The 72,089-nt window shown below is 36.6% G+C and overlaps 2 protein-coding genes and 1 pseudogene across 2 annotated transcripts; all 3 read right to left on the reverse strand.

Moving 5' to 3' along the window:
- Positions 1–22,459: 22,459 nt before the first annotated feature.
- On the reverse strand, positions 22,460–23,451 carry LOC146002577 (cuticle protein 19-like). Its single transcript, XM_083140518.1, has 3 exons — positions 23,400–23,451; positions 22,932–23,003; positions 22,460–22,768 (listed from the first exon to the last, which is right to left on the reverse strand). Exons 1-3 carry the CDS (start codon positions 23,412–23,414, stop codon positions 22,511–22,513), a joined length of 345 nt encoding a protein of 114 aa, XP_082996644.1. The 5' UTR covers positions 23,415–23,451; the 3' UTR covers positions 22,460–22,510.
- Positions 23,452–26,156: 2,705 nt separating this feature from the next.
- Positions 26,157–32,027, reverse strand: LOC146002275 (larval cuticle protein A2B pseudogene; annotated as a pseudogene).
- A 27,392-nt stretch (positions 32,028–59,419) lies between these two features.
- On the reverse strand, positions 59,420–63,947 carry LOC146002276 (uncharacterized). Its single transcript, XM_083139988.1, has 5 exons — positions 63,903–63,947; positions 63,436–63,507; positions 63,040–63,246; positions 59,869–59,940; positions 59,420–59,677 (listed from the first exon to the last, which is right to left on the reverse strand). The coding sequence occupies exons 1-5, from the start codon at positions 63,915–63,917 to the stop codon at positions 59,420–59,422; spliced, it is 624 nt and encodes a 207-aa protein (XP_082996114.1). The 5' UTR covers positions 63,918–63,947.
- Between the last annotated feature and the right edge of the window lie 8,142 nt (positions 63,948–72,089).

Genomic DNA, 72,089 nt, shown 5'->3' on the forward strand with positions numbered 1-72,089 from the left:
TCAGTCCCGATTAGCACGAACAGATATTCAAAAAGCAAAACAAAATAGCTGATATTGTTGTTTAGTATTCAAAAGGTTTTGGGTTCCAATGCTGGCAAATTTGCAGAATAACATTGATTTGTTTAAAAAGTGAGTTACTATTCCCGATTATTTTTGATACACAAATAGAAAATGGGGTGATTTTGGAGTTTTGCAACCAAGGGGGGTCGAGGGTTCGAGTTTATTAGGGGATAATATTGGCGTTTTTTAACGCAGTCCCGATTAACCGTAATGCATAAAGCTGTTTCAACGAATATCGAACCTGGAACCTTTTGATTACAATACAAAGACTTTACCACTAATGTATGCTATGTTTTAAAACCAAAAATAAATAATAGTATCGAATTTTTAAAAAAATGCGTTACCAGTCTCGATTAGCCATTATGCACAAACAGATGTGTTTTGAAACAAAGGGGGGGTCGAGGGTTCGATTACAACTGGGTATGTGTGTTGAGGAAACTAAAGGTCAACAGGCATGGAAAGTTTTTACTCGCCATCTCAAAATAAGTTTTTGGGCTTGGTACAGGTAGCTTTTTGTAGAAAGCCCCACAACGGCATCAACGTGGCTACCATCTGTGGGGGCCTCTTTATTTTTAAGTTGTAGAGGGGCACAAAGCCGTTTGTACCATACAACGTTGCACCGAAGAACCAACTTGTCAACTAGTCACTCACTCCATCATTAAAGTGCACAACATAATATCAGATTTGCACTGATAATAAGCAAAAAATTATAGCGGATGCATAATTATATTTCAATGACAGCAAATGGTTTCAAATGAATGGTTTTCACTTTATTTTTTACTAAGTAACAGATTTGGTAATGAAAAGCTTTAACATTTGCATATAATATGGGATTTCTTTTGGTATCCAGTTTGTATGTTGACCAAATCACAGATATACTATTACTAAGGATAGCATTAACTTAATCTAATAAAAATATATTCCACTGCATTACAAAATTAACTCATTCTGTTTTCTGTTGTTTGAATCCATATGGTAAAGTCTCGAAACTTGATGCACATCTTTTTGTTTTGGTATATACCACCTGAAAAACCCTTATTTCCGGCTTACTAACAACGGAATGTGTTTTTGTGCGTACGATTTTGTTCGAGTTGAGTAAAGTTAAAGAGGAGGTGGTGTTGAGAATAGCATTGGTGAGTGATTCGAAATTGATTGTGCTGCTGTTTTTATGGTTTAGACATATGCCTTTCACCTTGCAAACAGTAGTAACATTAGTATTGTCTGGATTTACTACCTCAAATGCATAACTTTTCGGCCCACTGGATGAAAATGCTCTGATATAAGCATTTTTCCCATAGAGTTCTAGTTCATTTGTTAACTCTCCTAGGTAGTCTCCAACAGGCAGATCAACATCACCTGGCCTTTGAATATAAATAACACTATCGGTATCATAGTACAATACATTTTCGCCTAATGTATCCAAATATTCATAAAGCATATCAAAGCGGGGTTATATGTATCTATATAAATTTGTTTTTAAAAACTGTGTCACCAGCACCAATCAACCGCTGAGCGCAAACAGCGAAATTGTTTAGATGGCCGCTTTATGCACAGATGGGGTAATCGGGGCTGGACCTACAGTTTGAAGCGGAGCCTTATGTATGTATTTAAATTAGTTTTTAAAACTGTGTCACCAGCACCAATCAGCCGCAGTGCGCAAACAGCGAAATTGTTTAGAAGGCCGCTTTATGCACAGATGGGGGTAATCGGGGCTGGATCTACAGTTTGAAGCGGAGTGTTATCTATCTATTTAAATTAGTTTTTAAAACTGTGTCACCAGTCCCAATTACTCGCAGTGCGCAAAGAAAAAATTGTTTAGAAGGCTTTATGCACAGATGGGGGTAATCGGGACTGGATCTACAGTTTGAAGCGGTGTCATATGTATGTATTTAAATTAGTTTTTAAAAACTGTCACTAGTTCCAATCAGCCGCAGTGCGCAAACAGAGAAATTGTTTAGAAGCCTGTTTTATGTATAGATGGGGTAATCGGGACTGGACCTACAGTTTGAAGCGGAATCATATCTATATATTTAAATTAGTTTTTAAAAACTGTCACTAATCCCAATCAGCCGCTGTGCGCAAAATGAGAAATTGTTTAGAAGGCCGCTTTATGCACCGATGGGGGGTAATCGGGGCTGGATCTACAGTTTGAAGCGGAGTGATATCTATCTATTTAAATTAGTTTTTAAAACTGTGTCACCAGTCCCAATCAGTCGCAGTGCGCAAACAGAGAAATTGTTTAGAATGCCGCTTTATGCATAGATGGGGTAATCGGGCCTGGACCTACAGTTTGAAGCGGTACCATATGTATCTATATAAAATCACTCTTTTAAAACTGTTACCAGTCCCAATCAGCCGCAGTGCGCAAAAAGAGAAATTGTTTAGATGGCCGCTTTATGCACAGATGGGGGTAATCGGGGCTGGACCTACAGTTTGAAGCGGAGTGATATCTATCTATTTAAATTAGTTTTTTAAAACTGTGTCACCAGTCCCAATCAGTCGCAGTGTGCAAACAGAGAAATTGTTTAGAATGCCGCTTTATGCATAGATGGGGTAATCGGGCCTGGACCTACAGTTTGAAGCGGTACCATATGTATCTATATAAAATCACTCTTTTAAAACTGTTACCAGTCCCAATCAGTCGCAGTGCGCAAACAGAGAAATTGTTTAGAATGCCGCTTTATGCATAGATGGGGTAATCGGGCCTGGACCTACAGTTTGAAGCGGTACCATATGTATCTATATAAAATCACTCTTTTAAAACTGTTACCAGTCCCAATCAGCCGCAGTGCGCAAAAAATAGAAATTGTTTGGAAGCCCGCTTTATGCATAGATGGGGTAAACGGGGCTCTACATATAGTTTGAATCGGAGTCATATGTATCTATTTACATTTGTTTTTAAAACTGTGTCACCAGTCCCAATCAACCGCTGTGCGTAAAAAAAAGAAATTGTTTAGAAGGCCAGTTCCAATCAGCTATTGTGCGCAAAAAGATGAACTGTTTAGTAGACCGTTTTATGCACAAAAAGGGGTAATCGGGACTGGACTTCACAGTTTGAAGCAGAGCTATATGTATCTATATAATTTTTTTTTAAATTGTCACCAGTTCCAATCAGCCGCTGTATGCAGAAAAAAAATGTTTAGAAGGCTGCTTTCTGCACAGATGGGGTAATCGGAACTGGATTTCTGTATTTGTTTAAAAAGCCATAATATACACAGATAGGCTAATTGGGACTGGAACTACAGTTTGAAGCGGGGTCGATATTTTCTATTTATCTATATAAAACCGTGTTTGTAAAATTGTCTCCAGCTCCAATCTGCCTTTGAGCAAAAAAAATAATAAATAAATAAATGATTGTTTAAAAAAGCCATATTATACACAGATAGGCAAACTGGGATTGGTTCTACAGTTTAAAGTGTGTTTAAAGTATGTTTTCAACGCATTCTTGTTGAACTGTAAACCATATAGTTTGAGGTTTTTTTTATGTAAATACATATTATTCACAGATAAGCTATAAAGGGGTGACTCTACAGTTAATGTGTATTTATAGAAAATAAAAACACATGTTGTTAGGTAATTTTGAACTTTATAATTTTCAGATATCTTCGAAAAATGGAAACTGGAAGTACTACTAATTTTGAGAGGGTTATTGAAATAAGCACCCAAGAGGTGTTGAATAAAATCAGAAATGAAATCGGAGAATTTAGTCAAAGTAGCTGTATATCCATCCAGGGTGTGCTCAATGATTTGGATTTGGCCTTGGGTACAGCTGGGGGAAATAATTCGATTGACAACATAGACAAATCCGTAAACATTGATACTCAGGATATTTTTGTTGCTGTTGCCAATGAATTGGGGGAAGACATTGCTAATAAATCAACTGGGGTTGATTATTCATAAAAGCATAATAAGCACAAACAAAATGTCTCTTCTACTGTTTACAGTTATGGTAGTTATAGTGACTACATCCAATCTACGCCCTCCACCTCAATGGAAAATGCAGGCACTGCTAATTTTGACAGGGGTATTGAAATAAGCACCCAAGAGGTTTTGAATACAATCAGAAATGAAATTGGTGAATATAGTCAGAGTAGCTGTATATCCACTCAGTGTATGCTCAGTGATCTGGATTTGGCCTTGGGTACAGATGGAGCAAATAAATCTATTGACAACATAGACAAATCCGTAAACATTGATACTCAGGATATTTTTGTTGCTATTACCAATGAATTGGGGGAAAATAATGCTAATAAATCAACGGGGGTTGATTATTCACAACAGCATATTAGGCACAAACAAAATGTTTCTACTACTGTTCATAGTTATGTTAGTTATAGTGACTACATCCAATCTACGCCCTCCACCTCAATGGAAAATGCAGGCACGGCTAATTTTGACAGGGGTATTGAAATAAGCACCCAAGAGGTTTTGAATACAATCAGAAATGAAATTGGTGAATATAGTCAGAGTAGCTGTATATCCACTCAGTGTATGCTCAGTGATCTGGATTTGGCCTTGGGCACAGATGGAGCAAATAAATCTATTGACAACATAGACAAATCTGTAAACAATGATACTCAGGATATTTTTGTTGCTATTGCCAATGAATTGGGGGAAAATAATGCTAATAAATCAACGGGGGTTGATTATTCACAAGAGCATAATAAGCACAAACAAAATGTCTCTCCTACTGTTCATAGTACTGTTCATGACCTCAACCAATCTACCCCCTCTACCTCTACTGCTATTAACAGCAATCAATCCAGACCCTTTGTCTCTATTTCTAGTGAGACCAACCAACATGTTGAAATGTTTCCTAACAAGTATAACAACCAGAATACAGGGATATTTGGGTGTATTGGAACAGCCGATGAAAAATGTGGAGATCTTTTCCATTTAGAATCTGTTTTAGAGACTAGAGAATTGGAGCAATGTACAAATCATATTTCGCCAGCGTTATACCAAATGGTTCTTAGGGATTGTATTCAGAAAGCGGAAGTGTGCAGACAGGTAGGCGGTGGCGATGATGCAGTGTTACATCATGTTGAAGTTATAGAAGAGACAAAAAGGCGTTACCAAAGATTCAATATGGAAGGACGAATGGTGCGTGCTCGGTTGCGGGGGGCACCACACAATGAGAATTCGGTGATATGGGTTCAGGAGGGATTGCAAGAACTGATCCAATATGTTCTACGTGATGTGGCCGAGCATGACCAAGTTGGTATTTCTATCAGAAATGAAGATCACCCTGATCGCCCTTTTTGGTTATCTTTTCGGGAAGCACAGGCGATAAATATGGAGATATTGTGGGCAGCATTGGAAAAAGTATTGCAGAGCAATACAACATTTCTTTCTGACAACAATTTCTATGTATATCTCCATCATGTCCAAATGCCACGAGGGGGAGGACGTGTTCGCCAAAATGCAATGAATGGGGAACAATTCTGTAAACTAAAAAAAGGAATTATAACTATTAAAAATTCCGATAGCAGGTGTTTGGCTTATGCGTTGGTTGTGGCAAGAGGTATTAATGTTTACAAAAATGAACCTCAAAAACGTTATCAGTATGTTAGACAACATAAATGTGTTATGGAAGAAGAAGTGGATAAACTGTGCAGAGAAGCTGGGGAAAATTTGAATAGTGGTGGAGGAACTACCGAAATTCAAAAATTTCAGGACTATTTATCTGATTTCAAAATTACCGTATATAATGGATTTTCCGGGAGTGATGTGATATATGAAGGTCCTTTATTACCTAGGCGCGAAACTTTAAATTTGGTGTACATAAACAAGCATTTTAATGTTATAACATCTCTTACAGCTGCATTCTCCGCTAATTTCTATTGTGAAACTTGCCATAAAAAATATGATCATGTTTCTAGACATCTAGGATCCTGTACAGCTGTTTGTTCACAATGCCAAGAAAAGCCCAAATGTACTGTTTCAGAAACCAAAATAAAGTGCACTGATTGTAACAGATTTTTCTATGGTCAAAAATGTTACAATAATCATAAAACATGTTACAATAGAAAAAACTCTCTTTGTCAGACAGTAAAATGTTGTGAAAAATGCCTGAAAGCGTATGCTATCTGTACAAACAGAAATCCTCATATATGTGGGGAGAAATTCTGTGTCAGCTGTAAAAATATGGTACCATCTGAACATCTATGTCACATCCAAAACATTTATAGCAAACAAATATCTTCTCTTATATCAAAAAAAGCAATGCTTGTTTTCTACGATATTGAATCGAGGCAGGACACAAAACTAGAAGGCACTGAAAACAATTTTCTGCATATTCCAAATCTTTTGGTGTGCCAAAATGCATGCTATAATTGCATTGAGAACAAAGATATGTCTCAATGGTGCAGTGTATGCGGGAAAAAACAGCACATTTTTGATAGTACAGAACCTGTTTACAATTTTCTGCAATTTGTTTCAGCTCACCGCACCAAAATTAACAATATTGTGTGTATTGCACACAATAGTAGAGGGTATGATTCGCACTTTGTACTGCAAACTATGATCGAAAAAATGAAATGGACACCGTCTGTTATCATGAATGGAGCCAAAATATTATCTTTGAAGATGCACAATATCCATTTCATAGATTCTCTCAACTTTATTCTAATGGCGCTCAACAAATTACCGAAAGCATTTGATCTCCCATTGTCCAAAGGGTATTTTCCTCATTTTCTTAATACTTTGAAAAATAAAGAATATGTCGGATGTATCCTTGGTACTGAATTTTACGCTGTTGATTCTATGATGGAGAATCAGATTACCAGTTTTTTGGAATGGGATAGTGAACAACAGAAAACAGGGGTAGTTTTCGATATGCAGAAGGAGTTGAGAAAATACTGTGTAGAAGATGTTAATGTCCTACGTGCTGCCTGTTTGAAATTCATGACCACTTTTGAAAAAGAAACAACAATGAACCCATTATTGGAAGCCATCACCATCGCTTCAGCTTGTAATAAAGTATTCCGTAAAATATTTTTGAAAGCAGAACATATAGGAATTATTCCTAAAAACGGATACAGATGGTGTGATATTCAGTCTATAGAGGCTATTTAGTGGTTAGTATGGGAGGAAAAAAACATAAAATCGAAATCCAACATGCAGCCAGAGGACCAGAAGTAAAAGTTGGAGGAAATTTGAAAGTAGATGGATATTTTAAAGATCAAAAGGGGCAAGAGCATGTATTTGAATATCAAGGATGCAGAACACATGGTTGTGTCAAATGTTTCCCTACTTCACGTACAGAACCTCTTCATGATGACCCATATGATACTTTGTCTTTTCGGTATGAAAGAACAGAAAATAAAATTACCAGATTAAAAGCACTTAACTACATTGTCCATGAGATGTGGGGGTGCGAATTTCACCAGCAGTTGAGAAATAACAAAACCATGAAACATTATGTTGAAAAACATCCGTTATCAATTAAAGCTCCCATAATTCCCCGGGAGGCGTTTTATGGTGGTAGAACTAATGCTACCAAACTACATTACACTGTGAAAGAAAATGAAACAATTCAATATAAGGATGTATGTAGCCTGTACCCTTATTGTTGCAAAGTTAAAAAGTTTCCAGTTGGCCATCCGGTGAAAATTTATGTGGGGGAAGAATGACCCGATATTTATTCTTTTGAAGGGCTTGTCAAAGCAACAATACTTCCACCGAGAGATTTGTACCATCCTGTGTTACCATATCGAACCAATTCAAAATTAACTTTCCCTCTATGTAGAACTCGTGCCGATGAAATAAACCAGGCGGAATGTAACCATACTGATAGGGAAAGAGCTATAACTGGTACCTGGGTTGTGGATGAAGTTCAGAAGGCAGTTCAAAAGAAATACAAAATTTTAGAATTACATGAGGTATGGGAATATAATGTTGAACAATATGATCCTGCAATAAAATCAGGTGTTGTTTTTGCAGAGTACATCAATACATCTCTCAAAGCAAAAGTTGAAGCAAGCGGCTGGCCATTGTGGTGTATTGATGAAGAATCCAAAAAAAAATACATAGCTGACTATTTTGAAAAGGAGGGTGTGTTCTTGGATGAAAACAGAATATGTGCTAATCCTGGATTACGAAGCTTAGCAAAACTTATGCTGAATTCATTTTGAGGTAAATTTGGACAGAGAGAAAACCCTGGTCAAGTTAGTATTATCAACAATCCTAAGGATTTTTTCGATAAACTAGAAAACCCCAATGTTGAAGTACATCAAGTTATACCTATAAATGAAGATATGTTGATAGTTCACTCGCAATATCTCGAAGAATCTGCACTTCCATTATCGACTGTAAATGTAGTTATTGCAGCATACACTACAACCTATGCACGATTAGAGCTTTATGAATATTTGGATACATTAGGCGAAAATGTATTGTACTATGATACCGATAGTGTTATTTATATTCAAAGGCCAGGTGATGTTGATCTGCCTGTTGGAGACTACCTAGGAGAGTTAACAAATGAACTAGAACTCTATGGGAAAAATGCTTATATCAGAGCATTTTCATCCAGTGGGCCGAAAAGTTATGCATTTGAGGTAGTAAATCCAGACAATACTAATGTTACTACTGTCTGCAAGGTGAAAGGCATATGTCTAAACCATAAAAACAGCAGCACAATCAATTTCGAATCACTCACCAATGCTATTCTCAACACCACCTCCTCTTTAACTTTACTCAACTCGAACAAAATCGTACGCACAAAAACACATTCCGTTGTTAGTAAGCCGGAAATAAGGGTTTTTCAGGTGGTATATACCAAAACAAAAAGATGTGCATCAAGTTTCGAGACTTTACCATATGGATTCAAACAACAGAAAACAGAATGAGTTAATTTTGTAATGCAGTGGAATATATTTTTATTAGATTAAGTTAATGCTATCCTTAGTAATAGTATATCTGTGATTTGGTCAACATACAAACTGGATACCAAAAGAAATCCCATATTATATGCAAATGTTAAAGCTTTTCATTACCAAATCTGTTACTTAGTAAAAAATAAAGTGAAAACCATTCATTTGAAACCATTTGCTGTCATTGAAATATAATTATGCATCCGCTATAATTTTTTGCTTATTATCAGTGCAAATCTGATATTATGTTGTGCACTTTAATGATGGAGTGAGTGACTAGTTGACAAGTTGGTTCTTCGGTGCAACGTTGTATGGTACAAACGGCTTTGTGCCCCTCTACAACTTAAAAATAAAGAGGCCCCCACAGATGGTAGCCACGTTGATGCCGTTGTGGGGCTTTCTACAAAAAGCTACCTGTACCAAGCCCAAAAACTTATTTTGAGATGGCGAGTAAAAACTTTCCATGCCTGTTGACCTTTAGTTTCCTCAACACACATACCCAGTTGTAATCGAACCCTCGACCCCCCCTTTGTTTCAAAACACATCTGTTTGTGCATAATGGCTAATCGAGACTGGTAACGCATTTTTTTAAAAATTCGATACTATTATTTATTTTTGGTTTTAAAACATAGCATACATTAGTGGTAAAGTCTTTGTATTGTAATCAAAAGGTTCCAGGTTCGATATTCGTTGAAACAGCTTTATGCATTACGGTTAATCGGGACTGCGTTAAAAAACGCCAATATTATCCCCTAATAAACTCGAACCCTCGACCCCCCTTGGTTGCAAAACTCCAAAATCACCCCATTTTCTATTTGTGTATCAAAAATAATCGGGAATAGTAACTCACTTTTTAAACAAATCAATGTTATTCTGCAAATTTGCCAGCATTGGAACCCAAAACCTTTTGAATACTAAACAACAATATCAGCTATTTTGTTTTGCTTTTTGAATATCTGTTCGTGCTAATCGGGACTGATAACACACTTCTTTTTTATTTAAACAGAAAATCATTATTAGGCACTTTGACAACAATTTCTATGTATATCTCCAACATGTCCAAATGCCACAAAGGGGGAGGACGTGTTCGCCAAAATGCAATAAATGGGGACTAATTCTGTAAACTAAAAAAAAAAAATATATATATAACTAGGAACTCGAACCTGGAACCTTTCGAATACTAAACACCAGTCACAGCCATTTTGTTTTGATTTTTAATATCTGTTCCTGCATAAATACTAATGGGGACTCAACACACTTCTTTTTATTTTAATTTTAAAAACAACATCATTATCAGCCAATTTGACATTGTGAATCGAACCCGGGATCTTTTCATTACAGCATAAACATCCTATTTCCAATTAGTTCATTTTCTCTATGTGCACAAAAAGCTAATCGGAACTTTTAAACAAATACAATTGAATATCCAATTTTCACCCACATTGGGAATCGAACCCTCAACCACTTGGTTAAAACATCTCGCGGAATAAAAAACACCCCCAGCCCCACCCCGCCCCGCCCCGCCCCGCTCCGCCGCCGCAGCCGCCGCCGCTGAACACAAAACGCGGCCGCCATATTGATTTTATTCAAATACTATTTATGCACAGATGGACTAATCGGGACCTATAATGGCGGGACAAAACAATTGGCCTCTTTTAACTAACTAGAAAATCGAACCCGCGACCTCTTCATTACCAGGCGACAACATTAACCACTAACCCAAGGCCGTCATATTGATTTTATTCAAACACTATTTATGCACAAATGGACTAATCGGGGACCTATAATGGCGAGACTAAACAATTGGCATAATTTAACTACCTAGAGAATCGAACCCGCGACCTCTTCATTGCCAGGTGACAACATTAACCACTAACCCAACTCGATTTTCGAACTCAACCATTTTGTTGCCTTTATGTACACACAGGCTAATCGAGACCATTCAATATTGACACCGTCGCCTTGTAATCAAAGGGTCCCAGGTTCGATACTCGGTGGAGGGACATAGTGGTTCGAATCACCACTTTTCAACTGTAGGTCCAATCCTGATTAGTTTTACCGTGCATAAAATGCACTTAAAAAAACTAACTCAATCTATCAATCAATCAATATTGACTCTACCAGGAATCGAACCCTAGACGCCTCTTGTTTTACAGAGCAATAACCTTAGCCGCTAAGCTTTCGGGGTTCAGCAAAATTCGGCGCCATCTTTAAATCATTTCTTCATGTGTTTGCATCATACGCAATGGTTGCGCGCGCATTTCCTCCACACACACACACACACACACACACACACAAACATACGCACGTGTTAGGTCAGCATACACCAAGAAACAACGTGACAAATCCATTGACAACCCTCCCCCTCCGCTTCCGATGTCTTCAACGTAATCAGACACGTTCTGCTGACTCAACAATAAAATCCCTCGTACCCCGCTTCGACAGGATGTAACATAACACCAGTCGCATCGAACGTAGGAACGAAGAGCTGCCTCTCTACTCATGTGAAAAATTACGCAATCGTTCCAGTTTACGCAAACGGAATGAATATCACATCTATTAATAAAATTATATGATTGATATCATAATTGGCCAATACAATATCTATAATTGACCTACATACCGAACCCACCATTCTGCTATAGGACGCGAATTATTTCGCAGGGATTATGTTCGAAACGTGTAACTTTAATAATGCTCTAGAAGTAGGGCCACTTGTGTTTTTAATCTGAAATAGTGAGGAAACAAGATGGTGATATAAAGGTTCTTTCTTCGTAAATATAGTAGCCATCAGACCAATTGGCCTCGAGTATTTCGAGAAAGATAATTAAATTTAATCTAGTTGTAGTAAACAATTTTCCTTAAATGTTTTAAGAATTCAACGAAGAGGATAACGCTCGTAACGAAGCAAAAATGGTTTGATTTTGTTCTCAATTTTGAAATTTGTCATGCAATATTTCTCCATTGAAAATTTCAGAAAGATCGCTTTAAATTCTAGACGCTTATTGTTTGTTACTGAATTTCACCTAACAAAACAATTGTTTTAAATATTTTCATTTGTAGCGCTGATGGCGTTAAAATTCCTTGCATAGCATATCATGAGCTCAAGAGATGTCAGATCTCTGAAAATCTCAGCAAAACGTTAGTTCTATGAATTTTCTATATTATGGTGTAAAATACTGTTCTCAACTATCCAAAATTAAGGTAATATTTTAGGAGTTAAGTAAGACGTTTTAGTCCAAAACCTTCAAACATGTTTTTTTGCACATTGAGAAATATGGTATTCTTCTCGGAATTTACCGATATTTCATGAAAGGGAAACAATTCTTGGCGCAGAACTTTGTTACTTTCATATGTTGAAGAATGATTGTAATGTTAATGTTGTGTGGTTAATACATCGTTAGAAAAATAGATTTTGAAAAGAAAAGATAAAATATAAATTACTGTTTTCATTTATTAATAAAAATCAACAACAGGTGTACAATGTTCAACCAAGTAATCCATATCCTGAGTGACCGATACTGAGATGAGGCTGTACGTGGAGGTTGTGTCCTTGTTTCTTGACCACTGCGTTGAATCCATTGTGATCGTCAGCCACGTAGTCCACAGTTCTAACACTTCCGTCTGGTTCCACAAGACTGTACTGTCCCTTCACAACAGGCCCATCACGTACTTCATACTGGCTCTTCTGGTCGCCTGTGTGGTGGTCACTCACAGCATACTTGAACTCGTATTTGGGATATGCCTGCACGAGAAATATACATATTTATTGCTTTTTAGTTCTTGCAAAAGGGCAAACACACATCAATCTTAACCAGTTATTCCGTTGCATTTATGCCTTTGTTCCATTTAGACTTAACATATGAAGATGAGAGAGAGAGTATATCAATAACTTGGCATTTTTCTTATATTTGAAAATGAAGTATTTACTTACGTAATAGTCCACATGATGAATTGGTGGAATTGCAAGAGCTATAGTTGAGAAAGCCAGTACTCCAACAAGAGCCTGCAACAAACATAAATCGAATGACGTATGATCAAGACTAAATTCACAAATGAAGTTAATATTTATAAAGTTATTGAAAATATTCAAGAGCATATGAAGAAATTCCGGGTCGTGGTGTGACATTTCTTGTAAGTTTTGTAACCCCAAGTCATCTGAATGCACAAGGTGAGAAAGGAACGATTGACAATTTGTCGATTCCTCTCATATTGATCAACATTTGTTCAATCTGTCAATCGCGTCGATCCTAAAAGTATAAACTTCTAAGTAAAGTTCTACCATTTTTTCTGAGATGATAATTATAATTTGTGTTCTAATTATTCCTAAGTTCTTGTACCTCATATGTTACTGGAAACTTAGATATATATTTAATATTAATGAAAATTCCATAATCTTACCACGAAGGAATTCATTTCTATTTGGATGCAAATGGATTACACTTCTCAACTGATAACCGAAGAAAAAGGTAGTGCTTTATATAACACAGAGAAGTGAAACTTTCGAACCTTCACTTCCTCTACATCAATCAGAGAGTTGCATTTCCTTCCTATGTTCATTGGATGTGAAATGCGGAGAAAGGTTAATTTATTCCAATGAAAAGAAAATATTTATCTGCTGCCTACTCAGTCGTGTAATATGTACTAAGAATGAATGTTATCTTAGAATTCTTGAGGCTGTAACAGCCGCAACCAAATCTTTTAAATAGATTTGATTTTGGTTTTCTTAAGTCCCCTTTATGCACAGTGAGGCTAATCGGAACTGGACCTACAATTGAAACTGGGATCCGAACAACTTGTGCCTCCACCAGGTATCGAATCCGGCTTGGAAGTAGACTACATATTTATATATATATATTTATATAAACTACTTCTCAACTCTTAACTTAAAGTACATTTTTCAGTATACACTCTTCTGAACAAATTATCACAAGATTAAGCAATACGGAATTATTTACATTTTCAACATTTTTCATTCCTAACACTTAAAGAATAATAATTTTGGTTTGCCAGCTTGCTTATTTTAAGTGAAGCCTATTATCTTTAACCGTGATCTTTTCCAGTCCAGAGTATGTGCCATCCCAATGTACAGCTCTAGGTACTGACTAATCTACAAGGAAACATTCTCTGAAAATATACGTACTGCGGAAAAATACCTTTCACATTCAGACAACTAGCGATCATAGATCAATTATGTTATTACAATCCCTAATTCAAAATAAACATGTAAATTCAAAATGTGGAATTCTAATTGGAGATGTTTAAACATCCTTGACATACGGAATTGTTTTGTTTCAGTGTTGTACCAGACTACTGAAATACAGGTTTTAACACTTTGTATTGAGGATAATGTGGAAAGACATGTGTCTCAATCTCTGAGAGGAAAATTCATCATAGTACACAAAGAAAGACAAAGAGGGGAAGAAGAAGAGATGCACGGAAGGAAGATATGGGAGAACAGAAGGAGGTGGGGTAAGTGTGTAGGTTATACATTTACAACATTAATATTTTTACTGATATCCAAAGCAGTTCTTGAAAGTGTTTGTATGTTGGGAATATAAGTTCAAGGGATATAGTATAATTATGGTTCGTGTTTTTAAAGTTGGTGTATTTCAATTACACTTTTTCAAACCGATTCTTTCGAAAAACCTACAGCTTCCAGAAATTTTTAATTTTCAAACTAATTTTGAAGTAATGAATGAAGTGTGTTTTAATCTCCACAAATATATAGAGTAAGGTGTAAGGTGTAGAAATATTAAATATTAGAAAAAGTTTAAAATGTCCGCAACATAGAAAATACGCATATAGTTTTTCACACAATATTTTGAAGCACATCCGCAAATTAATTACTAGGTGAGCTGTCAAAAATATTATGTGATTACACAAATTTCATCTCAATATTTATTAAATCTCTCTACAGCTACCATGGTTGTATTTGTCAAATTTTCAGATATATCCCACATCCGATGTGACACATGCCATTTCACTATTTCTTTAGAATTTTAATTTCGGTCTTGTGCAAACATACTGGGATTCTTGTAATTTATAGTTGGAACATGCAGTATTTGGAAATTTCAGAAAGATCGCATTTAATTGTATACGCTTCTTGTTTGTTACTGAACATCATTTGCATCTATTTCACGTAACAAAACAATTGTTTTAAATATTTTCATTTGTAGCGCTGATGGCGTTACAAATCCTTGCATAGCATATCATGAGCTCAAGAAGTAGTGTTATTTGTGATATTACTATCTCGATAAATGATGAGCCCCCCTCAGGCAGATTTGGCTACACTTAAAACTAGCTCAAGATGTGCATATGAGCTTATTGCTCAAGTGTGGTACTCTGTCTAACCCAAGATTTTTGTAAAAATGCCCTCGGGAATTTCCCGTGAAATGATGAGCCCCCTCAGATTGATTTGCCTTCATTTACAAAAGCTACATCTGTGAGATTGTTGTCCATTAAGTTTGTTAAAAATATGCTCTTCTTGATATTGCTATGGCTACACTTAAAACTAAGCCAAAAATGCTCATAAGAGCCACCCACATACACCCACACCCACCCACACCCACACATATTTACTTCCGGTCCACTTCCGGTCCACTTCCGGTACACTTCCGGTACACTTCCGGTTTACTTCCGGTTTAAGTTCAATTGGACACCAGGCCCAACTTGCATATCTAGTACTAAGACAATGTAATATGCAGAGGCCTTCTAGAATTGCTCTGTGACTCTCTCATTTCTTACATCATAAATATATGATTTTTCACCTATAAGAATAACACTACATATAGTGTCATCAGGGAGTGTATCATGGAATTCACAGATAATTTTAATGTTTGTCCTGTCATTAACCACAACTTGTTTTCTTTTTGAGGTGTTGATGACAAACATGGGTCTCTGTGTTTTGAATTCATCTGGTGAGTAATACATGTCAGTATTGCCAGTAGTGACCCTTTTGTATGCTGTAAATGCTTCATATAATTTAAGAAAATCATCCTTGGACATGTTTAAATTATAATTTTCTCTAGGAAACACCTCATTTCTGCCTTTTTTAAGATATATGTTCTTGATGTTGCAGCTATCAAACTTACTTGAATTTTTTTTCCTGATTATTGTGTCTTCCAGTCTGAAACAGTACCACCACAAAATCTGGCATGTCATATTGTATACTGGAGAATGAGTTTGTAGCATCAAATTCATAATAGCTGCCAGTGGCAGGCTTCTGCACACATTGATATGTATAAAATTGTAAAGGCACCTGTGGATTTTTTAGTATATCTGCTTTGTATTTAAGAGCATAACTGGCTTCATATTCAACTACTGGAATTCTTAGCTCCATAATCTGAATAAGGCATTTGCCGCACACCCTGAATTACATGATCACCATCAAAATCTAAATTACTGCTTTTTGTATCACATCCACTTGTAGCCAAGCAATGCACCATGGCTGTAAACCTACCTGTGCAAAACAGAGAGCTGCTTGGAAGAATGTACAGAATAAGCTTCACAAGGGGCACTACCTATTGCAAGATAAGCAAGAAACAATTCAAGAGAATAATCTCTGCACTGTCCCTGTTGAAGAGAATAAAAAAATTAAATATTGATGATGATATAAACAGGCTTGTTGCAGATATAACTGTGGGTATCAACTATTTTTATGTCCCATCCACCACACTTATCAACACCCTGAGGAAAATCTTCAGAACAAAAAATTGCAATGCACAGCAAGTGTATACAGATCACAAGCTGTTGTCTCAAATAAGAACAATTGAAAATTTGGATCTGTATTACACAGATGATGATGATGATGATGATACCTTAAGCATGCATAAAACCACTCCTGCTTTATCTCCACCTTCATCCAAACCTTCTTCCCCACCTACATCTCTACCTGCATATTCACCGGCAACCCCTTCACCATCAAAAGCTAGCATAACTTTTGGCAACAATTATGAATTATATGATTCTCCACTTAAAAATATAACAAGAGAACCCATCAAGATAGAACCAAACAGCCCTCCACCTGTGATCCAAGCCAAGATATCAAACATCCAGCTGTACAACCAGCCTATAATACATTACAGGAAGCCAGATTTGATCTATCCACATCCCAACTCACCTATTAAACCTAATATTTTAAAACAACATCAAGTTGCCCTGTACAATCAACAGGGCAATTTCAAAATAGACAGGCCTGACATCCATACAGAGCAACAAGATGATCGCAACAATGCACATACACAGATTAACCTGTACAATCAACAGGGAAGTTTCAAAATAGACAGGCCTGACATCCATACAGAGCAACAGGATGAGAATCCTAACAATCCAGATACACAGATTAACCTATACAATCAACAGGGAAGTTTCAAAATAGACAGGCCTGACATCGAGCAGCAGCAGATTTTCATGCAACAGGATGAGAATCCTACACAGATTGACCTGTACAATCAGCAGGGCAGTTTCAAAATAGACAGGCCTGGCATCCATACAGAGCAACAGGATGAGAATCCCAGCAATGCAGATAAACAGATTAACCTGTACAATCAAAAGGGAAGTTTTAAAATAGACAAACCTGACATCCATACAGAGCAACAGGATGAGAATCCCAACAATCCAGATACACAGATTAACCTGTACAATCAACAGGGAGGTTTCAAAATAGACAGGCCTGACATCCATCAGCAGCAGATTTTCATGCAACAAGATGAGAATCCCATCAATCCAGATACACAGATTAACCTGTACAATCAACAGCGCAGTTTCAAATTAGACAGGCCCGACATCCATCAGCAACAGATTTGCATGCAGCAAGACAATAATTTCAAACAATACCCCAGCCTGTACAATCAGCAGGGCAGTTTCAAAATAGACAGGACTAACATCCAGCAGCAGCAGATTTGCATGCAACAGGATGTGAATCCTACACGGATTGACCTGTACAATCAGCAGGGCAGCTTCAAAATAGACAGGCCGAGCATACAGCTGGATTGCAACAGAATCTTAGATGCTGGAAAAAATCAGAATCTGCAATTATACAGACCGGGTATTAGGATTGACCATCCAGAGTTGATAGGATGTGATCATCTGTATAATCAGCAAGGTGTCTTTAGGATAGACAGGCCAAACCTACATGTGGACAGGCAAGATTTCAGGCCAAACATACAACAGCACCAAGCCGGCCTATACAATCAAGATGTCTGTGCTGCCCTTAACATAGACAGGCCAGATTTGTATCTGGATGACAATCCTGTGCATGATAAATCTAAACATACCAATATCAGCCTGTACAATCAACAAAATACCTCTGTCAGGATAGACAAGCCTGATCTGATAATTGATACACAAATATTGTCAAGACCATCAACAGGAAAAAAAAAGACCCATGCAAGAAGACAACACTGAAGATGTTATGCTGAAAAAAAATATAAAATGGAGCCATCAAGAGACACTATAACCTACATCCTAACCCACCTGTATGAATTTTTCACAATACCACATCATGAACAGCATTGCGATGAGGAATTTGCAGAGTGTCTCAGTTTCAATATTCCAAAATTTGTTAGAGAGGCCCCACTAACTGTAGATATTCTGGATGATGTATTGAATCTGTTCATAGATTGGATTTACAACCCAGAATCAAAAAAATGCTTCATAAATCTTGTTAATGCAATGTTTACAAATATTGACCCGACAACATTTCTAAGGCTTGCTGGAATCCTGCACATGTCAAGCAACATGCCCATGGTGATTCTTCTATTTATTGTTTATCCTGAGGTTAGGCTGTACATCAACAGGGGGTTCACATACATAGACACAACAAAATCAGAAACTAAAGACCCAATACTAATAAGTACAATTGTCAACAAGCTTAAAACAATAAAAAACAAAAAAAATGCACTTTGCACAATTTCAAAGATCTACTGGAGGGATTGACAACTGGGGACAAGTGGATTGAAACAATTACACTGAACACTCTTATTGATGAGCCCAAATATTTCACAACCACAAGAAAACAAGAAGAACTATTTAAAAAATTGTATGGCTACATATCTCAAGATGTTTCAAATTTCACACTGCTTGATGGTCCCTGGCTAGAGCACCACAGGGAGCATGAATTCATAAATATAATGCGGGGCAAAACACAAATGTACAACCAGACCCATCAATTGCCTGTAGAAGAAACATATCATCGGGTTGCAAGATATGTGCTGATATACCCAGAAATTGCCAGACAGTTCAACATACAAGATTATATTCTTACAATAGAAATTATAAGTGTTCTTATAAGAGGTGGTCCTACAACAAGCCAAGTTAAGGAATTTATAATTAAACATCCAGCCCAGTTCCTGAACCTAAACTTTTCAAATGGAGGCATCTAGATTGCTGCTGAGCGGGCCCAACTATGTCATGAACATGTATGCCAGGAGCAAGACCAGGATTCATATCAAGACAAGAGGCAAGTGCTCTGTGATTACAAACATGCAATTGTTTGTTGTGTGCACAATGTGTGCAATTATACTGATACCTATATTCATATATTGCTTCAAGCCAACAAAATCCCATGACACTGTTTCCAGCAGCAGCAGCAATAAATTCAAGGCAGACATCCAATTCTGGCTTCCCAGGCAAAATGTAACCAGCAGTAGGTATTATGGGCAATTCAACAAAGTGCATGGGGCATGGTGCAATTCAGCAACCTGTGTCAGGGGTCCCATGTATCTGAATTATACCAGTGATCAATATGTTCTCATGGACAGGTACTGCATAAGCCAGGACAGCAGGTTGTGCTGCAACACTATCAACAGAACAAAATCCAATGTCCTAAAAACAATTGCAAGATACTACAGTCCACAGAGCAGAATACAAATATGCCACATGTTACAATGCATCCCTGTTAGTTACATTAAAATTATTTATCTTTAGATAATCCAAGGCCCATGCCAAATCTGTATACACAAGCCTGTCAAATTCCACAATCACAAATTTATCAAGTGAAACATGAACATCTGAATTTATTCTCCTGTTCTGTATCCCAACAAAACTATCATACATTAGATTTGTAGCCTGGGATACAATAATTGGATCCTTTGGAACAATATAATTCAGGGAAGGTGCAACTGTGGACAAATAATAAACTCCTGGTTTGGGTATATTGACATGATATATCTGGCTTGATTTTATGTTTGGATTCTGTATTATAGGTATATTCTGCAAGGTGATACTTAACCCACAATCAAATTTTCCTGTGTGCTTGGGTATAACATCTATGACACCTATGTAAGCTCCATGTATCAACTGCCTCTTGACAGATATACAATTGTTTGTTGAGCACCTAAACCTCCAGTAGGCAGCATTGTCATCTATATGAATGCAATCCATATCAGGGCAAATCAACTCATAGAGAGCGGAAAAAATTTAACTTATCTTGACAAATTTTATTTCAGCAACATCAAATATTCTGAAAATCAACAGCACAGACAGCATTCAATTTTCTACAAAAACATCAGCATCATGCCCTGGCATGCTTATATTTCTTGCATGTTTAAAAACCTAAACACACCCTACTGGATCATCAATCCAAATTTTCAATTGTTCTTATTTGAGACAACAGCTTGTGATCTGTATACACTTGCTGTGCATTGCAATTTTTTGTTCTGAAGATTTTCCTCAGGGTGTTGATAAGTGTGGTGGATGGGACATAAAAATAGTTGATACCCACAGTTATATCTGCAACAAGCCTGTTTATATCATCATCAATATTTAATTTTTTTATTCTCTTCAACAGGGACAGTGCAGAGATTATTCTCTTGAATTGTTTCTTGCTTATCTTGCAATAGGTAGTGCCCCTTGTGAAGCTTATTCTGTACATTCTTCCAAGCAGCTCTCTGTTTTGCACAGGTAGGTTTACAGCCATGGTGCATTGCTTGGCTACAAGTGGATGTGATACAAAAAGCAGTAATTTAGATTTTGATGGTGATCATGTAATTCAGGGTGTGCGGCAAATGCCTTATTCAGACTATGGAGCTAAGAATTCCAGTAGTTGAATATGAAGCCAGTTATGCTCTTAAATACAAAGCAGATATACTAAAAAATCCACAGGTGCCTTTACAATTTTATACATATCAATGTGTGCAGAAGCCTGCCACTGGTAGCTATTATGAATTTGATGTTACAAACTCATTCTCCAGTATACAATATGACATGCCAGATTCTGTGGTGGTACTGTTTCAGACTGGAAGACATAATAATCAGGAAAAAAATTCAAGTAAGTTTGATAGCTGCAACATCAAGAACATATATCTTAAAAATGGCAGAAATGAGGTGTTTCCTAGAGAAAATTATAATTTAAACATGTCCAAGGATGATTTTCTTAAATTATATGAAGCATTTACAGCATACAAAAGGGTCACTACTGGCAATACTGACATGTATTACTCACCAGATGAATTCAAAACACAGAGACCCATGTTTGTCATCAACACCTCAAAAAGAAAACAAGTTGTGGTTAATGACAGGACAAACATTAAAATTATCTGTGAATTCCATGATACACTCCCTGATGACACTATATGTAGTGTTATTCTTATAGGTGAAAAATCATATATTTATGATGTAAGAGATGAGAGAGTCACAGAGCAATTCTAGAAGGCCTCTGCATATTACATTGTCTTAGTACTAGATATGCAAGTTGGGCCTGGTGTCCAATTGAACTTAAACCGGAAGTAAACCGGAAGTGTACCGGAAGTGTACCGGAAGTGGAACGGAAGTGGACCGGAAGTGGACCCGAAATAAAAAGGAAGTGGAACGTAAGTGGACCGGAAGTGGACCGGTAGTAAACATGTGTGGGTGTGGGTGGGTGTGGGTGTATGTGGGTGGCTCTTATGAGCATTTTTGGCTTAGTTTTAAGTGTAGCCATAGCAATATCAAGAAGAGCATATTTTTAACAAACTTATGGACAACAATCTCACAGATGTAGATTTGTAAATGTAGGCAAATCAATCTGAGGGGGCTCATCATTTCACGGGAAATTCCCGAGGGCATTTTTACAAAAATCTTGGGTTAGACAGAGTACCACACTTGAGCAATAAGCTCATATGCACATCTTGAGCTAGTTTTAAGTGTAGCCAAATCTGCCTGAGGGGGGGTCATCATTTATCGAGATAGTAATATCACAAATAACACTACTTCAAGAGATGTCAGTTCTCTGAAAATCTCAGCAAAACGTTAGTTCTATGAATTTTCTATATCATGGTATAAAATACTGTTCTCGACTATAAAAAATTAAGGTAATATTTTAGGAGTTAAGTAAGACGTTTTAGTCCAAAACCTTCATACAAGTTTTTTGCAGATTGAGAAATATGGCATTCTTCTTGGAATTGACTGATATTTCATGAAAGTGAAACAGTTCTTGGCACAGAACTTTGTTACTTTCTTATGTTGAAGAATGATTGTAATGTTAATGTTGTGTGTTTAATAGACCGTTAGAAAAATAGATTTGGACAAGAAAAGATACAATATAAATTACTGTTTTCATTTACTAATAAAAATCAACAACAGGTGTACAATGTTCATCCAAGTAATCCATATCCAGAATGACCGATACTGAGATGAGGCTGTACGTGGAGGTTGTGTCCGTGTTTCTTGACCACTGCGTTGAATCCATTGTGATCGTCAGCCACGTAGTCCACAGTTCTAACACTTCCGTCTGGTTCCACAAGACTGTACTGTCCCTTCACAACAGGCCCATCACGTACTTCATATTGGCTCTTCTGGTCGCCTGTGTGGTGGTCACTCACAGCATACTTGAACTCGTATTTGGGATATGCCTGCACGAGAAATATATATATTTATTGCATTTTTGTTCTTGCACAAGGGCAAACACATATCAATCTTAACCAGTTATTCTGTTGCATTTATGCCTTTGTTCCATTTAGATTTAACATAGCATTTAGCATTTTTCTTATATTTGAAAATCAAGTATTTACTTACGTAATAGTCCACATGATGAATGGGTGGAATTGCAAGAGCTAGTGCTGAGAAAGCCAGTACTCCAACAAGAACCTGCAACAAACATAAATCGAATGACGTATGATCAAGACTAAATTCACAAATGAAGTAAATATTTATAAAGTTATTGAAAATATTCAAGAGCATATGAAGAAATTCCGGATCGTGGTGACACATTTCTTGGAAGTTTTGTAACTCCAAGGCATCTGAATGCACAAGGTGAGAAAAGATGGATTCACAATTCGTCGATTCCTCTCATACTGATCAACATTTGTTCATTCTTTCAATCGCGTCGAACCTAAAAGTATAAACTTCTAAGTAAAGTTCTTCAATTTTTTATGAGATGATAAGTATAATTTGTGTGCAAATTTATTCCAAAGTTCTTGCATATCATATGTTACTGGAAACTTAGATATATATTTAATATTAATGCTTATTCCATAATCTTACCACGAAGGAATTCATTTCTATTTGGATGCAAATGGATTACACTTCTCAACTGATAACCGAAGAATAAGGTAATGCTTTATATAAGACAGAGAAGTGAAACTTTCGAACCTTCACTTCCTCTATATCAATCAGAGAGTTGCATTTCCTTCCTATGTTCATTGGATGTGAAATGCGCAGAAAGGTTAATTTATTCCAACGAAAAAAAAATATTTATCTGCTGCCTACTCAGTCGTGTAATATGTACTGAGAATGAATGTTATCTTACAATTCTGGAGGCTGTAACAGCCGCAACCAAATCTTAGAAATAGATTTGATTTTTGATTTCTTAAGTCCCCTTTATGCACAGTGAGGCTAATCGGTACTGGACCTACAATTGAAACTGGGATCCGAACGACTTGTGCCACCACCAGGTCTGGAATCCGGCTTGGAAGTAGACTATAGATATAAATACATCAATATATATATCAATATATATATATATATATATATATATATTTATATACATAGTCATATATATATAAACTACTTCTCAACTCTTAACTTAAAGTACATTTTCCAGTATAAGCTATTCTGAACAATTTATCACAGGGTTGAGCAATAGGGAATCACTTACATCTTCAAAATTTTGCATTCCTAACAATTAAAGAATAATAATTTTGGTTTGCCAGCTTGCTTATTTTAAGTGAAGCCTATTATCTTTAACCGTGATCTTTTCCAGTCCTAAGAGTATGTGCCATCCCAATGTACAGCTCTAGGTACTGACTAATCTACAAGGAAACATTCTCTGAAAATGTACGTACTGCGGAAAAATACCTTTCACATTCAGACAACTAGCGATCATAGATCAATTATGTTATTACAATCCCTAATTCAAAATAAACATGTAAATTCAAAATGTGGAATTTTAATTGGAGATGTTTAAACATCCTTGACATACGGAATTGTTTTGCTTCAGTGCTGTACCAGACTACTGAAATACTGGTTTTAACACTTTGTATTGAGGATAATGTGGAAAGACATGTGTCTCAATCTCTGAGAGGAAAATTCATCTTAGTACACAAAGAAAGACAAAGAGGGGAAGAAGAAGAAGAGATGCACGGAAGGAAGATATGGGAGAACAGAAGGAGGTGGGGTAAGTGTGTAGGTTATACATTTACAACATTAATATTTTTGCTGATATCCAAAGCAGTTCTTGAAAGTGTTTGTATGTTGGGAATATAAGTTCAAGGGATATAGTATAATTATGGTTCGTGTTTTTAAAGTTGGTGTATTTCAATTACACTTTTTCAAACCGATTCTTTCGAAAAACCTACAGCTTCCAGAAATTTTTAATTTTCAAACTAATTTTGAAGTAATGAATGAAGTGTGTTTTAATCTTCACAAATATATAGAGTAAGGTGTAAGGTGTAGAAATATCAAATATTAGAAAAAGTTTAAAATGTCCGCAACATAGAAAATACGCATATAGATTTTCACACAATATTGTGAAGCACTTCCGCAAATTAATTACTAGGTGAGCTGTCAAAAATATTATGTGATTACACAAATTTCATCTCAATATTTATTAAATCTCTCTACAGCTACCATGGTTGTATTTGTCAAATTTTCAGATATATCCCACATCCGATGTGACACATGCCATTTCACTATTTCTTTAGAATTTTAATTTCGGTCTTATGCAAACATACTGGGATTCTTGTAATTTATAGTTGGAACATGCAGTATTTGGAATAACACCTAAGGTCTCAGATTTCCCCTCCAAATATACCAGAGGTACGAATCATTCTACTAAATTTGAAATGTGTGTATCATGTGAAAAATTACGCAATCGTTCGAGTTTACGCAAACAGAATGAATACCACACCTATTAATAAAATTATATGATTGATATCATAATTGGCCAAAATAATATCTATAATTGTCCTACATACCGATCCCACCATTCTGCCATACGACGCGAATTCTTTCGCAGGGATTATGTCCGAAACGTGTAACTTTAATAATGCTCTAAAAGTAGGGCCAGTTGTGTTTTTAATCTGAAAAAGTCAGGACATGAGATGGTGAAATAAAGGTTTTTTCTTCGTGAATATAGTAGCCATCAGACCAATTCGCCTCGAGAATTTCGAGAAAGATAATTAAATGGAATCTAGTTGTAGTAAACAATTTTCCTTAAATGTTTTAAGAATTCAACGAAAAGGATAACGCTCGTAACGAAGCAAAAATGGTTTTGTTTTGTTCTCAATTTTGAAATTTGTCATGCAACATTTCTCCATTGAAAATTTCAGAAAGATCGCTTTAAATTCTAGACGCTTCTTGTTTGTTACTGAACATCATTTGCATCAATTTCACCTAACAAAACAATTGTTTTAAATATTTTCATTTGTAGGGCTGATTTCGTTAAAAATCCTTGCATAGCATATCATGAGCTCAAGAGATGTCAGTTCTCTGAAAATCTCAGCAAAACGTTAGTTCTATGAATTTTCTATATCATGGTGTAAAATACCGTTCTCAACTATCCAAAATAAAGGTAATATTTTAGGAGTTAAGTAAGACGATTTAGTCCAAACCTTCATACATGTTTTTTGCAGATTGAGAAATATGGCATTCTTCTCGGAATTGACTGATATTTCATGAAAGTGAAACAGTTCTTGGCACAGAACTTTGTTACTTTCTTATGTTGAAGAATGATTGTAATGTTAATGTTGTGTGGTTAATACACAGTTAGAAAAATAGATTTGGACAAGAAAAGATACAATATAAATTACTGTTTTCATTTACTAATAAAAATCAACAACAGGTGTACAATGTTCATCCAAGTAATCCATATCCAGAATGACCGATACTGAGATGAGGCTGTACGTGGAGGTTGTGTCCGTGTTTCTTGACCACTGCGTTGAATCCATTGTGATCGTCAGCCACGTAGTCCACAGTTCTAACACTTCCGTCTGGTTCCACAAGACTGTACTGTCCCTTCACAACAGGCCCATCACGTACTTCATATTGGCTCTTCTGGTCGCCTGTGTGGTGGTCACTCACAGCATACTTGAACTCGTATTTGGGATATGCCTGCACGAGAAATATACATATTTATTGCATTTTTGTTCTTGCACAAGGGCAAACACATATCAATCTTAACCAGTTATTCTGTTGCATTTATGCCTTTGTTCCATTTAGATTTAACTTATGAAGATGAGAGAGAGAGAGTATGTCAATAACTTGGCATTTTTCTTATATTTGAAAATCAAGTATTTACTTACGTAATAGTCCACATGATGAATGGGTGGAATTGCAAGAGCTAGTGCTGAGAAAGCCAGTACTCCATCAAGAACCTGCAACAAACATAAATCGAATGACGTATGATCAAGACTAAATTCACAAATACAGTTAATATTTATAAAGTTATTGAAAATATTCAAGAGCATATGAAGAAATTCCGGATCGTGGTGACACATTTCTTGGAAGTTTTGTAACCCCAAGGCATCTGAATGCACAAGGTGAGAAAAGATGGATTCACAATTCGTCGATTCCTCTCATACTGATCAACATTTTTTCATCTTTCAATCGCGTCGACCCTAAAAGTATAAACTTCTAAGTAAAGTTCTTCAATTTTTTATGAGATGATAAGTATAATTTGTGTGCAAATTATTCCAAAGTTCTTGCATATCATATGTTACTGGAAACTTAGATATATATTTAATATTAATGCTTATTCCATAATCTTACCACGAAGGAATTCATTTCTATTTGGATGCAAATGGATTACACTTCTCAACTGATAACCGAAGAATAAGTAATGCTTTATATAAGACAGAGAAGTGAAACTTTCGAACCTTCACTTCCTCTATATCAATCAGAGAGTTGCATTTCCTTCCTATGTTCATTGGATGTGAAATGCGCAGAAAGGTTAATTTATTCCAACAAAAAAAAAAATATTTATCTGCTGCCTACTCAGTCGTGTACTATGTACTGAGAATGAATGTTACCTTACAATTCTGGAGGCTGTAACAGCCGCAACCAAATCTTAGAAATAGATTTGATTTTTGTTTTCTTAAGTCCCCTTTATGCACAGTGAGGCTAATCGGTACTGGACCTACAATTGAAACTGGGATCCGAACAACTTGTGCCACCACCAGGTCTCGAATGCGGCTTGGAAGTAGACTATAGATATAAATACATCAATATATATATCAATATATATATATATATATATATATATATATATATATATATATATATATATATATATATATATATATATATAAATATATATTTATATACATACTCATATTGTAACGTTTTTATATTCACATATCACAAACGCTACATAATTGGAAAATTTCACGTTAAATATTAGTTTAATTTTTTCGCCATCAGAGGTCGTTTGCCCTCGATAGCTCAATGACCAGTGCTGCCTCTTTCGGCAGACTTGGTACAAGCGCGCAGGTCGTAAAACACCTCGCCAGTGCTTCAACGACTTTTGTACCGACTGGAACGAGAAGGTCAACTCTTTTCGCACAACATAGCCAGCGAGAGACGTGCCCAGCGAGCTGCCCTGACGGACGGAAAGTTCCTCATTTGCCATTTTGTGGAATGGGCCAGCATCATAGAGGACAAGGGCATAAATAGGGCAGCCGCATTACAAGGACTTTGAGGCCGAAGTTTGTTTGGCGTAGGTACGTAAATTCTCTCTGCTGCGATAATGAACTTAACATCTTTGTGCCGAAGTTCCACGTCGTATTCCCTTTAATCATGCATAAGCATTGCGCGTAAAACTGTTGTTGCACTCTGTTTTCCTCCCCCCTTTTTTCCCCCTTGTTGCGTGCTACCTTTGTGGACACTTTGAACGCTTTAAGTGAACTAACGAAAGATAATTATACGTCAAAATTAGTGGGAACAGAACAAATTAATTCTTACTTGATTTTTGGCTAAAAAAAAACAACTTTTTTTTGTCGCTAAAGTTCCTGGTTTTTGTAAGTGATCCATAACAAGTGAACCTTTTGTGCAGCGAACTAGTATTGCAGCTTTGTGCCAATCTTGCGATGCGTACCTTACGCTGGAATCTTATGATTTGAGTTGGCAGTCAAAAAAAGGGCGTCGAGTTGAAGTCCTCGTCTCAAAAGCAAAATTTACGAACCTTCATTTCCCCTTTATTAATTGATTCGGGACGTTTGTTCCATTTGCGCCTTTCCACCCTTTTCCACGATAGCATTAAGAATCAGGAGAATTGGGGGGTAATATTGTTAAAATGCAAAATGGTTAATATAAGAGTGAATCAGCGTGATGCGAAAGAAAACTTGTTTGTGGTGAACGCATGATCTGTAGTGTATTGTTAATTGTTAAATCTTTATGTTTGAACGGGTCGAGGGGAATATTAATATACGAACTAAATGCGTATTGTTAATGGAGTAAATGGTTGAAGTCAGTTAAATTAACACACGCAGGACGTGTCTTTTTTGGAATTCTGACGTGGACGCACGTCTCTTGTGAAATCAGTATTTGACTTATGTCGACCTTGTTGATATTGGGCTATTTTTACGTGTTGATTGTTGTTATGAAATACATGATATTTGTGCAATGCAATACGCTGTTGATGATTGAACATACTAAATTGTAATTTACCTTACTTGAAATCTATTGTGCGCCAGTAAATAAAAACGCGCATGAGATACGCGTTACGTGGTAACCATAGGCTGGTATGAAAGGTACTCCGGAGTAATATTGTATTTACGTGAGTGCAAGACAAAACAATAAGAGTGGATGGTAGGATGGTATAGTAATCGAGAGTGTGAATGAACTCAACGGAGAAGGCACAGAGTGCTATTCGTTGACGGACCATTTAAATTGTGTGCGCGTTATATATATATATATATATATATATATATATATATATATATATATATATATATATATACAGGGTGTACATTTATTACAGGGCTTTGTCTCGCGCTTCTCGTCGACTTTGCTTGTAGACTCCTGCATTCTCGCGCGAGAAGGGCGACACAAAAATAGTATTTGTGATATATAGTGCGGGTTTTCACTTTAACCTTGAAGTTGCGATCGCGGCCCAGCGGCTTCCTCATAAACATCTCGCGCGATCGTGGCTTAACCCCACTATACCATTACAATATATATATAAACTACTTCTCAACTCTTAACTTAAGAGTGGCCTGGAGGTTGGCATGAAAAGAGTTTTCCTGCCCCGGCGGGATACAGAGACACCTAGCGACATATCAGGGAACTAGCAATTCTTCTCGCTTGTGTCCTAAACTACTAGAGGAAGAGTACAGGCCGGGGGGCAGAGGACCTCCCCCCTGTCTTCACCAACCCCTCTCCTTTGTGACCGCTGCGAAAGGGCACCACCTGTTTCATTTCATTCTGGTTCCCGCTTCTTTCAAGATTTCTCCACTGGCAAAATATTCACTGCAAGGGAAGTGGCAACGGCAAACAGTCAGAACCTTCACAAATGAGATTTGGATTGAATAAATGTTGTTGATTACAGTGGCTGCTATAATTATGTGGAATTTCTCTTTATGCTGTTGAGATTATAAATTGATAGTAAAGAAGGAGGTAGAGATTATCAGTTGAAAGTAACGACGAATCAAGTAAGAATAACTAATTGAAAGTACGCTGTGTAAATGTATAGCATACCAGTGGCAGTGATAACAAGGCAGAGGCATACTAGTCGCCATTTTTTTTTGTAGGGGTTTCGTGTCGATACAAAATTTGTATCTAATAGTAATAAGCACAAAAAATAGTAACAGTTATTATTTTAACTACTACGAACAGTGCTGATAATAATTCGAGATGGACGGGAGCGAGACTATTTCGAATTTAAAGGAAAAAGTCTCGGATATGTGGAATGACCTAGGGATAATCAGAAGAGGCGAAAGACAAACCAATGGAACAAAATGTACAACTACAGTAGTAGCAATGATGTAAGGTAACGAATAGGTAAACATTGAACTTACAGTTTATGTATTACCCATCTTAAAAACAGCTCAAACGTATTTGAAACTTTCTACATGTTATCATTTTGTATCATTATGACACGTGCTTTCCTTCGAACTAATATTTATTGTTGTTAATTTCCTTTCTCGTTGCACAAATGTTTATTGCTCTTTTAAATTCTAGAAATATTTTTAATGTTATTCGTAATACCTTTAATTTGCTGCGTGATTTTTGTGTTAGTTAATATTAAGACCTATTACTGATGATGTCACAGAATAGTGACTCACCTGTATGTATATATCTTGTAAGACCTGATGCTATGGTAATTATGGACTGTGTTTAGTTTTTAGCTTTGGCTTTCGCACCCCTCAGGATAAGTCACGTATCATATCTGGTCATCTTGCTCCGAAATAACTACAAGTATTACGGTCACAATGGCAGTCTTACGGATGACGTCAAGATGGAATGTTTACTGGAATCCGAACAATTGAAATGTAACACCACCGAGAGTGTAGATACGTTGATTGATTGGTTGATTATTTTTCGTCGCTTTCTGTCACTTTTGGCTAATCACGACATAAAATGTTGATTACATGGAATTGATGAAGGGATACTCGCAAAGAACATCCGTGCCCTTGCAACTTATAATCCCCACCTCCCCACTTCTTTCAATTGATAATACGCACCTCTCCATTACTATCATGAGTGAATATATTTTACAGTATTTTTCAATAGCTGTTAACTCGACATAAATCTTCCTTACTGATTTGAGTTGATTTTTGTTATTTAGCGTCGCTTTCCCGTCACTTTTGGCTAATCGCGACGAGTTTAAAATTCTTTTTACACCACAGTAAACTATCTTATGAACATGGACGTCCGCAGGATCTTTTCCAGGGGGGGGGGGGGCAAAGAAGGCAGATTTTCCCCATGATAGTGATGCCCGCTCAAAAAAACATTATTTCAGTCTGAAATTATCACGCTCCTTAAACACAATTATAATGAGTAACATAAATTACTGTGATGGAAATTAAATTATCTGTGAAAGATATATATATAATTATTATGTGGACATTCATTCTCCCGTAGGGGGGGGGGGGACATGGCCCCTCTTGCCCTCCCTTCCGGACTCCCATGCTTATGAAGGTATGGGAACTTTTTTCCTAAAGAGAAAATAAACTGAATATATAACAAGCAATAGCTCTGTCATTGACAGCTAGCACTAAGTTCCTCTGCTTGAATGAGAAATGGATATTTCTTGCATGCTTTAGTGTATTAAATTTTATATGTATGTAAAGCAGAGGAAATATACCATCTTGCGTGAATAATATATTGTTAATTTCATACAGTGTTTATCCTCTGCATGTGTTTCTAATTATACATTTGCGTAGTTGAAAATTACACGTTTGACACGTCTGTATTTGTATTTTATTTTCTGCTTCTGCCACATTTGACAATTAGCGACGAGGAGGATGAATGAAGACACGCACGCACTCACTCACTCACTCTCTCTCTCACTCTCTCTCTCACTCTCTCTCTTTTACACTCTAACACTCTATGTCCAGGCTGATGCCACGGCTGGAACGTGGAACCTTCCATGGTCAGACCATCGGTCAACTGCTGAGCGCGCTCGGCCACAGTTTCCTTACTTATAATCTTCAAGTCCCTTTGTGCAGTTCTCATCGTTGAGTTCACAGCAGATATAATGGGCCGAGGTTGATCTGTTTGGTCTATTTTACTTCGGCTTTCTGCCACTTCTTACTATTCGCGAAGATGGGAGGGAATGAGTGATGATATGAAATTGATGAAAGAACACCCCCCCATGCCCAGGCCTGGATTCGATTGATTGGTTTCAAACTGAAATTTCAGTCCAAGTAACGATAGTATGATCAGAGCGTATAGAAGAGAAAGTGTGTGCACTTCGGTTTCTTCCCGTAAGCCAAGTTAATAGAGCGGTGCCCCACCGAAACACTGGCACCACCTTCGCTTGCGACGAGCGTCTTCTGCTTGCAGTGCGGCCGCGCTTTATGTAGAGAGTTGTGTTTTGTTGTATCAGAATAACATTGTGTACTTTTATTAAAGACAACGTTATTACGTTATTCACTTTAGTGTCGTTAGATTTGTGACTGATCCGTTGTGACTAGTTTGTGTTGTGTTCAACGCATTATTATTGTGTTTGAGACAGCAGCGAGCGAAAACTACAAGATGCCTACGTGTTTCGTACCCGGCTGTAGATCTAGATATGACCGCTGTTCTTCAGGTAGTAGACATTTTTTTAGGCCACTAAAGACAAAATGGGAGTGTGCCATCCCTAGAACAGATAAAAAACTAAGTCATAATTGCTATGTGTGTGATATTCATTTTTCCTCTGACCGTTTAGTGAAAGTGCATTCGTTCATAGTGGATGGCGATACAGCAGAAATTCCACGACAAAGGTGGAAATTAAAACCAGAAGCTGTTCCTCATATATTTCCTAATCTGCCCAAATACCTCTCTAAGACAGTTAAGAAGCGAAAATCTCCCATGAAAAGGCAATCCTTGCGGACAGATGATAATAAAGTAAGTACTCGTCGCAATGTATCATTAAGCTTATCAGTAGAGGATGATTTGCTTCACACTGCGGATGCTAGCAATACAATAGCATTGCTAAAGAAAAACTTAAGAATCAGAAACGCAATTAATTAGAACGCAGAATAAACTAAAGGTCGCACAGGCTAAAATAAATTTGCTTGAAAAAGGCGTTAAAGACAATGGTCACACAGTCGAAACAGTTCGCGTCTCTTAGCAAAAATCAAAAAATTGTAATTGATACAATCTTAAAGAAATGCCAACTGAAAAGTAAGACAGGAATGAGACACAGTTCTGAGTTTATACTGGAGTCTCTTCTTTTAAAAATTAAGTCCCCAAGGGGTATAGACACTGTTTGCATCACGATTTGCTACCTTTGCCTTCTGAAGATCACTTAGAAAAATTGGTGAAGGGTCTTATATGTCCTTATGCAATCAATTTACGTACCAGCAAAACTTGCTTTACTTTCTGGCGGAAACTGTGAATACAGGACTGAATCTCCTCTGACGTCTTTTGTTAATCAAATGCGAACTCTGGCAAGAGCAACCGAAAATAAAAATCTTTCGGTGAAGAAGCAAGCTGAAAATGAAATAAGGGAAAAATTTCCATTGTTGAAGATGAAATTCAAATACCGAACTGAGAAAACAACATACCGAACTTAAATGAACAAAGTGTTGGTAAATAATACTTGGCGTATCATTTGGCAGGATACATAGTGCGGTATATTTCCAAAGTGACGGATTGTAAACTGTGTACAACTTTTCTGCACGGGGAACCAACTAATGTACCTGCCCCACTTACGCAAATCCAAGCCTATGGTTCGGACGACGGCTGTAATACCTTACCTATGTATCGAAAAGTGTTTATGATGTTCTGCTACGAGTGGAAGAAGTTGTTGCAAAAAGAATTATCATGTGCTAATAGTTTATGGGGTGATATATTTTTTGAGTGTTTGGACAATTTAAATATAATTGTTGTAAAAACTACGCAATTAGGATGCTGTGAAGATCATGTGCTGCGTACGCTATCTAAACTCGTATTTCACTATCTGAAATGGCTATTTTTCTTCCGCACCAAAGAGATAAGAAAGGAATTAAGTGCCTCGAAGACAGCAAAATCATCTCGAAAATTCTCCAAACTATCCAGCTGCTGAGCTCTTCTCCAAACGTAAGTAACATGCATTTTTGTTTCTTATGTAGTTAGTTATGTAAGCAACGCGCCGTCTCAAACGTCACCACTGCCATCTAGGCGGTGGACCACGGCAACTCAGGGAGTGCGCACACTATTTCTTCTATACGCTCTGGTATGATCTTCGAGATGAGCACTATACGTGTTACAAAGTACTCTTAAAAAATCCCCAGTGAATTGGTCAAAATCAATTGACAGAATTTCGAGGAGAGGTCGAGCCGCTGTAAAACCACACCTTACGCCAATATACGAAAGTAAACCCGTGGCGCAACAGCCCGTGAAGGCAAGGGCCTACTCACTCATTCACAAGGGCCGGCCTCACTCGCACACCAATCAGTTACAGGGTGACGTGTGGTCAGCACGACGAACCCCCCAATCGTTATTGAAGGTTTCCCCAATCTCCTCAACAGGTCCTATAGACCAGCCATGTCAAACTCAATTCGTGAGTAGGGCCGCATAACGATAATGTCAAAACTTTCCGGGTCACACATCTAGAACCCCAACACCTTGAAGTCCAGAAGTAAGTGGTTCGACCCAACGGTGCCGGGATTCCAGTGATTATTATTGCAGCATCGATATGTAAATTATATACAGACCTCCCCCCATATTTTCTCATGGTTACAGTATTTTACATGTTACTTTCGAGTATAAATTGGTTACAATTGTGCAAAATTTTTTGCAAGAAACTGTTTGTGTGCAATTATAGTTTCGTTTCGCACAGATTTGACAGTTTTTTTTAACAAGCTTCTCAAAAGTCTGCAATAAGTTTTTTTGTGAGCATGAAACTCTTAATGCAGACAACAAATATTTTGTCAGTCATTCTTGATCATTCGGCTCGGCTGTTTCAATAATCTTCATTATGGAAAACAACTTTTCACCAAGGCAAGTGCAACCAAAATTAATAACATTTCTACAGCGAAATAGCTTATTCGAGGATACTGCTATGGGAGATATGAAAAAAATCAAGGATAACCCACCTCGCGACATTTATTTTTCAATACGAGTCGCACTGCAATTCAATAAGTTCCATTCGAACGCAGGACTTGCACACACATCATCAAAAGAAAAGGGAGCAGAGCAGAACAAGAATATTGCCCTTCGCACCCTCTGAAGTCTTGAAACCTGTTTCCAAATTCATCACGTAGTATTTTTACTGTGGACAAATATTCCTGCCATACCTGGTATTCCTGAGAAGTTGAGAAGGATAAATTATAACTTTATTAAAAAAGTTTTAATATAACTGAAGACTGTAACTTTGCAAAATGGCCTCCACTTCCTTCAAAATATCAGCCCTTGTGTCACGGGGAGGAATCATTCAAGTAGTTTTACTGTCATATCGAGATGAGAATCGCATCCACGAATGAAGGGAGCTAACCGAGCTAGCTCGCAGACGTTCGTAATTTCACATATTGTGAGCGAAAAGGCAACAACACGAACAATTTTTGCTTTCAATTGTTCGTTGACTAAGTCATCAATCCTCTCCTCAACTGTATTTCTGATTTTTTTTAATATTTTTTTTATTAGCGTTGCTTTTCTGCCACGTTTGGCTACTGGCGACGATGAGGATGAGTAATGGTATGATGAAATTGATGAAGAGACACATACAAAGAACACCCACGCTCAGGCCAGGATTCGAACCCGCAACCTCTGGTGTCGCAACGGGCTGTGCTAACCACTCTGCCACAGAGATTGGGAAATTTATTTCGTGATATAGAAATACTTCTGGATGAATAAACTTTATCAGGGTACAAATTTTCTACGCTTTTCACTATTCACTTCACAACAAAAGTAAGCATTTCACTTGAAAAATCTACATTCCTCGTCTATAGTCCTTTTCTTACTCCCACGAAGTTTGGGAAGCCATATGGTTCTCTGAAACTTTTACAGAAACTGACTTTTCTTCCAAGAAACAAACTCATAGGCGACAGAAAGTATGCACGCTGCCCTCCCCCAGCTGGCAAGATATTTTCGTACTTCAGAAGTAACATGTCCATCAGCTTGCTTAGTTGACACAACATCTACTCTATAATGGAATGTATACCTGTGTAGGGAAAATTGGTCAATGTGTTGAAGTTTGGATAAGTCTGGTCTTGTATCACGAGAAAAGAGAAAACGGGATAACTACAAATGTATAGATAATTTCAAGCATGAAGTGTTAAGTGGGGCCAAGGCGGGCCGCATTAACGGATGCTGGGGCCTACATGCGGCCCGCGGGCCTCGAGTTTGACTGGCCGAAATATCAGGAGAAAAGTTGTTACGCTTCTTCCAGGAGACTCGAACCTGCGCGCGTCCCGTAGCTGGAGAGCCCAAAGCATAACGCCTTAGACCGGACGGTCACGATGCAGGACAGCAGGCTCGTAGGCAGAATTTATTTTTTTTGGTGGGGGGGATGCTCATCCCTTATCAGCAGCTGCCATCTAAGGGCGAAAAAGTGAGGGAACCCCTGAAGAGGAGTTTTTGTTTCCTAATTTTGATTTGGCAAAGGGGAGCTCTCTCACTGCACCAAGCGCCGTCAACCCTATGCCGGTCGTTTGAGTATCTTGAGTTTGAGTTTCTGTAAGTCTTCTTTATGTATAGATAGGCTAATCGGGACTGGACCTACATTTATAGTGGGATTGAACTATTGGGCGTCCACCAGGTACCAAACTCGGGACCTTTTGACATTACGAGGGTCATCTTTACCATTACGCTATAGGGGAGGCAAAAATATCTGAAACTAAGAAGACATTTTGAATGGACATGTAGAATGTAGGAGGCAGGGTTCGCGCTGAAGAGGAAGAAAACGGAATTCTCCCTCCCCTTTCCTAACCTGTACATCTCTAATGTAATTCTCAATCAAGCCAGGAGTCTTGTCCTTCTACATTTTATGTCACTTTTGTTATTGTTAATGAAGAATTCAAATTAATAATTTGTCTTTAAATCTCAAGTTAGCAAGTCAGCCAAAATTATGTTTTTATACTAAATGTTAGATTAATTGAAGATTTGCAAAGAAACAGTAGACCTTTTCATGATTCTTCCACTCCAAGTTTATGTTTGGAAATAGTGAAGTTCTAGGAAACACACACACACACATTTATGTAAGCAACAACGATAGTAGGCTATTGTAATTTGGAGAGGATATGATTTGTGAGCGGAACAAGCATTGGAATTTAACGAAGTTCCTTTGCGAATCATCAATTATGTGTGTGTGTGTGTACACGTATTTCCTATCTGCACCGTTGACTCACAAAGTACTACATGTGAGGTAAAACTATCGAAATGTAAAAAGAGGAAGCGCTACCACCCTCCCCGCCTTTTCTACATTTTATTCAAATCGAACATCAGGCAGGTATCGAGATATATATTTCGGAGGGGCGTCCTAACGTAATGTCTCAAAATAATAATATTAATAATGTTAAATTAAAATAAGTACAATTATATTAAATTAATTAATATACGTATTTTTATTACATTAATAGATAAGAAGGCGATATAACAACAGTGATACAGTATAACATCACATATTCATTATCTAGCTTACGTGTAGTTAAGGTCGGCAAAATTTGTAAATAAATAGAAACTGCCCTGGCAAGGAAATTAATGCCAAATAGATAAAGAATATAATATTTGTTGAGTATGAAAAAATGATGTTAGATCCAGTTGACGAAAGTAAAATTCCTGGTAATATTTTGCATGTTATTATAAGTAGTAATAATTCTTGCATAAATCTTCTTTGGTACTGTCATTCAAAGTCGTATTGCTTTCCAATATTTTTGCGGAAATAAACAAATTGCGATTAGACAACAACCTTATTTTCATTACTTAATTGAAGTTATTTTATGATCTCATTATTTAATTTTTGTACTTGGTAAGTCTTTCGGGGGGAGGTTGGGACTCCTGGACCCCCCTGAATACTTCCTTCGCGGTAGGGATCGAGATAAATTTACTGTGTCACTGGTTCCAATTCACGGTAAATATGCTCTGCTTCTCTACACTCAAACATACACAAACTCACGGCCTTCCTGCTTTCTTGGTTTCTTGCCTGGGAAAGAGGCAATAAATCAAGCTGTGACAGCTACGGGACCTTCTGAGGAGGGGACGGAACCCAGCTGTGCAGAGGATTCAAACACCCGCGCGAAATAGCCCTCCCGTCACCCTGGGGCAATTTTCGAACAGAGACATCTAGTGGCCAAGTGGCGAACTATGATGAATGAAATTCGGCTGAAGCGGCCGTATCTTTCGCCGTCGATAATACATGACATTTTTAAACAATCATTTTGGGCCGTGCAAGTGACTTTTGAAAGAAAAGCCCTCCCTAGCTCAGTCACAAAAGGATTGAGCATTACGTTAGTATGCATCATAATGGCCATTTTCGTTGGTGCTACCCACAAATCCTATAACCATTCTGTGCTTATTTACGTATTTCCTTATGGAAAATTGAAAAAAAATAATGGAATTTGTGCACATTTAACGAACTGAAATTGCATAAATGTGTCATGTACTCAAAGTTTCATAAACTAAGTTCACATCCACTGCGTGTTTTCCGGCAAATTTTTGCCCTAAAACGTTATATTCAACAAAATGCAAAAAAGCCCATGTTAAATTTAAGCGCTTTCCACGGCGACCTTCGCCAAACACCACCTCCCTCTTAAAGTACATTTTCCAGTATAAGCACTTCTGAACAATTTATCACAGGGTTGAGCAATAGGGAATCACTTACATCTTCAAAATTTTGCATTCCTAACAATTAAAGAATAATAATTTTGGTTTGCCAGCTTGCTTATTTTAAGTGAAGCCTATTATCTTTAACCGTGATCTTTTCCAGTCCAGAGTATGTGCCATCCCAATGTACAGCTCTAGGTACTGACATATCTACAAGGAAACATTCTCTGAAAATATACGTAGTGCGGAAAAATTCCTTTCACATTCAGACAACTAGCGATCATAGATCAATTATGTTATTACAATCCCTAATTCAAAATAAACATGTAAATTCAAAATGTGGAATTTTAATTGGAGATGTTTAAACATCCTTGACATACGGAGTTGTTTTGTTTCAGTGCTGTACCAGACTACTGAAATACTGGTTTTAACACTTTGTATTGAGAATAATGTGGAAAGACATGTGTCTCGATCTCTGACAGGAAAATTCATCTTAGTACACAAAGAAAGACAAAGAGGGGAAGAAGAAGAGATGCACGGAAGGAAGATATGGGAGAACAGAAGGAGGTGGGGTAAGTGTGTAGGTTATACATTTACAACATTAATATTTTTACTGATATCCAAAGCAGTTCTTGAAAGTGTTTGTATGTTGGGAATATAAGTTCAAGGGGTATTGTATAATTATGGTTCGTGTTTTTAAAGTTGGTGTATTTCAATTACACTTTTTCAAACCGATTCTTTCGAAAAACCTACAGCTTCCAGAAATTTTTAATTTTCAAACTAATTTTGAAGTAATGAATGAAGTGTGTTTTAATCTCCACAAATATATAGAGTAAGGTGTAAGGTGTAGAAATATCAAATATTAGAAAAAGTTTAAAATGTCCGCAACATAGAAAATACGCATATAGATTTTCACACAATATTGTGAAGCACTTCCGCAAATTAATTACTAGGTGAGCTGTCAAAAATATTATGTGATTACACAATTTTCATCTCAATATTTATTAAATCTCTCTACAGCTACCATGGTTGTATTTGTCAAATTTTCAGATATATCCCACATCCGATGTGACACATGCCATTTCACTATTTCTTTAGAATTTTAATTTCGGTCTTGTGCAAACATACTGGGATTCTTGTAATTTATAGTTGGAACATGCAGTATTTGGAATAACACCTAAAGTCTCAGATTTCCCCTCCAAATATACCAGAGTTACGAATCATTCTACTAAATTTGAAATGTGTGTATCATGTGAAAAATTACGCAATCGTTCGAGTTTACGCAAACAGAATGAATACCACACCAATTAATAAAATTATATGATTGATATCATAATTGGCCAAAACAATATCTATAATTGACCTACATACCGATCCCACCATTCTGCCATACGACGCGAATTCTTTCGCAGGGATTATGTCCGAAACGTGTAACTTTAATAATGCTCTAAAAGTAGGGCCAGTTGTGTTTTTAATCTGAAAAAGTCAGGAAATGAGATGGTGAAATATAGGTTTTTTCTTCGTGAATATAGTAGCTATCAGACCAATTCGCCTCGAGAATTTCGAGAAAGATGATTAAATGGAATCTAGTTGTAGTAAACAATTTTCCTTAAATGTTTTAAGAATTCAACGAAAAGGATAACGCTCGTAACGAAGAAAAAATGGTTTTGTTTTGTTCTCAATTTTGAAATTTGTCATGCAATATTTCTCCATTGAAAATTTCAGAAAGATCGCTTTTCATTCTAGACGCTTCTTGTTTGTTACTGAACATCATTTGCATCAATTTCACCTAACAAAATAATTGTTTTAAATATTTTCATTTGTAGCGCTGATGGCGTTAAAATTCCTTGCATATCATATCATGAGCTCAAGAGATGTCAGTTCTCTGAAAATCTCAGCAAAACGTTAGTTCTATGAATTTTCTATATCATGGTGTAAAATACCGTTCTCAACTATAAAAAATTAAGGTAATATTTTAGGAGATAAGTAAGACGTTTTAGTCCAAAATCTTCATACATGTTTTTTGCAGATTGAGAAATATGGCATTCTTCTCGGAATTGACTGATATTTCATGAAAGTGAAACAGTTCTTGGCACAGAACTTTGTTACTTTCTTATGTTGAAGAATGATTGTAATGTTAATGTTGTGTGGTTAATACACCGTTAGAAAAATAGATTTGGACAAGAAAAGATATAATATAAATTACTGTTTTCATTTACTAATAAAAATCAACAACAGGTGTACAATGTTCATCCAAGTAATCCATATCCAGAATGACCGATACTGAGATGATGCTGTACGTGGAGGTTGTGTCCTTGTTTCTTGACCACTGCGTTGAATCCATTGTGATCGTCAGCCACGTAGTCCACAGTTCTAACACTTCCGTCTGGTTCCACAAGACTGTACTGTCCCTTCACAACAGGCCCATCACGTACTTCATATTGGCTCTTCTGGTCGCCTGTGTGGTGGTCACTCACAGCATACTTGAACTCGTATTTGGGATATGCCTGCGCGAGAAATATATATATTTATTGCATTTTTGTTCTTGCACAAGGGCAAACACATATCAATCTTAACCAGTTATTCTGTTGCATTTATGCCTTTGTTCCATTTAGATTTAACATATGAAGATGAGAGAGAGAGAGTATGTCAATAACTTGGCATTTTTCTTATATTTGAAAATCAAGTATTTACTTACGTAATAGTCCACATGATGAACGGGTGGAATTGCAAGAGCTAGTGCTGAGAAAGCCAGTACTCCAACAAGAACCTGCAACAAACATAAATCGAATGACGTATGATCAAGACTAAATTCACAAATACAGTTAATATTTATAAAGTTATTGAAAATATTCAAGAGCATATGAAGAAATTCCTGATCGTGTTGACACATTTCTTGGAAGTTTTGTGACCCCAAGGTATCTGAATGCACAAGGTGAGAAAAGATGGATTCACAATTCGTCGATTCCTCTCATACTGATCAACATTTGTTCATTCTTTCAATCGCGTCGACCCTAAAAGTATAAACTTCTAAGTAAAGTTCTTCAATTTTTTATGAGATGATAAGTATAATTTGTGTGCAAATTATTCCAAAGTTCTTGCATATCATATGTTACTGGAAACTTAGATATATATTTAATATTAATGCTTATTCCATAATCTTACCACGAAGGAATTCATTTCTATTTGGATGCAAATGGATTACACTTCTCAACTGATAACCGAAGAATAAGGTAATGCTTTATATAAGACAGAGAAGTGAAACTTTCGAACCTTCACTTCCTCTATATCAATCAGAGAGTTGCATTTCCTTCCTATGTTCATTGGATGTGAAATGCGCAGAAAGGTTAATTTATTCCAACGAAAAAAAAATATTTATCTGCTGCCTACTCAGTCGCGTAATATGTACTGAGAATGAATGTTATCTTACAATTCTGGAGGCTGTAACAGCCGCAACCAAATCTTAGAAATAGATTTGATTTTTGTTTTCTTAAGTCCCCTTTATGCACAGTGAGGCTAATCGGTACTGGACCTACAATTGAAACTGGGATCCGAACGACCTGTGCCACCACCAGGTCTGGAATCCGGCTTGGAAGTAGACTATAGATATAAATACATCAATATATATATCAATATATATATATATATATAAATATATATTTATATACATAGTCATATATATATAAACTACTTCTCAACTCTTAACTTAAAGTACATTTTCCAGTATAAGCTCTTCTGAACAATTTATCACATGGTTGAGCAATAGGGAATCACTTACATCTTCAAAATTTTGCATTCCTAACAATTAAAGAATAATAATTTTGGTTTGCCAGCTTGCTTATTTTAAGTGAAGCCTATTATCTTTAACCGTGATCTTTTCCAGTCCAGAGTATGTGCCATCCCAATGTACAGCTCTAGGTACTGACATATCTACAAGGAAACATTCTCTGAAAATATACATACTGCGGAAAAATACCTTTCACATTCAGACAACTAGCGATCATAGATCAATTATGTTATTACAATCCCTAATTCAAAATAAACATGTAAATTCAAAATGTGGAATTTTAATTGGAGATGTTTAAACATCCTTGACATACGGAGTTGTTTTGTTTCAGTGCTGTACCAGACTACTGAAATACTGGTTTTATCACTTTGTATTGAGAATAATGTGGAAAGACATGTGTCTCGATCTCTGACAGGAAAATTCATCTTAGTACACAAAGAAAGACAAAGAGGGGAAGAAGAAGAGATGCACGGAAGGAAGATATGGGAGAACAGAAGGAGGTGGGGTAAGTGTGTAGGTTATACATTTACAACATTAATATTTTTACTGATATCCAAAGCAGTTCTTGAAAGTGTTTGTATGTTGGGAATATAAGTTCAAGGGATATAGTATAATTATGGTTCGTGTTTTTAAAGTTGGTGTATTTCAATTTGTAAGGATCCGCCCTGGATCGTTCTTGGTTCGATGGGTCTATTGAGCCTCGGCTTCACGCTCAGTATCTCTTCGGGGCTTGAGTCTCCTCGGCTCAAGGTTCGGGTTAATCCGGCTGCTTCAGTCTTCGATGTAAGGTCCCTCGTAATTCTAGGTCAAAGGTTCTCAATGTACTTATAGATCTTGACCAAGATTCTATAAGCAATCAACAATCCTTTTTCCCACTAGGTTCTGTCGATATTCGGTTAAGTATCCAACTTCCTTTTCTCTTTTCAGCCTCTGACCAGAGAACTGAAAATTAATCCGTGACCACAGAATAAGAAAAGGTGTTCCCTGACCAGGGACACAAACGTTGACTACTAACAGTCTATCGACCGATCCCGAATTCTGGTATATCCTACGACAATCACAATCCTCTCAATTATATCTCCTGACCAGGAGCATAGAACCGAGAGAACATAAGCCTTCTGACCAGAAGAGCTAAGTAATTGTCCTAACGATAATCCAGAATAAACTAATTCCTAGTAGCGACATGGAAGTAAGCGCAGAAATACGGGTGCGAAAAGAAAAGACGATAATACGAGTTCCGTATTTATCTGGAGTTCGAATACAAAAGGCCACGGGCCACCGAGCTTTGTTGCTTATATAGGATCTCTCGGTGCCGTGAAGGATTTACCAACTTTTATCTTTACCTCAATTTTACATAACAATAAAATACATATTAATAAAATATCCAAGCGGAACATAATTAGCTACATACAAAAATTATTAATTTTACCCTTTTTTGAATATTAAATATGCAATATAATTTTAATTGTTACACTCAGCACTTAATTTGACTAGGGAGTAGGGCTTCTTCTTAATATGATATTAGTTAAATTATTGTCCGCCAAGGGACACGACTGATATAGCGTGGGGAAGACAGCCTAATCTTTCGTCTTTTCCCCGGTTTCAACGTTTACATAAAGTTGAGTCTGCCTGGCTTCTACACAATAGCGATTGCTTTCTCGCATTGTTGTCCCCGATAACGAAATTCCAGCTCAGCTTGCTGGCAGAAAGAAACAAACTCTTTGAACTTATATTTAACATCAGGATGTATAGTCTATATACGAGGTGGGTTCCACTTTTCTTGGTAATTAACCATTAACACCCAAAAATTATAAATACCAAACAAAGGAAAATATTAAGTTTATATATATATTTGTAACGTGGACACTGCTACACGTTACAATTGCCCCGCTTCCTACGAGAAAATTTGAACAATTTTGTCTTTCACAGAAAAATTGTGAAAATTTTCAAAACTTCACTTAATGTTCATAACAATTCACTTACAACTCTTGAGGTTCCACACTAGTCACAAGAAATCTGGCTTTCTCCGAGTATTTCTCTCCGTCGTTCCTGGGAACAGGTGAACTTCTTTAGGTTCTGGTAGTTAACCCGATCTACAGGCTCCTTTGTAGACGGCTGCAGGAGAAGTGCTGAGTTGTCCCTCATCTGAGTAGCGATGTATGGACCGACGTACACCTCGAAGAGTTTGGAGATGGTTTGGAGACGACTGGAGCTCAGCTTAAGGTTCTTCACTAGGACCAGATCTCCTTCCTTCAAGATCAATGCTTGTCCTTGATTCTTCACTCTTCTCCTCCTCTGTTGGGCCTTTTCTCTCCCTTGAGCTTGATATAATTTAAAAGCCCAAGTCGTCTTCTCATCCTGTGGTACAGGCCAATAAAACCTTTCATGAGGTTCCTTCGGGATGGCTCTATTGAAGAAAAGTTCAGAAGGAGCATATCCCGTAACAGAGGAAACTTAATTGTTCAGTAACTAAACCACATCATTGATGAAGGTGGCCCAACGAGTATGCTCTCTGTAGCAAAACAGCCGCAAAAGACGGACGACTTCTTGGTTAATTCTCTCTACACATTACTGCTGGGATGATAGGCTGTAGTGCAGACATGAGTAATGCCCTTCCTTTTCATATACTCGCTCCAGGTTGTCGAAGTGAACTGGGTACCTCGGTCTGAGAGGATGACTTTTACTCGAGGATAGTGAGCAAAATACGTCTTCTCCAATAAGTTCACGATCTCCTGAGATGTAGCTCTCCTCAGAGGATAGGCCGAAACGAATTTCGTGCCAATGTCAACGGCGGTAAAAATGTAGGAGAACCCATGGGAAGTTGGTAGCTGGCCTATAATATCAATAGACAGCATCTCATAAGGATCCTTGGGTGAAATGTGAAGCTTCTCTCTCAGGATTCCTATCTTATCCATTTTTGTCTTGGCACACATCTCACAATCCTTAACATACCGAGTGACATCTCCGGATAGTTTGGGCCAAAAATATCTATATTTTATTCTAGCTTTGGTTTTTTAATGCCAAAGTGTCCTAGGTTATCGTGATTTTCCCTAAGTATCTGGGAAACAAATATTGCCGGCACACAAAGCTTCCAAATAATGGATTTACCCTGAACTCTTCTGAACAATAAACCTCCATGTACACAATAATTCTTCCTAGTTCTACCTTGAGTAATGGTATCAGTCTCTTCTGGAGCTTCCAAGATCTTCAAGATGCTTTGGCAAAACAAGTCCTCTCTCTGAGCTTCAATCCACTTCTCCAGTTCCTCAGTTTCTTCCCGTTCTTGCCAAATATAATTCACCTTAAAAAGTGTCTTCGGACTCTCTCCTTCTGGTGAATCCGACACAGGATACCGGGAAAGAGTGTCAGCTATCTCATTATCCTTTCCTCTGACGTAAATAATCTCGAATTGGTAAGCCTGTAGTTTCAAAGCCCATCTAGTTAACCTGCTATTAAGATCCTGAGAGTTTTTTAACCAGACGAGTCCCTTGTGGTCCGAGTATATTTTAAATGATTGGCCTTTTAGATAAACTGAAAATTTCTCCACACCAAAAATGATACTCAAACACTCCAGTTCATGGATGGAATAATGTCTCTCATTGTTCCTCAGTTTTCGACTTGCATATTGGATAACATTTACAATTTTCTCGCCACCCTCTGGTTCTTGGAACAATATGCTGCCTAGCCCTTTAGCAGAGGCGTCGCACTGTAGACAAAAGCTTAAATTAAAGTCTGGCTGAGACAATGCACCAGTAGTAACTAACGTAATCTTAATTTTCTGGAACGCCGGTTCTTCCTCTTTTCTCCAGCTCCACTTAACATCCTTCCTTAGGAGGTGACTTAAGGGTTCTACATCCTGTGCTAATCCAGGGTAAAATTTTCTTCTCCAATTAGCAAGACCTAAGAACTTCCGGAGGTCCTTCCTACAAGACGGTCGAGGAAATCTCAAAATGGCTTCATTTCCAGCGGGGTCAGGTTTTACTTCCTCTCCTGATACTATATGCCCTAAAAAGCGAATCTCCTTTTTGACAAATTCACATTTCCTTAATTTAATGGTCATTCCACATTCTCTCAATCGTTCTATGACCAATTGTAAATGCTGTAAATGCTCTAGAAGCGTCTTGGAGTGAACAAGTAAATCATCCAGATACACGGTCAGATACTCCTCACTCTCTGGACCAAAATATTTGTGCATGACTGAGACAAAAGTGCTGACCGCATTCGAAAGTCCAAAAGGCATCCGAGTAAATTCATATAAGCGACCTCGATAAGAAAAAGCGGTGTATTTTCTGTGGCTAGGGTGTATTTTTACCTGAAGGTAGCCAGACGCGAGATCCAAGCTGGAAAAGTACCTGGATCCTCGGAAACGTTGCAAAGACTCATGGATGGGTTCGACGGAACTTCTTGGAAATATCATTTTCTTGTTGAGCTGGCGAAAATCAATGCACGGGCGTATTTGTCCTTGAAGTTTATCCACTACAATTAAAGGATTCAAATAGGCAGAATTCGAAGGTTGAATGACTCCCCATTCCTTCCATAGATTTAGTTCCTTTTCTAAAGCTTCACGCTTGGCAACAGGGATCTGATAAGGCTTCCTAAACACTGGCTCTAAATCCTTCAACCATATCTCACACTGAACGTCTCTAGCACAGCCAGGTCTTTCTGAAAATACATGGTGATATTTCATAAGCAAATGGAACAAACTATCCTGTTCACTCTTGGACAAGAACTGACTTTCTTCAACCTTTTCCCTAATTTTATCTTCACTGGCACTCCACTTATCCAACACAGCGACGTTTACTCTGGCTTCCTTGCCTCCGTCGTAATCTATATTAACAGTGAGTGGGGTGCAGCTACTTTGCAGAGTCAACTCGTTCTCCAACAAACAGATATTAGCTCCATAGGGCTTAAGAAACGGCATGCCCAGTAAAACATCAACACCTAACTTCTTTATCACAAATACTTCAGTGTTCAACTCCTGGTCTCTAAATTTAATGCTAATATTCCTTCTCCCACAAATCCTTATCCGATTCGAACCGGTTACTCCAACTATTCGAATTTCTGGATCCTTCTGTAGTTTCATTCCCCTGTACTTCTCAAGTAGTTCCATCCAAATGTCGAAATTTAACAACGAAGCCTCGCTCCCAGTGTCAAGTAAGCAAACGACAGGAATGTCTGCAACTTGGGCTTTAACTTTGGGCGTACTATGGAAAGTAGTTAATTCAACAGACCTCTTAATCCCTTCTTCCACAGCTTTCTCTTCTATTTTGGTTAAGGAGTAGCTGTAATGGATTTCGTAAGCCCTGTTAAAAGTTTCGCCATTGGATACTAATCGTTCCTTACTACTTCCTTGCCCAAGCGGAACGGAACTTAAGCAAGATTCCCATTTAAACCTTGGTTAGTGGGAACCACTGGAGCGCTCCAATAGAACTGACGAGTCTGATCAACAGCTTGTTGTTGCTCAAAGGTCCTTGGTAACTCTGATTCATGTGTCTGAGATCCTGAAGTCACGAATTGCCGGTTAGGAGAATTATAGACTCTTCTTCGAGGAGGAGATGCTGAGTTTCTTCTTCTCTCGACGTAACCTCCTTCTGGTGCTCTTGTCTCGGGATCAGATCTGGGTTCTTGTCTATTAGGTCGACCTCTATACCACGTCCTTCCTCTAAACTCCCTAGTTTGACGGTAACCATTATTACCTGTCCTTGGTTCCTCATGGTTACGGACGTTGTTGTTAATATTTCTTCCCGCAGGTCCGTGGTTTTCTCGGATGACTTGTCTCACTGCTGTATTTCTCTGTATTGGTTGCTGATTTCTAAACCTTCCATTATTACTGTTCCCAGCTTCATTTCTCTTGAACCAATCTGGTCTCCAGCTTTCGGCTTCCTCATTCACTTCATATCTCTTCAGGAATGCCGCTAACTCTTCCATTGTCTTTGGTGGGTTAACGAGGCAAAGTTGTCTGACTTTATAAGACATCTGTTTAATTATCAAATTCAAGACCTCACTTTCTATGAGTACTGGAGAAAGATTCTTAAACCCAGCATAGATTCCCCACGCATATTCTTCCATGGTTTGATTGGAGCCTTTAGTGTACTTTCTATTTCTCAAGACGTCCAATTGTCTTTGTTTTGCTTCCTCTGAAGCAAATGTAGCAGTAAACTTTTTACAAAATCCATTGTAGTCCCTAAACTCTTCGTAATGGGCCTGGAACCAATGCTCGGCTTGTCCGGTAAACAATCTGGATAGTAACTGGAGACGATATTTCTCTGGAACTTGCATAAGCTCAAAGTTAACATTTAGTTCCTTCAAGTACTTCTGTGCACTTTGAGCTTCAATGTTACCACTGAACTTAGGGAGTTGATTTAAGTCAGATATTCGAGGTAATTTGACATATCGTCCTCCGATTTTTTTATCTAATTCCGAATCTGAAGATGGAGTTGAGTTCCTTCCAGGTTTCCGCCTCTTCCGACGAATCCTTCCCGGTGGTCTTTCGTCCTCCGAAGATGAATCACAAGAAGGTCTCTTCCGATTTTTTTCTGTCTTCGAGGTTTTTCCAAACCTTCCAGCATCAGAGTTTCCAATAGAGGTCACAACTTTACTGTGATTAATTCTTTCTTCCATACCTCGAACAATTAGATCTTCCACTGTGGGCCTAACATTATTCTTCCTCGAGATCTTTCTCGTACTCGGAGGTCCGCGTGCACCCTCACACTCAACGTAATCTGACGTCTCTCCAGCTGACTGATGGTTATCAAAGCCATAAGGTGACTTAACAGCGGTTTCCTGTTGAGATGGATCTACGTGAAGTCCTTGAAGCCTGTCTCTCAGGGATCTTATGTTTTGTTCCACGTTTAATTTCAGCTGACGTAACTCGGTGGCCACACAATTGTTATTCTTTGCAATGTTATCCACATCTTCACGAACGCTGGTTATATTGTGGGTTACTTCTTCACGTAAGCTGGAAATACTAGTATTTATCTCTTCGCAAAAAGAGGAAACCTTGCTTTCTCCTTGACGTAGTTCTTCACCAAAATTCTCTAACCATTCAGCAACCTTAGAACTTACTTCCTCATTTTTCCCTAGATAAGCAGTCATCTGTTCCTTAATCTCGGTTACACTCACTCCCAGAGTTTCCATGGAACGAGTAATTCCTTCCATTTCACGCTCTCGCTCAACTGTAAGCGTTGTGTGGAGTACCTCACACTTCTCATTATTTTGGGACAGTTCCTTGCTTAGAGTTTCGTGCAGCTGTTTCCACCGTTCTTCATTTTCCGATTTATCAGCATGTCGCTTCCTTTCTCCTTCTGCTTTCTCTTCTTGTCGTTTTCTTTCTTCTTCTGCTTTCTCTTCTTGTCGTTTTCTTTCTTCTTCTGCTTTCTCTTCTTGTCGTTTTCTTTCTTCTTCTGCTTTCTCTTCTTGACGTTTTCTTTCTTCTTCTGCTTTCTCTTCTTGTCGTTTTCTTTCTTCTTCTGCTTTCTCTTCTTGTCGTTTTCTTTCTTCTTCTGCTTTCTCTTCTTGTCGTTTTCTTTCTTCTTCTGCTTTCTCTTCTTGTCGTTTTCTTTCTTCTTCTGCTTTCTCTTCTTGTCGTGTTCTTTCTTCTTCTGCTTTCTCTTCTTGTCGTTTTCTTTCTTCTTCTTCTCCTTTCTCATCTTGTCGTTTTCTTTCTTCTTCTGCTTTCTCTTCTTGTCGTTTTCTTTCTTCTTCTGCTTTATCTTCTTGTCGTTTTCTTTCTTCTTCTGCTTTCTCTTCTTGCCGGTTTCTTTCTTCTTCTGCTTTCTCTTCTTGCCGCTTCCTTTCTTCTGCTGCTTTCTCTTCTTGTCGCTTTCTTTCTTCTTCGGTTTTCTCTTCTTGTCGTTTTCTTTCTTCTTCTGCTTTCTCTTCTCTTAACATACTCCAGAACTGTTGCCACCTGTTCTCTTCAGCAATTTTTTTAGCTTTCTCTTCCGCCTTCCGAGCTTTCACCTCTGCAGCTTTCTCTTTTTTTATTTTCTTTTCTTCCATTTCCGACCAAACTGTCAACCAAGGAGGAAGTTCAATAGCAGGTTCCTTATTCTCATCTTCATCGCCCTAGCAACCTTTACACCGGACGGCATCTAAATTTTGCACTTCCACGGATTCAGCCTCAAATTCACAAACGAAATGCTTCCACTGGCTGCAGGAAATGCACCCAAATGCCCCCTTTTCTTCATCTTGATCGGAGCAACAATCAAACTGCAAAATTCCGTGTTCCTCTACAATCGTCGGCAATGAATTCCGTTTACACTTTCTTGTTGCCATCTCGATGTTTCGTAACTTCAGAAGAACCACCGGATATATACTTCGGGCCCCAAACGTTGCAGCGCCACTTGTAAGGATCCGCCCTGGAACGTACTTGGTTCGATGGGTCTATTGAGCCTCGGCTTCACGCTCAGTATCTCTTCGGGGCTTGAGTCTCCTCGGCTCAAGGTTCGGGTTAATCCGGCTGCTTCAGTCTTCGATGTAAGGTCCCTCGTAATTCTAGGTCAAAGGTTCTCAATGTACTTATAGATCTTGACCAAGATTCTATAAGCAATCAACAATCCTTTTTCCCACTAGGTTCTGTCGATATTCGGTTAAGTATCCAACTTCCTTTTCTCTTTTCAGCCTCTGACCAGAGAACTGAAAATTAATCCGTGACCACAGAATAAGAAAAGGTGTTCCCTGACCAGGGACACAAACGTTGACTACTAACAGTCTATCGACCGATCCAGAATTCTGGTATATCCTACGACGATCACAATCCTCTCAATTATATCTCCTGACCAGGAGCATAGAACCGAGAGAACATAAGCCTTCTGACCAGAAGAGCTAAGTAATTGTCCTAACGATAATCCAGAATAAACTAATTCCTAGTAGCGACGTGGAAGTAAGCGCAGAAATACGGGTGCGAAAAGAAAAGACGATAATACGAGTTCCGTATTTATCTGGAGTTCGAATACAAAAGGCCACGGGCCACCGAGCTTTGTTGCTTATATAGGATCTCTCGGTGCCGTGAAGGATTTACCAACTTTTATCTTTACCTCAATTTTACATAACAATAAAATACATATTAATAAAATATCCAAGCGGAACATAATTAGCTACATACAAAAATTATTAATTTTACCCTTTTTTGAATATTAAATATGCAATATAATTTTAATTGTTACATTCAGCACTTAATTTGACTAGGGAGTAGGGCTTCTTCTTAATATGATATTAGTTAAATTATTGTCCGCCAAGGGACACGACTGATATAGCGTGGGGAAGACAGCCTAATCTTTCGTCTTTTCCCCGGTTTCAACGTTTACATAAAGTTGAGTCTGCCTGGCTTCTACACAATAGCGATTGCTTTCTCGCATTGTTGTCCCCGATAACGAAATTCCAGCTCAGCTTGCAGGCAGAAAGAAACAAACTCTTTGAACTTATATTTAACATCAGGATGTATAGTCTATATACGAGGTGGGTTCCACTTTTCTTGGTAATTAACCATTAACACCCAAAAATTATAAATACCAAACAAAGGAAAATATTAAGTTTATATATATATTTGTAACGTGGACACTGCTACACGTTACAAATTACACTTTTTCAAACCGATTCTTTCGAAAAACCTACAGCTTCCAGAAATTTTTAATTTTCAAACTAATTTTGAAGTAATGAATGAGGTGTGTTTTAATCTCCACAAATATATAGAGTAAGGTGTAAGGTGTAAAAATATCAAATATTAGAAAAAGTTTAAAATGTCCGCAACATAGAAAATACGCATATAGATTTTCACACAATATTGTGAAGCACTTCCGCAAATTAATTACTAGGTGAGCTGTCAAAAATATTATGTGATTACACAAATTTCATCTCAATATTTATTAATCTCTCTACAGCTACCATGGTTGTATTTGTCAAATTTTCAGATATATCCCACATCCGATGTGACACATGCCATTTCACTATTTCTTTAGAATTTTAATTTCGGTCTTGTGCAAACATACTGGGATTCTTGTAATTAATAGTTGGAACATGCAGTATTCGGAATAACACCTAAAGTCTCAGATTTCCCCTCCAAATATACCAGAGGTACGAATCATTCTACTAAATTTGAAATGTGTGTATCATGTGAAAAATTACGCAATCGTTCGAGTTTACGCAAACAGAATGAATACCACACCTATTAATAAAATTATATGATTGATATCATAATTGGCCAAAACAATATCTATAATTGACCTACATACCGATTCCACCATTCTGCCATACGACGCGAATTCTTTCGCAGGGATTATGTCCGAAACGTGTAACTTTAATAATGCTCTAAAAGTAGGGCCAGTTGTGTTTTTAATCTGAAAAAGTCAGGAAATGAGATGGTGAAATAAAGGTTTTTTCTTCGTGAATATAGTAGCCATCAGACCAATTCGCCTCGAGAATTTCGAGAAAGATAATTAAATGGAATCTAGTTGTAGTAAACAATTTTCCTTAAATGTTTTAAGAATTCAACGAAAAGGATAACGCTCGTAACGAAGCAAAAATGGTTTGGTTTTGTTCTCAATTTTGAAATTTTTTCATGCAATATTTCTCCATTGAAAATTTCAGAAAGATCGCTATTCATTCTAGACGCTTCTTGTTTGTTACTGAACATCATTTGCATCAATTTCACCTAACAAAACAATTGTTTTAAATATTTTCATTTGTAGCGCTGATGGCGTTAAAAACCCTTGCATAGCATATCATGAGCTCAAGAGATGTCAGTTCTCTGGAAATCTCAGCAAAACGTTAGTTCTATGAATTTTCTATATCATGGTGTAAAATACCGTTCTCAACTATAAAAAATTAAGGTAATATTTTAGGAGTTAAGTGAGATAGCCTGTGGTTGATGGAAACTGAGCTGTTTGTGTAATATTGTGGTAATATTAATAGTTGTTAATTAAGTGAGTACTGTTTATAAAGAGAGAATTTTGTGACTGGAATTGAGTTAAACCCATATACTTATTTAAGTTGAAGTTTAAAACTACGGTAAAAGGAATTATACTCATTAATGTGATTTTCGTAAGGCAGTTCTTGTTAACGTCATGGCGGATGCCATAGGTTATATGGAACTTAATAATCAAGTAGAAATTATAACGAACTTGGTAGAAGACAATGAAATTGTTATAGAAGATAACATTATAGAAGAAACATCTAGAAAACAAGCTAAAAGAGTCAGATCTTCTGAAGATGATCAAGTTCCAGCAAAAGCGGTAAGGATAGACAGGTTAGATAATAGAGATAAAGTAAACACGTTTGGAGAAAGTCGAAGAGAAAATAATGTAGATAAGTGTAAAATGTATTATGATACACATAATGGGCCATATTTAGTAATAATGACTAGTACTAAAGGTGCAGAAAAGAAATTTAACTCTATGAAAATAGGCAATGAATTGCGAAAGAAAGATATAAGGGTCAGATATATCCAACCAAGTGGTTTATTTAGAGCAAAGATTTATTTTTACACCAGGAATGAAGCTAACAATTTCATGAAAAATATGCATTTTCATAAAGAAAATAATATTGATGTGTTCATCCCGGAATCCTTATTGGTGAAGGAAGGATTGATATATGGTGTACCCACTGAATTTGAAGAGGAGGAAATTAAGGAAAGTATTGAAGACCCGACAGTAATATCAGTGGAAAGAATGAAAAAGAGAATTCGAAAAGATGATGGTTCATATTATTTTGTTCCTACTAAGCTAATATCAATCACGTTTAGATCTCAAGAAATGCCTAAACAGATTATAGTGGTTAGTCACATTTTCGATGTTACTCCTAAAGTTAGAAATGTGATGCAATGTAAGAAATGTTACAGGTTCGCACATTCAGCAGCCATATGCAAGGATAAAGCTAAGTGTGCTAGATGTGGAAGAGAGGAACATGAAAATTGTAATGAAACTCCGAAGTGTTTAAATTGCGGAGGAGAACATGTTGCTACTGATAAGTCATGTGTAAAATGGGAAATGGAAAGAGAAATCATGAGAGTTATGGCATATGATAATTTATCCCGGCAAGATGCAAGAGAGAAAGTAATAACAGGTAATGTTCCAAGCAATTATGTTGTTCAAGGCAACTCATATGCTGATCAAATAAAAAACCATATAAACAAAAGTCAAATAAGTGAAATTGACACAAGAAAGACTGGTGTTGTAGGAAATAGCATAACAATACAAAACAGATTTGAAGCCTTAAGTGATTGGGGTGAAAGAAAATCAGATACATACTTGGAAAATGTTTCATGGAAAAGAGTTCCTCCAGAACATCATAGAGACTATTCCAAATTTGAAAATAAATATGGAAAAAATTTCAGACTAAATTCCTATTCACAAACAAAGAATTATAATGAAAATTCTGAAGGAGAATCAAGTAAAGGTTCTCTAAAGAAATTACAAAGTAATCAAAAACAATTAAATGGAAAGTCTACAGGAACTGTAATTAAGACAAGGAAAAATGAGGAAGATGTGGATAGTACAAACAGAAGCATGCAGGAGGTGAGCACCGGAATCTACAACAATGAAGAACAGGAAAAAATCGTGTACTTTCCTCACATAACATCTCAGAAGGATCTTATGTATAATTTGTTACAATTAATGGCGAAACTTATGGCGACATTAACTAAAAATTCTGACTTATTAAACATAAAAGAAATACTAACAGAATGCTCACAAATAAATGGCCAGGTGCAGAAAATTATTGAGGATTTGGAAATTTTTGGAGAGACACCTTAGGGTGTGGAAGGAAAAATAATGGAAAACATTCGTGGGGGTACACTGGAATGTAAGATCATTGAAAGCAAGAAAGCAAAATCTGGTGAAATTAATAGATGAATATAGACCTGAACTTTTATGTTTATCGGAAATCTCTGTGAACCCATCAAACATAGATTATTTTAAAGTAAATCATTATCACATAATTTATGAAAAGATTAAAGATGATAGTAAAGGAGTTGCAATTATGATTCATGAAAGCATTCCATTTGAACCTATATCTTTTGATTATACATTGTCTATATACGACACATACAAAATTGAAGTCGTAGGAATTAAAATCGCTTTTATGAATCAAAAAGTTAGTATTATATCTATATATATTCCTACAGGTGCAGAGTCACAGAAATTAACGACAAATACATTATCGCAAATGTTTGAATGCATAGAAAAGCCTTTTATTATAGCAGGGGATTTCAATTGCCATCACACAATATGGGGAGATCAGGATGAAGATAAGTTGGGGAAAGTGTTAGTAGAATGTATGGATTTGTACAACTTTACTGTAATTAATGACGGTTCTGCTACGTATATAGGAAGATTAGGTACTCGGCCAACAGCTATAGATTTAACGTTAATGTCAGATGATATATGTGGTCAATTTCAGTGGGAAACAGACAGTGATCAAAGAACCAGTGACCATTATCCATGTTTCTTTTATACTGATACTAATTCAGTGAGATCTTTCACTATTCCGCTCAGAAAATGGAAAGTTAACGAAGCTGATTGGAATAAATATTCTAAATTACTTACAATCTTATTTAAAAATACAGATTTAAATAATATTGATAAGAGTACATATGATTATTTTGTAGATTCTGTTAGCATTGTTATGGACAGATCATGTACAAGGGCAAAAGAGGAAGTTGTAAAAAAGTATCCAATAGTACACTGGTGGAATAAAGATTGCCAAAATTTTAAAATACAGAGAATTGAAGCTACGAAAGTTTATAAAACAATACCAAATCAGGAAACTTGGATTAATTATAAGAAAGCAATAGCGCAGGCCAAGAAATGTTATATCAGCGCAAAGAGACAATCGTGGGCAAAGTATTGTGAAGACATAAATAACAAAGAGAGTATCAGTACCGTGTGGGCTAAATTTAAATCAATCCGCAAACCACATACCCCTCGATTAATACCACTCAAAGAAACCTGGAAAGATGAATTTATTATGAAGGTAACATGTAATAATAAACAAGAACCTGCAGATGCCCCTGATGAAATTTTCTCTTTCAGTCCTAAAGATAGACATTCACAAGGATTATATACCAATATCATGATCGATGAAATAAGAGACATAATAATAAGAGCCAAGGACACAACTCCAGGAAAAGATGGAATAACATACTCGATGATTCAAAACTTGCCGGAATGTGGTATAATATATCTTTGTAACATCTACAACTATATAATGCATTCAGGAAATGTACCGCAATCGTGGTACACTCAAATGATTTTACCAATATTGAAACCTGGCAAAAGTCCACATAAAGGAGAATCTTATAGACCGATAGCTTTGTCTTCAGTACTGGGGAAAATTTTTGAAAAATTAATTCTAAAGAGAATAAGTTGGCATATAGAGGGACAGGAATTATTTTCAAGGCTTCAAGTTGGATTTAGGAAGGGAATGGGGTGTACAGATGCGTTGGCAATGTTATCATCAAAAATTTATGATACAATGAAAAGGAAAAGTAGTCTTATTGCTGCTTTCTTAGATATTAAAGGGGCATATGATAATGTAAATATAAATAAATTATTAAACATTCTACAAAATCTGAAAATACCTTATATGCATCTAAAAATAATTTGGAATCTATTAAAAAATCGTTGTTTATATTTTTACTTTCACAATAAAGTTGAGGGTCCTAGATGGATAACAAGAGGACTTCCACAGGGAAGCCCTTTAAGTCCTTTACTTTTTAATATATATTTAATGGATGTTCAAAGAATATGTCCTGAGCCATTTGGATTTATACAATATGCAGATGATTTATGTATATATGAGAGTGTCAAGCAAGTAGATAAAGGAGTCACCAACATGGAAGCGAAAATAATAGAGATAAAGAAATTTCTTGAGAATAGGTCTATGAATATATCGTCAGAAAAATCAAAGTTGATTATATTTAGTAAAAAAGGAGCTCCGAAAAATGTGAATCAATATACAAAAAAGTTACACATTCCCATAGAAAATTCAGTGAAATATTTAGGCGTTATATTTGATAGTAAATTAACATGGAAACCTCATGTAAAAATGTTAGTGAAAAAGGCAGAAGTAATTTACAATGTATTTCGTTCTATGGCTACAACAAAATGGGGAAGTCATCCTAGTACCATGATGAATTTTTACAAAAACTATTACAAACCAACAATAGAATACGGGATTATAGTCTTTAATACAATTTCGGAACGTGTATTTCGACCTTTGGAAGTAATGCAGAGGAAAGTTCTACGAAAGTGTCTAGGACTGATGAAGAGTACTCCCAATGTTGCTGTATACATGGAAGCATGCGAATGGAACTTAAGTTATAGGAAAAGAGAAATGTCTATTAAATATCTGTTGAAAACAATGTCAGAAGTTAATCATCCGTTTAACGACATTCTATTCGACTTGGTTGAATTATATGATACAGGCAAAATTAATAACTGCGAAGATATAGGATGGGTGCAATTATATAATGAGTACTATGAGGATCATCAAAAATTATTGAAAGTAAGGAGTAAGCCCATATATACTCTAGATTTTCCTGTTTGTGAATATAGAGATATTTATTTTCCTGAACAATATACAAAATATGATTACATGGAAAGATGGAAAGATTATTACTTTATATATACAGACGGTTCAAAAAGTAGTCAAAATGTAGGATGTGCTGTTTATGATGTACAGAAGAAGGAATCAATTATGGTACATTTACCGGAAGATTTTTCCATTTTTACAGCTGAAGCTTATGCAATTTACCAAGCACTAATATATACATATAAATTGCAAGAAAAAAATATATTAATATTAACGGATTCCAAAAGTGTATTATATTCAATTCAGTCCAATTATGATTTATTATTTAAATGCTCCCCATACATTATAAACTGTGTAAAAACTTTACAAAATTTAAGGAGCAGGGGAAAGATAATTCATTTAACCTGGGTTAAAGCACATTGTCAAAATTTAGGAAATGATATGGCAGATTTGTATGCAAAACAAGCTAGGGTAATTCAACCTGTTCTGGAGCTGAAAACCTGGTACACAGACCTTCTACCGAGGGTGAAGAAAAAGTTGAAGGAAAACTGGACGGAATGGTGCAAAGGTGAATTTCAAAATGCAGGCGGCTTTTATCAGAGGATAGCTAATTTCAATAGAATGAGACCTTGGTTTACAAAAGTTCAAGGTTCACGGAATGTGATAGTATTACTAAATCGTATTAGGTCAGGACATACAACTACTAAAAGTCATTTACAAAAGATCCGGATTCTACAAAACCCAAACTGTACATGTGGCAACAAGGAAGATATACACCATATCCTATTTGAGTGTAATAGATACACACAAGAAAGAGAGACATTCTATAAAACTCTTATAAACTGTGAAATTCCTTTTCCTCAGTGTTTGGAATCTTTGATTTGTGAACCTAACCTTACAGTTGGATATATATTGTTATCTTTTTTTAGAAAATGTGGCTTAACTATTTAATAGAAAAAAAAAAATTGTTCATAGTATCCTTTAATAATAATGTACAAAAAATGTAAGTTTATGTACAGTACATATGTATATAGATATGGGAAAAACTGCTTAGCGGTAATCCCAAGTAAAATGTAAATAAAATAAATAAATAGGAGTTAAGTAAGACGTTTTAGTCCAAAACCTTCATACAAGTTTTTTGCAGATTGAGAAATATGGCATTCTTCTTGGAATTGACTGATATTTCATGAAAGTGAAACAGTTCCTGGCACAGAACTTTGTACTTTCTTATGTTGAAGAATGATTGTAATGTTAATGTCGTGTGGTTAATACCCCGTTAGAAAAATAGATTTGGACAAGAAAAGATACAATATAAATTACTGTTTTCATTTATTAATAAAAATCAACAACAGGTGTACAATGTTCATCCAAGTAATCCATATCCAGAATGACCGATACTGAGATGAGGCTGTACGTGGAGGTTGTGTGAGTGTTTCTTGACCACCGCGTTGAATCCATTGTGATCGTCAGCCACGTAGTCCACAGTTCTAACACTTCCGTCTGGTTCCACAAGACTGTACTGTCCCTTCACAACAGGCCCATCACGTACTTCATATTGGCTCTTCTGGTCGCCTATGTGGTGGTCACTCACAGCATACTTGAACTCGTATTTGGGATATGCCTGCACGAGAAATATATATATTTATTGCATTTTTGTTCTTGCACAAGGGCAAACACATATCAATCTTAACCAGTTATTCTGTTGCATTTATGCCTTTGTTCCATTTAGATTTAACATATGAAGATGTGAGAGAGAGAGTATGTCAATAACTTGGCATTTTTCTTATATTTGAAAATCAAGTATTTACTTACGTAATAGTCCACATGATGAATGGGTGGAATTGCAAGAGCTAGTGCTGAGAAAGCCAGTACTCCAACAAGAAACTGCAAGAAACATAAATCGAATGACCTATGATCAAGACTAAATTCACAAATAAAGTTAATATTTATAATGTTATTGAAAATATTCAAGAGCATATGAAGAAATTCCGGATCGTGGTGACACATTTCTTGGAAGTTTTGTGACCCCAAGGCATCTGAATGCACAAGGTGAGAAAAGAACGATTGACAATTTGTCGATTCCTCTCATACTGATCAACATTTGTTCATTCTTTCAATCGCGTCGACCCTAAAGGTATAAACTTCTAAGTAAAGTTCTTCATTTTTTTATGAGATGATAAGTATAATTTGTGTGCAAATTATTCCAAAGGTCTTGCATATCATATGTTACTGTAAACTTAGATATATATTTAATATTAATGCTTATTCCCTAATCTTACCACGAAGGAATTCATTTCTATTTGGATGCAAATGGATTACACTTCTCAACTGATAACCGAAGAATCAGGTAATGCTTTATATAAGACAGAGAAGTGAAACTTTCGAACCTTCACTTCCTCTATATCAATCAGAGAGTTGCATTTCCTTCCTATGTTCATTGGATGTGAAATGCGCAGAAAGGTTAATTTATTCCAACGAAAAAAAAATATTTATCTGCTGCCTACTCAGTCGTGTAATATGTACTGAGAATGAATGTTATCTTACAATTCTGGAGGCTGTAACAGCCGCAACCAAATCTTAGAAATAGATTTGATTTTTGTTTTCTTAAGTCCCCTTTATGCACAGTGAGGCTAATCGGTACTGGACCTACAATTGAAACTGGGATCCGAACGATTTGTGCCACCACCAGGTCTGGAATCCGGCTTGGAAGTAGACTATAGATATAAATACATCAATATATATATATATATATATATATATATATATATATATATATATATATATATATATATATATATTTATATACATAGTCATATATATATAAACTACTTCTCAACTCTTAACTTAAAGTACATTTTCCAGTATAAGCTCTTCTGAACAATTTATCACATGGTTGAGCAATAGGGAATCACTTACATCTTCAAAATTTTGCATTCCTAACAATTAAAGAATAATAATTTTGGTTTGCCAGCTTGCTTATTTTAAGTGAAGCCTATTATCTTTAACCGTGATCTTTTCCAGTCCAGAGTATGTGCCATCCCAATGTACAGCTCTAGGTACTGACTAATCTACAAGGAAACATTCTCTGAAAATATACGTACTGCGGAAAAATACCTTTCACATTCAGACAACTAGCGATCATAGATCAATTATGTTATTACAATCCCTAATTCAAAATAAACATGTAAATTCAAAATGTGGAATTTTAATTGGAGATGTTTAAACATCCTTGACATACGGAGTTGTTTTGTTTCAGTGCTGTACCAGACTACTGAAATACTGGTTTTAACACTTTGCATTGAGAATAATGTGGAAAGACATGTGTCTCGATCTCTGACAGGAAAATTCATCTTAGTACACAAAGAAAGACAAAGAGGGGAAGAAGAAGAGATGCACGGAAGGAAGATAAGGGGAGAACAGAAGGAGGTGGGGTAAGTGTGTAGGTTATACATTTACAACATTAATATTTTTACTGATATCCAAAGCAGTTCTTGAAAGTGTTTGTATGTTGGGAATATAAGTTCAAGGGATATAGTATAATTATGGTTCGTGTTTTTAAAGTTGGTGTATTTCAATTACACTTTTTCAAACCGATTCTTTCGAAAAACCTACAGCTTCCAGAAATTTTTAATTTTCAAACTAATTTTGAAGTAATGAATGAGGTGTGTTTTAATCTCCACAAATATATAGAGTAAGGTGTAAGGTGTAGAGATATCAAATATTAGAAAAAGTTTAAAATGTCCGCAACATAGAAAATACGCATATAGATTTTCACACAATATTGTGAAGCACTTCCGCAAATTAATTACTAGGTGAGCTGTCAAAAATATTATGTGATTACACAAATTTCATCTCAATATTTATTAATCTCTCTACAGCTACCATGGTTGTATTTGTCAAATTTTCAGATATATCCCACATCCGATGTGACACATGCCATTTCACTATTTCTTTAGAATTTTAATTTCGGTCTTGTGCAAACATACTGGGATTCTTGTAATTAATAGTTGGAACATGCAGTATTTGGAATAACACCTAAAGTCTCAGATTTCCCCTCCAAATATACCAGAGTTACGAATCATTCTACTAAATTTGAAATGTGTGTATCATGTGAAAAATTACGCAATCGTTCGAGTTTACGCAAACAGAATGAATACCACACCTATTAATAAAATTATATGATTGATATCATAATTGGCCAAAACAATATCTATAATTGACCTACATACCGATCCCACCATTCTGCCATACGACGCGAATTCTTTCGCAGGGATTATGTCCGAAACGTGTAACTTTAATAATGCTCTAAAAGTAGGGCCAGTTGTGTTTTTAATCTGAAAAAGTCAGGAAATGAGATGGTGAAATAAAGGTTTTTTCTTCGTGAATATAGTAGCTATCAGACCAATTCGCCTCGAGAATTTCGAGAAAGATGATTAAATGGAATCTAGTTGTAGTAAACAATTTTCCTTAAATGTTTTAAGAATTCAACGAAAAGGATAACGCTCGTAACGAAGCAAAATAGGTTTGGTTTTGTTCTCAATTTTGAAATTTGTCATGCAATATTTCTCCATTGAAAATTTCAGAAAGATCGCTTTTAATTCTAGACGCTTCTTGTTTGTTACTGAACATCATTTGCATCAATTTCACCTAACAAAACAATTGTTTTAAATATTTTCATTTGTAGCGCTTATCCTTCAAACATGTGTTTTGCAGATTGAGATATATGGCATTCTTCTCGGAATTGACCGATATTTCATGAAAGTGAAACAGTTCTTGGCGCAGAACTTTGTTACTTTCTTATGTTGAAGAGTGATTGTAATGTTAATGTTGTGTGGTTAATACATCGTCAGAAAATAGATTTTGTCAAGAAGAGATACAATATAAATTACTGTTTTCATTTATTAATAAAAATCAACAACAGGTGTACAATGTTCATCCAAGTAATCCATATCCAGAATGACCGATACCGAGATGAGGCTGTACGTGGAGGTTGTGTCCGTGTTTCTTGACCACTGCGTTGAATCCATTGTGATCGTCAGCCACGTAGTCCACAGTTCTTACACTTCCGTCTGGTTCCACAAGACTGTACTGTCCCTTCACAACAGGCCCATCACGTACTTCATATTGGCTCTTCTGGTCGCCTGTGTGGTGGTCACTCACAGCATACTTGAACTCGTATTTGGGATATGCCTGCACGAGAAATATATATATTTATTGCATTTTTGTTCTTGCACAAGGGCAAACACATATCAATCTTAACCAGTTATTCTGTTGCATTTATGCCTTTGTTCCATTTAGATTTAACATATGAAGAAGAGAGAGAGAGTATGTCAATAACTTGGCATTTTTCTTATATTTGAAAATCAAGTATTTACTTACGTAATAGTCCACATGATGAATGGGTGGAATTGCAAGAGCTAGTGCTGAGAAAGCCAGTACTCCAACAAGAACCTGCAACAAACATAAATCGAATGACGTATGATCAAGACTAAATTCACAAATACAGTTAATATTTATAAAGTTATTGAAAATATTCAAGAGCATATGAAGAAATTCCGGATCGTGGTGACACATTTCTTGGAAGTTTTGTGACCCCAAGGCATCTGAATGCACAAGGTGAGAAAAGAACGATTGACAATTTGTCGATTCCTCTGATACTGATCAACATTTGTTCATTCTTTCAATCGCGTCGACCCTAAAAGTATAAACTTCTAAGTAAAGTTCTTCAATTTTTTATGAGATGATAAGTATAATTTGTGTGCAAATTATTCCAAAGTTCTTGCATATCATATGTTACTGGAAACTTAGATATATATTTAATATTAATGCTTATTCCATAATCTTACCACGAAGGAATTCATTTCTATTTGGATGCAAATGGATTACACTTCTCAACTGATAACCGAAGAATAAGGTAATGCTTTATATAAGACAGAGAAGTGAAACTTTCGAACCCTCACTTCCTCTATATCATTCAGAGAGTCGCATTTCCTTCCTATGTTCATTGGATGTGAAATGCGCAGAAAGGTTAATTTATTCCAACGAAAAAAAAATATTTATCTGCTGCCTACTCAGTCGTGTAATATGTACTGAGAATGAATGTTATCTTACAATTCTGGAGGCTGTAACAGCCGCAACCAAATCTTAGAAATAGATTTGATTTTTGTTTTCTTAAGTCCCCTTTATGCACAGTGAGGCTAATCGGTACTGGACCTACAATTGAAGAAACCAAAGAAACCGAAGAATAAGGTAATAAGGTAATGCTTTATATAAGACAGAGAAGTGAAACTTTCGAACCCTCACTTCCTCTATATCATTCAGAGAGTCGCATTTCCTTCCTATGTTCATTGGATGTGAAATGAGCAGAATGGTTAATGTAATCCAACGAAAGGAAATAGGTATACGTATGTTGCTTACTGAGTCGTGTAATCTGTACAGAGAATGAACGTTATCTCAGAATTCTGGAGGTTTTAACAGCCGCAATCAAATCTTAGGAGTAGATTTGATTTGTTGCTCTTTAATTCCACTTTATGCACAACTGTACCTACACTTTAAACTGGGATTCGAACCATTAGTTCCTCCACTGGGTATAGAAACCGGCATACAAGTAGACTCTTCTCAACTCTTAACTTAAAGTACTTTTTTCAGTATACATTGTCCTAACAAATGTTAGAATCTCTATTTTGTTGATAAAATAAAGTATCGATATCTACAATGTTTTGAGATTTAAACACAACCTTTCTTTTTGCTTTATCAAGTTTCTTGATGCAGTTTTCGGCTGTAATTCGCCTTGAGTTGATCACCGTGTAAAGAGGTAGGTTTTATTCCATTTGCAACGTGACCGCTACTATTTGAAATAAAGTAGCATATGGAGGCACTTTGGTGCAAAATGGATCATCAGCATGGTAAAGTACTCTTGTGCATTGTTTCTCTACCACCGGGTGGCGACCTGATACCGTGCCCTCTTATCAACTATACTGAGCTGCGAATGGTTCTGCTGAAAGTAGTTGACAAGTATCAATATCATATTTGAGTTGTAAGTTTTCGTTTTCAAGCCCATTTTATGCACAAATATACAGGACTTGACCTACAATTTAAAGTGGCCTCCATACCACTATTTGCCTCCACCGGTTATCGAACCCGGGATCACTTAATTACAGAGAGACGATGATACCACTTCGTCATCCATATTTTTATATTTGTCAACAATCCTACACGTAATCGAACTTTATGGTTATGCCAGAATTTATATTTAATTTCATAGGTAAATATTAATTCATGAATAATATCTTAAATACTGTAAAGGTGTTTAAAATAAAAATTTTAGGGTTAAGGGCTTTGGCTTAAAAATATACCGGGACATGATTTCACGAAGGTTGGGAACAATTTATCTAGTGTTTAGGTATTCGCTTTATCCAGGCCGGAAAGTGTAGCGTATACAGTTTGAGATCAATGTATATTATTTCTCAGTTTTCTCAGCACAATATGCTTTTCCAGAGTTTCAAAAACTTTCACAAATTTTACAACGCGATTTACATGTAACAATGTCTCTTGTTACGTTTTTTTCGGGTGACATATAAGCTCACTAATGTAATTATATCGGTACCATCATACGAAGTGAACAAAGAATCAAGTGTCGGTTGCTGCGTGTCACGTGCACCTTGTCTCTTCGGTGTGAAACTCAAGTGTCTCGTGTCGCGTGTCTCTTCTGTGTTAATTCTCCCTTAGATTGGAACAGAATTTCCATAGTAAGGGGGGTCGAACGTTTACGTTCGGGGGGAAAAGGGTGCAATATTTAGCGCTTTGGTATAAAATTCGTATGATGAACACTATCTATGTTGTCATTTATCTGTATCATTTGAAAGCCGTGTGGTATTAAGTGGCGATGGGTGTCATAAGCATTCTCCTTTGATCCTTCAGTCCTAAACATAACATCGGATACATGAAAAAGTAGTGAACTCTGTGAAGTAAAATATTGGGGGGACGTCAAGTATCTAAGCGACGCTCGCTGAGCAAGAGTTTCGCTGGTTGAGCAGACAGATCATTTACTTGACGCTGTTTGCTCATTGATCAAAATATCAGTGCCTTTGAATAATCTGTGATGAATAAGGCTGCGTTGATTGGACAAGATTTCGGTGTTTGAATAGCTGTTAATTATCGAAATAGGATAGTTGATGTAAAAAAACTGTCGAAATTTTCATTTTCACACCCTTGCAAAACTTTCCAAAACTGCGGTGTATATTTAGTATTTATTATTTGGAATAAACAACACTTACGTTGTAATACAATTAGAAAAACTGGAATATTACATCACCTTCTGTTACTTGAACTTCCTCCCTAATTACGCTATATCGCAAGCCGTTCAGTTCATCATAAATATTACCTCATTGGTAGCCCGCCACTCGCGGCTCGCCACCCCGCCACCCTCATACAGTTTTCCTCTTCTTCCCTTTGCCTCACGAGATCGTAACACAAAAACGCTATATTCTGTGCCTCAAACCCGTGGCGAGCAAGGTTCAAGTTTGCTCAGCGATCAAGTGAGCAGTGCTCGCTCAGGAACGCGTATTTGTCACTGAGCGCTCAGATACTTGACGCGCCCCAGCGTCTTGGATGGGTGGGCATTCCTGGCAGGCCAGTACCCAGGGGGGAACATGGGGCCATGCCTCCCCCAACCCCCGAGCTCTGAAATATTTTGATGCAAACCTACAAAAATAACATGGATAAATTTTAAAATTTTACAAGAATTTTGATTTTCTTCTTGTATAAATGAATGGGTTGTCTCTGGAAAGAGGCAGACTCCAGAAGTCTGCAGTCTACTAATTAACTAACTCTATAGCCTTCTTAAACCCTAGGATTCATGTCTGCAGAAACACAACTTTCCATATGTCCCTATCCCGAGCAAGATCTATATACTCTTTTCCATCCCAACCGATTTCCATTAGGTGCATCTCAACGTTGTCCCTCTATGTTCGTCTTGGCCTTCCTACAGGTCTCTTACCATCAGGTTTCCCAACAAGAATCCTGTAAACTCGTCTTTCCTCTCCCGTTCGTGTCACATGGCCTGCCCACCTAAGTCTTCTTTATTTAATTATTCTAATAATATCTGGACATGAATACAAATTATGTACTTCTAAATTATGTAACCTTCTCCACTCACCTGTCCCCTCATCCCTTTTAGGTCCAAATATTTTCCTAAGGATTTTATATTCAAATACTCTCAATTTATGTTCTTCTTCCAATGTAAGGGACCAAATTTCACACCCATATAATACTACAGGCAAAATTACTGTTTTGTATATTTTAACTTATAGATTCTTAGATATTAAACGAGAAGAGAAACGTTTATGAAGAGAGAAATAACATGCATTTCCTGAATTAAGCCTACTTTAATTTCCTCTTTAATATAATTTTCATTTCTTAATATTGCTCCTAAGTATTTAAATTTGGAAACTGGTTCAAACGAGTTGTTATCAATAATTAGATTTTGATTATTACCTAACACTTGGTTTCGGCCTGTAAGCATATATTTAGTTTTCTCTTTGTTAACTTTCAAACCTATCTCTTTAGCAGTTTTGAAAAATATTTTAGCATTATTCTTAATTGTATTTATATCATCCTCTAATAAGTCTACATCTTCTGCATATGCTAACAACTGAGTTACACCGTTTAATTTTAGTCCTTCGTTTGTTTCTTTTGCCTTCCTAACAGCATATTCTAAGGCAAAATTAAAGAGCAATGGAGATAATGCATCTCCTTGTTTTAAAACATCATGAATTGTAAATTTGTCAGACACATTAATACTCACACGAATTTTACTTTCTGTTTCACTGGTGCATACTTTTATTATTAACAAGCTTCTTAGGTATTCCAAACTCGACTAATATATTATATAATTTATCTCTTTTGACCGAATCATATGCTTTTTTTAAATCAATGCATAGCTGATGGACATTTTGATTATATTCTCACTTTTTCTCAAGTGTCTGTCTGATGTGAAAAATTTGATCTGTAGTTGATCTGTTACGTTTAAATCCACATTGACAATCACCTATAACTTCATTAGCATATGGGATTAATCTTGTTAAGAGAATGTTAGATAATATTTTATATGTTGTTGAGAGTAGAGAAATTCCACGGTAATTATTGCAGTTCATTTTATCACCTTTTTTAAACACAGGAACAATTATGGATTCTTTCCACTGTTGAGGGATTTCTTCTTTATTCCATATTAAACAAATTAATTTATGAATTTGACATATTAACGAATTTCCACCATATTTAATTAACTCAGCTGGTATTAAATCAATGCCAGGTGCTTTCTTATTCTTTAGCCTATTAATAGCATCTTTAACTTCAGTCAATTTAGGTTCTGGAACTAAAAGTTCTGCTGTATGTACTTCATTTACTTCTGATTTATCTCCTACATGAAAATTTAAAAGGTCATTAAAGTAGCTCTTCAATCTATTTAAAATATCATTTGGGTCAGCCAAAAAATCACGGTCTTTATCTTTTATTAAATTTACCCCTTTCTAAATTCATTTACACCTTTATACAAATCTCAAACATTTTGACCACCTTACCCCGGCTTTCAAAGACATAGGCTAGTTCGACCTTTCAACACACCGTCGCTTCCACGCTCTTAGAGCGCTCTACAAAATAGTGCGTTCAAGAGAACCCCCCAACCTATTTTCACGATTTCAACCCCTAAGCGCAGCACACACCTTTGCTACCCGTTCACGAAACAACTCCCTGCTCACCATCCCCTCCCACAAGACAGCGTTTTACGGAAATTCCTTCACTGTCACTGCCACTAGAGCGTGGAACGACCTCCCCAGTGACATAAGAAACTCTTCTTCTCTCGGCAATTTCAAATCAAAATTAAGAAAGCATCTTCTGGAGGCAACTTACCAGTACTGAAAACATGGAAATAAAATCAAATCTAATCTTTCATGATCTAAATTTGCAGGCCAAACACCGACCGACTTTTCTGTATTTTAAGTATTTTTGTTATGTGTGTGTTCACGCTGTACGTGCATTTTTTTTCGTTTTTACAGCCATATGTGTATTTTTGTGTTTTGTCTTTTTGTGTTTTTTCTTCTTTCTTTTTGTGTTCTTTGGTATTTTGATGTTTTAGTTTTCGCAAACTGTTAGATATTTCAACTAAATTTGTAAAATATGGAGTAGAGATGGTTAAGTGTAAGAACAGGCCTTAACTTTGCCATCCAAAAGAAGAAGTAATTAAATAAATAAATAAATAAATTTTGGTTTTTGCTTTTTGTTTCAAATTCGTTAATTTTGCTTTTCAAGTAGTCTCTGTTTTTTACTTCTAAGCGTGCGGTTAACTTCTCGCTTTATTCTATTATAATTGCTTAGGTTTGTATCATCAAAGTTATTTAACCACCCAAGTCTAGCCTGATTTGTTATTTCTATTAGATTATGACATTCATTATCAAACCATGGCTTGCTTTTTCTTGGTTTATGGTATCCTATACTTTCTTTTGCTGCTGATTCTATTGCATTACGTATGTGCTCCCAATTCTTATTTACGTCTGTTTCCTTTATATTTTCATCATCATTTAAATCCTGCAAAACATCAAATCTATTTGAAAATTTAATTTGGTAACCTTTCTTAATTCTTTCATCAGCAAATTTTCCTGTATTAAATTTTATGACTTTAGATTTTGTTGCTTATGATTTATCAATGTGAATCTTTCTCTTCATTTAGTAATTACTAAAGAGTAGTCACTGACACAGTCAGCACCTCTATGTGTACGAACGTCAATTATACTAGTATGCCTTCTCTTATCAATGAGAATATGATCTATTTGATTATGAGTTTTACCATCTGGAGAAGACCAGGTATATTTATGGATATCTTTATGTTTAAATGTGGTACTTTTCACAATTAAATTCTTTGAGGTTGCAAAAGTAATCAATCTTATACCATTATCATTACTTAATTCATGAAGACTTTCTTTACCAATCGTGTGTTTAAATGTATCATATTTGCCAATCTGTGCATTACAGTCACCTAATAGAATTTTCATATCATACTGAGAAACTTTATCAAAGACCTGTTCTAACTCTGCATAAAAATCATCTTTAGTATTATCATCTTTACCTTCCGTTGGTGCATGTACGTTTATTAAAATAATTTTACACCACCTACCCTGTAAAACTGCATATGATATCCTATCATTAATAAATTCTACTGTTTTAAGGGCTGAGATAATTTTATTATTTATGAAGAAGCCTTATACTTATGATTTCCAAACTTATGATTTTCAGTACCACCATAGAGAAAAGTATAATTTTTAGTTTTACAATTTCCTTCTCCTGGCCACCTAACTTCCTGGACAGCTCCTACATCTAATTTATACTTAACTATCTGCAGTCTACTATATTTAGTAATTTTAGTTTTATAGCCATTTATGCAAAGCTACTAAATGTTCAAATTTGATAGGGACAGTTCACCATATTTACTCCCTGTTTTGACTTTTTCGAACTGCAGTCTTGATTAGAAAATGTCTTCTTTTGTGGTAATTTCACATTCAGATATGTTCTTCATTATAAGAATAATTCCATAGCGTTGGTGGCCACATTCAGGGTACGAATTCCCATGGCGGAAGGGAGATCTCCCACCTTCCCACCAACGATCTTGTTCAATTAAAATTTTTCCCTCATTAAAATTTTCCGAAGCTAAGAGTTTGTGTGACAAAAACAAAGATAAACAATTATTTGGACTTCAAACATATTTTACTAAGAATAACATCATAAACACATACAAAGAAAGAATATCAAAGCCTGATGTCAGCCCGTGTGTGAATGTTGTATACATTTCTCGTTGTCACCCTAGGCCCCTGGAACATAGAAATTAGACCGACCTGTCATTTCTCCTCCATTTCTCATCTCTTTTCGTCGGGAATAAAATATAGCATTTACATGTTAATTTAATAGGAAACTAATGTCTTCTTAAAGTTTCTAATTTTTTGTCCCTCAAATCGATTTTGCAGATGTGAACAATTACTCACACTGCTTCAATGAAGTTTGGTGAGTTGCACAACCGACTGTCCTTTTATTAGCCACATTTCTTGAATGTTAAGTTTTCTCTTCATTGGATTCAGCGGAAAAGAGTAAGTACATAAAATTTCTACAAATCTAGCTACATCTGGGTAGGGGGAGTGCGAAAATCATTCTCGTCCTAGCCGCTGAAATCTCTAACTACAACTCTAAGGAAATATTGCCTTTCGAGAGACCATTAATACAGGGTGGGCCAAAAGTCAGGTGACAGCATTGTCATAGGAAAGGCTGGTGTGTTGGAGGTCCACTTTGGCCACGTATGATGTTTGAGGGGTGGGGCAAACCCAAGGACATATGTGACCATCTCGGGCGCCATCTTGAACGCAACTTAGGTTTCTTAAATAGAACCATACGCATGTGACATATGATTTCCAATTGTTTTTTCGTCAGGAGTTCAATGCCGTAAACCGTTATGTCCTATCTTGCAATTTTTCATAATTATGGCCTGTCTTTCCCCCTTTGTGTCTCCTCACAACACATGCTCGAAATGACCACCCTCGTGCACAATGTTTTGTGTCACACGCCTTTTCCAGTCCTCATGCACAGCCAGCAATGTCTCCGGACGCACAGTAAAAACATGCATTCACAATCCGCTGCACCAGATGCTGTAAATTCTGAATTTTCACGGCGTAAACCATGGCCTTGAGGTGTCCCCACAGGCAGAAGTCGAGAGGCTTGAGGTCCGGTGACCGTGGTGGCCATTCTACCGGCCCCCGACGCCCGATCCACTTCCCAGGGAACTGCAGGTCCAGGTAGTCCCTTACACAATGTCCGTAGTGGGGAGGGACTCCATCCTGTTGGAAGAACGTTGGGTATGAACCGTCCTCCGACAAAACCGACAGAAAAATCCTCATCCAGCAGTCGTTGGTAGTGGTCGGCATTCAGCGTGCCGAAGATGAAAAATGGGCCAATGATCCTCGTGCCAAAAATACCACACCATACCATAACCTTGT

Source organism: Lepisma saccharinum, chromosome 18, assembly GCF_977018435.1.
Source record: "Lepisma saccharinum chromosome 18, izLepSacc3.1, whole genome shotgun sequence".
NCBI classification, from domain to species: Eukaryota; Metazoa; Arthropoda; class Insecta; order Zygentoma; family Lepismatidae; genus Lepisma; species Lepisma saccharinum.

Coding starts and splice junctions, on each gene's coding strand:
- LOC146002577 (XM_083140518.1), bottom strand. Junction 22,769..22,931: donor TTCATCATGTGGACTATTAC/GTAAGTAAATAC, acceptor TTTCTCGTGCAG/GCATATCCCAAATACGAGTT.
- LOC146002276 (XM_083139988.1), bottom strand. Junction 63,247..63,435: donor TTCATCATGTGGACTATTAC/GTAAGTAAATAC, acceptor TTTCTCGTGCAG/GCATATCCCAAATACGAGTT. Junction 59,678..59,868: donor TTCATCATGTGGACTATTAC/GTAAGTAAATAC, acceptor TTTCTCGTGCAG/GCATATCCCAAATACGAGTT.